Source organism: Brienomyrus brachyistius, chromosome 10 (assembly GCF_023856365.1).
Source record: "Brienomyrus brachyistius isolate T26 chromosome 10, BBRACH_0.4, whole genome shotgun sequence".
NCBI classification, from domain to species: domain Eukaryota; kingdom Metazoa; phylum Chordata; class Actinopteri; order Osteoglossiformes; family Mormyridae; genus Brienomyrus; species Brienomyrus brachyistius.
The window spans coordinates 15952532-16022697 of NC_064542.1; the positions used below are offsets into that span (position 1 = coordinate 15952532).

The 70166-nt window shown below is 44.8% G+C and overlaps 4 protein-coding genes and 1 long non-coding RNA gene across 8 annotated transcripts; 3 read left to right on the forward strand and 2 right to left on the reverse strand.

The window, feature by feature from the left end:
- Positions 1-844: 844 nt before the first annotated feature.
- On the reverse strand, positions 845-2520 carry med7 (mediator complex subunit 7). The gene is made up of 2 exons (XM_049028688.1): positions 2369-2520; positions 845-1793 (listed from the first exon to the last, which is right to left on the reverse strand). The coding sequence occupies exon 2, from the start codon at positions 1782-1784 to the stop codon at positions 1077-1079; it is 708 nt and encodes a 235-aa protein (XP_048884645.1). The 5' UTR covers positions 1785-1793; positions 2369-2520; the 3' UTR covers positions 845-1076.
- A 134-nt stretch (positions 2521-2654) lies between these two features.
- itk (IL2 inducible T cell kinase) lies at positions 2655-12150 on the forward strand. The gene is made up of 17 exons (XM_049029401.1): positions 2655-3313; positions 4327-4431; positions 5009-5090; positions 5276-5401; positions 5719-5756; positions 5876-6027; positions 6158-6223; positions 6326-6380; positions 6932-7011; positions 8005-8147; positions 8350-8424; positions 8567-8735; positions 9105-9321; positions 10628-10692; positions 10772-10890; positions 11039-11196; positions 11759-12150. The coding sequence occupies exons 1-17, from the start codon at positions 3038-3040 to the stop codon at positions 11822-11824; spliced, it is 1992 nt and encodes a 663-aa protein (XP_048885358.1). The 5' UTR covers positions 2655-3037; the 3' UTR covers positions 11825-12150.
- Positions 12151-14361: 2211 nt separating this feature from the next.
- Positions 14362-39434, forward strand: cyfip2 (cytoplasmic FMR1 interacting protein 2). Of its 3 annotated transcripts, none has more exons than XM_049029088.1 (29): positions 14362-14578; positions 20696-20848; positions 23635-23724; positions 24581-24658; positions 25017-25118; positions 25291-25472; positions 25590-25686; positions 25895-26023; positions 26112-26216; positions 26388-26476; positions 26814-27051; positions 27485-27777; positions 27951-28098; positions 28194-28347; positions 28432-28588; positions 28813-28909; positions 29092-29168; positions 29260-29368; positions 29519-29638; positions 30015-30214; positions 30581-30668; positions 30915-31058; positions 31189-31279; positions 31467-31597; positions 33441-33513; positions 34203-34297; positions 35390-35628; positions 35716-35863; positions 37187-39434. In XM_049029088.1, exons 2-29 carry the CDS (start codon positions 20732-20734, stop codon positions 37352-37354), a joined length of 3759 nt encoding a protein of 1252 aa, XP_048885045.1. In that variant the 5' UTR covers positions 14362-14578; positions 20696-20731; the 3' UTR covers positions 37355-39434. The 3 variants fall into 3 exon arrangements, with proteins under 3 accessions (XP_048885045.1, XP_048885044.1, XP_048885046.1); XM_049029087.1 differs by having other exon boundaries at positions 14363-14578; positions 26385-26476; XM_049029089.1 differs by lacking the exons at positions 33441-33513; positions 34203-34297; positions 35390-35628; positions 35716-35863; positions 37187-39434 and adding an exon at positions 32189-33301 and having other exon boundaries at positions 14363-14578; positions 26385-26476.
- A 790-nt stretch (positions 39435-40224) lies between these two features.
- Positions 40225-49275, forward strand: hmmr (hyaluronan-mediated motility receptor (RHAMM)). Its single transcript, XM_049029314.1, has 20 exons — positions 40225-40428; positions 40565-40660; positions 40787-40860; positions 40944-41021; positions 41227-41415; positions 41570-41656; positions 41834-41945; positions 42420-42485; positions 42746-42819; positions 42901-42974; positions 44060-44364; positions 44524-44672; positions 44799-45013; positions 45204-45320; positions 45407-45565; positions 47050-47502; positions 47690-47765; positions 47871-48047; positions 48384-48534; positions 48712-49275. Exons 1-20 carry the CDS (start codon positions 40383-40385, stop codon positions 48717-48719), a joined length of 2706 nt encoding a protein of 901 aa, XP_048885271.1. The 5' UTR covers positions 40225-40382; the 3' UTR covers positions 48720-49275.
- On the reverse strand, positions 43452-49892 carry LOC125750943 (uncharacterized). 2 transcript variants are annotated; one of them, XR_007400458.1, is made up of 3 exons: positions 49486-49892; positions 44815-45032; positions 43452-44348 (listed from the first exon to the last, which is right to left on the reverse strand). It is a non-coding gene; the product is annotated as an uncharacterized LOC125750943 (long non-coding RNA). The 2 variants fall into 2 exon arrangements; XR_007400457.1 differs by having other exon boundaries at positions 44815-45049.
- Positions 49893-70166: the final 20274 nt, after the last annotated feature.

Here is a 70166-nt window from a genome sequence, read left to right on the forward strand (position 1 = left end):
GTGGGTGCCCTTCACATCCCTCATTTACAGAGAGCAAGTTGGGGGAGTCGGACAGAGAATGTTGCTATTATTTCATCTGTACCTCATTACCACTCAAGACCCATGAGTTTATGTCATCTATGCATTTAAGCAGGTAGTGGATAGAACCATGAACATCAGGAGTTAGAGATGGATATACAGCTGTGGAAAAAATTGAGACTACAGCACAAGTTTTTGTTTTCACTCAGGACTCAATTTATGGGTGTGTCTGAATTATATGTATTTTCTTTTGCAAACTGCAGCCTGGTTCTTCCCTGTTTCTCATTAGTGAATGGCTTCTTCCTTGCATTATGGCACTTCAGTCCTACTTCTAGGGACCAGATACATATTGTCCTCACAGTGCACTTCACACTTGCACTCAATGTTTTCCATTCCTTTTGAAGGCCACCTGATAAACCAGGATTTAACAAAGCAGATGTTTAAAAATATAGTGGCCTGTTAACTTTTTTTCCATTCAGCCGGTTCAGCAGAATCTCATGGTCTATAGTGACAAAGACAGTACTGAGATCTATAGCAGGAAGAATGGAGAGGTCACCCAAGTCTCCATTTAACCTTAAGTCATTTAGCAATTTGGGAAGAGTTGTTTCAGTGCTGTGCCACACCTGAAAGCCAGACTGAAATATTTCATGGAAATTATTAGTGTTAAGATAACCAATCAACTGAAGGCAATTTTAAAATTGTTTTACATAGAAATGAAAGGCTAGAGATTGGATTATAGTTACTAAGAACAGTACCATTAATATAACTTTTCTTAAAACTGGATTTCTATAACATCTCAAACATGCATCCACAAAACAGACACACATTACTTCATTAAAATTTATTGAAGTTTACACAATGTCAGTTCTTTCCAAAAAAAAAAAAAAAAAAAGAGTTCAGAAGGTTTCCATTTTCTTGAAAACTAATTCAAGGAATTGAGGTGGACTACGAAAGCAAAAATAACTTATTTTCCATTCTCTTTCCATTTATCATGGAATCCAGCTCATTTTATGGAAAACCACACAGGCAGGACAGCAAGTTGAGAGTGGATGTACGAATCAGGTCATCTCGTCAATGACGCTACACATGGCTGCATCCTTGTCCCGAACTTTATCCCTTTTGGCAGCCATTGTGCCCCTGTCCATCTGACCCCCCATTTCGATGGGCTCAGGCTTCAGCCTGGGGGCCCCACCAGCCATAGCACCTCCCATTCCGGCCAAGGTTGACTCCTCGAGCTGAGGGAGGTCATCAGGCAGCGAGGCTAGGCAGCTCTGGATCATCTCCACCACACGCTCCAGATGCTTCTGGAAACGTTCAGCTGTCTCCAGACGCTGCCTCTTCTGCACCTCCATCATGACACGCAACGTTTCGCGTGCCTGGTGTGGTCGGTACTCATTTATCAGGTGGTGCATGTGCACGAAAAGCAGCTTCAGGTCCTCCAGCTTCTCTTCACGCTTGATGCTACCTGGGCTTTTGATCAGGATGCTTAATAAGTCAAGGAAATTGACCAGGATAGACATGTTGAGCTTCTTAAGCTCCTTCTTGTGATCAAATTGCATGGGATGCAGGCGTTCGATGCCCTGGCTCTCTAAAGGTCTGATGATGAGTTCATCGCACTGAAACTCGTTTCCAAACATGGTGTACTTATCACGGACAGGTGGTGGAGGCTTGGGCGCCAGGCCTTTCCGCACGTTGTCATCAGTGTATTCCTTGATGTACTGCATAGGCGGTAGCGGCAGAGCGCTCACCTGCTGCGGTTCACCCATGGTGGAATGCTGAGGACACAAAGTTAACGCAATTGCTTTACTTTCCCTATATAAGCAACATTCACATTTGAGTGGTATATACCACACAGTTGTTCAATGTTAGATTACAAACACTGGGCTTTTATTACGTTACTTGTTGTAAGTAATGCTAATTACTTTCGATTCCTATACTGTTGCTTATTTAGATGCCCTCTTACAGGTCCAGTTAAGAATCTTTTTCTCCGAGCATCTGTATAGCTTTTTAAGTAGTTTCAGAAACCAATTCAATCACATCCTGCGTTTAAAGGAACTGGTGCACACAATAGGTAAGTTAAGCAGTGACATAGCCGCTAGTGTCTATATACACGGCGCTGCACTTGGTCAGCCAACTAGCAATTAAGTTACACTATATGCTAGACTTTCCTCCTTATTATTGTCATAGTAGTATTAAGAACAAAGGCTAACTATACCTGCTAACAAAAAACGCCAAAGTAGCTAAGTCGATTTGCTAACTACGCTTGAAACGTAGGATAATATTCTGGCAGGGACACGTAATTTTAACTAAAGAAAAAAAAACAATACATTTTCAGTGCAAGCATACATACCTTTGCGATCGCTTTCTAACACAAAAACCAACCAACTAGTTGTGCGACATAACGTTTTAATAACTGCAATATGCGACGCCGTCCATGTTATTTCCCCCTTTTCACGTTATCTTCATCGATCGTGTCATTGGATGAAAGCGATAACTCTCGCAATCTCCTATTGGCTAATTCTGTCGTTAGACTAATCACTCTGCGTGGTGATTCGTCAGCTTGGTGCCAACATTGTGAAATTCGATTGGCTAAAGTGAAAACATACTCTTTTGAAGGTTTTATAGATTGATTTGTCACAAAGTTAATTGTCGTTGCCAAGTTATGATTTATTTGAGGTGGATGGTTTTTCATAGCACCGAGTTTGTTATTATCGTGCAGTTTGGATCATACAGCACACCCTAACGCCGAAATGTTGCATTTCGAAAGAAAGCGGTTTAATATGGCACAAGTTGCTAGATGGCACCTGCGCAGAGTTGCGTAATATCAGGATAACATCAAGATATCTTGCCTTTATGTTATGTGTTACTGCGATGAGACGTAAATAACAGTATCTTAATATAAAAAGTTCGCTCATAACTGGTAAAATGATCAATCAATGGTTCTTATTTAAAAAATATTGTGAAGTTCAACTGAAATCATTCACATGAGAAACAAACATGATCTTTCAAAGAGGTTGAAATGAAGGATGTGGTTCACCTACAGTCTCATGCCGGAAGCTGCCGCACACCAGTCCTGTCCCACTTTGTTTATAGGACGATTGACAGGCGCCTCTTCATTATAGTAAGGCGGATCGGGCGAGTGATCGCCTTGTTAAACATGAGCTCGCAGGTCATTCTGGAGCAGTTTTTCATTAAGAAATCTCAGCAGAAGCGAAGAACATCGCCTTGTAATTACAAGGAGAGATATTTTGTTTTGAGAGCAGAAGATCTAAGCTACTTTGAATACCGCCATGGGGTATGTACATTGTTAAACAAAATTAATTAAAATGTTCCAGCAGTGTATCAGTAAAACTAAAAATGAGTATGAAATTTACATTTCTGGTATAATTGTGTTTTGTATTGTGTACATAAATGTGTTAAATTATCGTGGAAAACTAGTGGCTTGGGGTACAACGGGAATATTTTTTTCAGAATTAAGTAGCAAAGATCTTGATGCAAAGTTTTGATGATTTGTTACCTTGCCATATAGTTTTTAAAATGCATATTCTGATTGCTAAAGAAATATGTCCATCCAACTATCTATCTTAAGTTGCTTTTCTTGGTAAGGGTCCTGATTAAAGAAATTAATTAATAAACTCACTAGACAGCTAATTACTGTGTTGCATGTTGCAGTTTCAGCATTAAAAATAACTTAAAAAATAAAAGTTAAATAAATTTTGACTTGGTTAATTGGAGATACAAAACTGTCAGAAAGTCTTAGCAGTTGGCAGTTGGCTTACCCTTGGCTGAGGTAAGATGCAGTTGCGATTCCCATATTTAAGTCCATATCCAAAAACCATCAATCTGCTACTAAATGTGTAGAAATCAGTACAGTACCTTCATCAGGTTTCATGTGAAATTTCCAGAATAGGATTTTACTAGCTAATAATATCCATTAAAACAATACAGTATGCTATGTAATAGCCATAATGCTATTTCTATTTCTCATGCTTCTTCTGTGACTAAGTGGTTTCTTACCCGTGTGGAGCTTTGAATTCCAAGGCTGCTTAAGCTGTTGTTGCAGAGGAGGCCTTTTGATCCAGTCTTCATGTTTTTTTGATTGGATGCCATAATTAAATTGGACCTGGGATTGTAGGAATTTTAACCTTTGTTTTTAGAAGAAATGATGGTACCAGAGTTTGCGGCAGAGTGTCTGTATAATGTGTTTTATTTTTTGGGAGCCCTGTAAATGCATTATTACATATATCTTTATATGTATTTTATCATATGCACAACAAAGTAAATAATGTTTTCTGTCTCTCCTCAAAGAAAAAGCTAAACCTGAAAGGGTGCATTGAGCTGTCCCACATCAAATGCGTTGAGATTGTGCGCAGTGAAATGGCGATACCATGCAAGTATAAATACCCATTTCAGGTGAGATCCCTGCCATGCTGAAGCCTGCCTCTCTGGTCTCTTTGTTCATGGTCAAAATGCCAAGGTGCGCATCCATGGGTCTTGCATATAAAGTAGCTTGACCTAAACCTGTTGTGTGATCATTCAACACTGAGACCACACCCATCTGATTTCTCCAAAAAACCCATATTGTATATCAGACATTGAAGCTGGCTTGTGCATAGGGAATCACTATGACCAGCAGTATTGTTCCCAGTTACAGGGACATAGCTTTCCCTCGGCATGCCTCACACGCGTAATCCCAGCCTGTATTTTTGACTCGCTGAAAAATCTTATAGCCTTTTTGAAACTCGGGTGATTGTTAGGAGATGCATGCAAATTATTAGGGTGTTAGAAGGGAATTGAAGGTGTCCAGCCTGTGTGTGTGTGTTTGTGCGTATATTTGCTGGTCTATTATACTGCAGCATACTTACAGTATTCTTGTCTCTCGCCATTATATTGCATTCCCTGATATATTAATTAGAGCACCCATTGCATTTTGTCTTAAAGGTTTGTGTCAAATTAAATGTTTCATGTCAAAATGTGGGAAATTTTCCAGATTGTTCACGACAGCTACTACCTGTATGTATTCGCCCCGGATAATGACTGTCGGCTAAGATGGGTGAAGACCTTAAAGGACAGTAAGGAGCCCTTACACTACTTTACCGATAGCAGCCGAGTAAATGTAGCTCGTACTGGTATCCATTTTCACCTTCTAATAGGTGCTTCTTTATTGTGCAACATGCATATGTATTTATATGTAAACGAGTCTGTTAATTGCTCGGTTGTTTCCGTGTTTTCATATTTTAAAATGTTTTTCTCTTAGGAACAAGGAGTAATACTTTAGTCCAAATGTATCATCCAAATTTTTGGGCGGAGGGGAAATGGAGATGTTGTCAGCAAAACGAGAAAATGGCCCGAGGTTGCGTAGAGTATGATCCCGATGGAAATGGTACGCACTTTTTCAAACGATGCGAGCGCTTCAGGCGACACAGTCCTTCCAAGTTCTTTACATACCAAGTCCTTCTGGGAATAATATATTTTATCTTTATATGGTTCCAGTGTGCAGTGAAAATACTGACATTTTAATTAATCTGCTTTTGCAAACACCTGCCAGTTTCATGAATAATATGTGACCAGCTGTAGATATGATGTATGAACATTTGTGACTTGTCTAGGAATTCGTGTGTGTTACCAGATGTGGGTTTGAACGTCAGTTAATGTAAAATTTAATTTTAAAGCTGAAAAATGGATTGTTGTGTTACGCAGCTTCAAAGAAACCTCTTCCCCCGACTCCGGATTTCAAGGTAATGTTTAAGGATTCCATTAAAGCAGGCCTAGTCTTTTTAAAATGTAAAACATAATGTTGATTATCTGTCTGACAGATAACCTAGTAGATAACTCTGGACCCTCACCTCTCTTTCAGCGCCGATTTTCGGACCCGTGCGAGACTGTGCTGGTCGCCCTGCACAATTTTATCCCCACTGGGGAGCAGGACCTTGCCCTCCACAAATATGAAGAGTACATTGTCATTGATTCCTCTGATGTCAACTGGTGGACTGTCCAAGACAAGAATGGGTAAAGTCTGCTGACCGCAACTGCAGTCCTGCTGGATTTCTCTGCGGGAGATGGACCGATGCTCTCAGTTTGTCTGCTTGATTCTTGCTATGAGCCCTGACACACCACAAACACACTCATTTGTTCACAGGAAGATTGGCATGGTGCCCAGTGCTTACGTCACCGAGAAATCGGCTGAGAGCCTAGGGCAGTACGAGTGAGTTACGTCTGTAGTTAGTATATTGCTGTGACTATTTTACCATCACTGATAAGTGACGGGTGATATCTGTTTATTGGGAAACTTTCTATCCTCTTGTAGATGGTACAACAAAAATATAACCAGATCCAAAGCTGAAGAGCTGTTATTCAAGGAGGTACTGTACTGATTTTAATTTCAGTTTAAGTTTCTATGGGTTTGTTTGACTCATCCTGTTAATAAAAGCAGCACCTTTGAATGCATCATCCTCGAGGTGTGTCACTGCAGAGTGGGCTTTGCAGCTTTCCGCACTGCATGGCCGCATTTGCAGCATGTGCACAGGCAGAGAACGTGGAGAAAACCACATCACCGATTTCCTGTAGCAACAGACGAGCTCAAGACCTTTTTAAAAAATTTCATAAAGGTTTCCTTCTTCACAGTTGCGTGAGCTCTGACTGAGCTTCTTTAGTGTGAGCAAAAGCGCTTAATGTTTTTTTTGAAAATGTCATGTCTGAAAAGAAAAATAAAACACTCGTAAAATTTCGTATTACTATCAAAATTTCTGTTTCCAGAATTTTCACCTTTAGTCTCTGGCAGTTTAGCACCCTGCATTGTTTTGGATGTTGACGTATATATATGTGTGTGTGTGTGTGTGTGTGTGTGTGTGTGTGTGTATATACATATAATATGTTTAATATTTTCTTAAATTTATTATTGTTTTGCATCCAGGACAAGGAAGGCGCTTTTATGGTGCGGGACTCCAGGCGTGAGGGGGTGTACACAGTCTCGCTGTTGACTAAAGCTCCAGGGTAACACATTTTCTGGTTCTAAATGCATAACATGTATTAGAGGATTATAGCTACTGGAGTAACTGTCCCACTGTGTCAGTGTGTGAGAAATGTCTGTTACCGCGAACATAACATGTATTAGAGAGTTATAGTGTCTCATTAGATTAGAGCATTTAATCCAACTGCATGAACTGGCTCACCAGTGCTGCTCTCTCGATGACTGCTCTTACCGAATCTCCATCACACCCACTATTTATTATCTTTGCTGTGCATCTGTCATGCGCTGTCATTGAATTTATCTGTGTGTCATCTGATGTCTTACAGTAATTTATGACTGGAGGTCAAATTCACACTCGCCACATCTACCAGTAATAAATTCTATAATGATTCTCTTGGCACTTAAATTTAATAGCTATAGATTTATATCAAACCCAGAGCCCTGGTCGATCATGGCTCTCAGGCTGGGCTCTATGCTATCATACTAGGCCCTATGCTATTAGGCTGGGCTCTATGCTATTAGGCTGGGCTCTATGCTATTAGGCTGGGCTCCGCGCTCTCAGGCTGGGCTCCGCGCTCTCAGGCTGGGCTCCGCGCTCTCAGGCTGGGCTCCGCGCTCTCAGGCTGGGTTCTATGCTATCAGGCTGTGCTCAGCGCTCTCAGACTGGGTTCTATGCTCTCAGACTGGGTTCTATGCTCTCAGGCTGTGCTCGGCGCTCTCAGACTGGGTTCTATGCTATCAGGCTGGGTTCTATGCTCTCAGGCTGTGCTCAGTTCTCTCAGGCTGGATTCTATGCTCTCAGACTGGGTTCTATGCCTTCAGGCTGGGCTCAGCGCTCTCAGACTGGGTTCTATGCTATCAGGCTGGGATCAGCGCTCTCACACTGGGCTCTGCGCTCTCAGGCTGTGCACTGCGCTGAGAGCCCTCACAATGAACCAAAAAAACTTACATTACTCTGGTAGCTTTTGCAGGTCAGTGCCCCATGATTTACTGACTGTCCATATGCTCCCACACAGCTCCAATGGGGAGAACAATCCTAGAGTCAAGCATTATCAGATCAGGGAGAAGTTCACAGACGAAGTCAAGTTCTACCTGGCAGAGAAGTACCTCTTCAGCACGATCCCCGAGCTCATCAATTATCACCAGCACAATGCTGCAGGTTAGAGACCACGTCTCTGCTGATCGCTTACATCTCTCTGCACCAATAGCTTAAAGTTTAGTCTTGGGGAGTGACAGAGATTCTACGTTAGATTGTGAATGTCGTAAACATTTGCTTTTCAGTTTGGCTTTGATGTGTCACTTAATGCTGAGATACCGTGGTTAACGAGTTGACCGCCATATATGTTTTCTGGGTCACGCAGGCCTGATCACCAGACTGAGACACTCCGTGTCCACTGGCAGAGAGAGTGCCCCTGTCACTGCAGGCTTCTCCTCAGGTGAGCGCTCTCCGCTGTCTGGTAGAGACGGCTTGCTGGCGGCTCAGGCCTGGACCGTCACTGTTAGGGGTGTGAGAAGCCTTTGTTATTCCCCTTTACGTTGCAAGTCTGGCTCCATCTCCGCTTCCTCCACCACCTCCAGATATGTGGGAGGTGGACCCCAGGGAGCTGACACTGGCGGAGGAGGTGGGAAGCGGCCAGTTTGGCTTGGTGATGTTGGGCTACTGGCGGCAGGTGAAGGTGGCAGTGAAGATGGTGCGTGAGGGTGCCATGTCGGAGGAGGAATTCAGAGAGGAGGCGCAGGTCATGACGTGAGTAGCCTGGGAGGGCTCTGCGGCCTACACTGCCACGTGCACTGTGCTGTTCCCCCGACCTTTGCGGCTTGGCGGGATTATCCATGCTTGGGCTTGGCGGGACGTGTCCCCTGTGGGGGCTGAGCTGACAGATGGTGCATATGGGTATCTAAGTGTGACCCGTTGGCTCACTCTGGCTGTGTGTGACTCACCGATGTGCTCAGGATTCTGACGGCAGCTTGCCGGATACCAGGGTGATTATGGAATGCCGTTATTCTCTCACTACGTGCGGAAGTGTGACTCCACCTAGGAAGCACTGGGCTGCAGGTATCCTCAAAGAGGCCCAGCGACAGCGTTAGACCTACACCCTGTCCCCCTCCCCCCCAGGAGGCTGTCCCATCCCAAACTGGTGCAGCTATATGGGGTGTGCACCCAGCAGAGTCCCATGTACCTGCTGTTCGAGTTCATGGAGAACGGCTGCCTATCGGACTTCCTGCGGGGGAACAGGGGCTGTGTGGCCCCAGAGGCTCTGCTGGGAATGTGCTTGGACGTGTGCGAGGGGATGGCCTACCTGGAGAGCAGCAACTTCATCCACCGTGACCTGGTGAGGAGCCGGCAGCCTCCCCAGGCCCACCTTGTACTGCACTGCTGAAAATGCCTCAGTTTTGACACTCACATTGGAGTAACAATCAAGCAACTAAATCGGCTTCCTTATGAAAAAAGCTCATTTCAGTAGACTGCTATCTTCAGCAATTTACTTGCCCTTCCGTGGGAATTATACAAATGATGATTGGCAGTGTGAATGTTATTCTATGTGATTGTGACATATATATATACATAAAATACACACACACACACACACACACACACACACACACACACACACACACACAATGATCATAGAAAGCAGTGTATTATTCTGTGTTATAGTTACTATGGAGGACTACTTTAAAAAATACATATATACACACACACTATGCTCAAAGAAAGTCTTGGGACACTTGCTTAATTCAATAAAAATATTTCAAATCTATTGGTTTTATAACAAAAAATCATTACTTCATTCATTTGTTTACAAAAATATATATCATATTAGAAATAATCAGTACATATAAGTAAAACAATCAAGAAGCAATAAACTGAAACCCAAAATATAGTCTCCAACTTGCAGTCTATGTGACTTACGACCACTTACACATATGACCAAAATAAAAAAAACATATTAAATCCCATCTAGTTCACGCTGTACGCCATGTGAATGATAAGAGAAACTACAGAATTTTGTACAAAAATGTCCAAAAAAATCTATGAGGAGTCTGCCAGCGGTACAGTATATAGTATCGGTTGGGGGGCCTTAAGAAGAAAGGTTGGTATTGGGACACACGTCCCCATCCCAGACTGCCACCAAGACCCCCCAACCTGACAGGAAGACAGCATGTGATAGAATGTGATAGAAGGAGGAGCAGTACTGTATGAGTTAGTAATGACTGGGAGACTCAGACTTTTGGTTTCTCGTGTAATTTCAGTTAGGTTAAAGACTTTTTTACTGCAAAATTATTATATATCATACATAACATAATAGCTTTTTTGAAGCCTGGGGAGCTGTTTCATGTCAAAGGTTGACACTGCACTGTATATACCAATTCCAACGTATCCATTTTGATACGTGCGCAGTCTGTTGCAACAGAGCGGTTGTAAGTCGGGGGCAGCCGGTGCGAAGTTGTAATGACAAGGAAGGTCCAGTTTTAGATGGGCAGAAGTTTCCCTTTTTCGTTTTTTGATTGGTCCTATATTTGGATTTAGTTCAGGTCTTTTTGGCAGATCAGAGCGGAGCAGCTGGCCTGCGGTTCCTCGTTCTGGTGTAATTCATCGTGGAGTATGAGTTTCTGAAAGACTGACATCTTTTTCAGGCTGCCCGAAACTGTCTGGTGTCCGAGAATCAGGTTGTGAAAGTCTCTGACTTTGGTATGACCAGGTAGGTCTGACTGGCATTCTTTTGTGTCTTTTTTTCTTCTGAAATGTGAGTTGTTAGAATTTAATGTCACGTGTGGCAGGTTTGTTCTTGATGACCAGTACACAAGCTCCCTGGGGTCCAAATTCCCTGTGAAGTGGTCCGCTCCGGAGGTCATCCACTACTCCAAGTTTAGCAGCAAGTCTGACGTTTGGTCTTTTGGTAAGGGTTACTCTCTGCCTTTTTGTTTTCTGTGTTTATGTATTATGTTGTGTTTCGGGCAATCGCGCCACGGGACCCGTCTGGGGACCCGCCTGGGGCTAGGGACCCGTCTGGGGCCGGAGCCCACGGCCTCTGCTGTCTCCCGCAGGCGTGCTGATGTGGGAGGTATACAATGAGGGCCGCATCCCGTACGAGAACCGTTCCAACGGCGAGGTGGTGGAGGGCCTGAAGCTGGGCCTACGGCTGCTGAAGCCTCGCTTGGCCCCAGAGGCTGTCTTCCAGCTCATGGAGTGGAGCTGGAAAGAGGTGAGCTCCCCCACAGCATGAAGTGACGCACGGACGCCTTTCCAGCATGTTCCCTGCACACACCTTTCCTCTGGCAGGCAGACCGAAGACTGGGACATTTAAACAGTCACTGGTATAATAAATGCACTTTAATAGTGACACCCAGTTTATGCTGGTTGCAGAACACAGAGAAGCTGGACCGTCTCAGTAATGACAGATTTATTTACACACTGCAGGGACGCCATAAAGGGGGGGGCAACTTAGGGGACCGTGAGTGACATGGGTCCTCATAAAACTGAAACATAATTGGATTGGTCTGAATCGTGGGCCCAATATGGTATGACCCCCCCCCCCCCTCCTAAATCTCTAGTGGCACCCTTAACACACCATATACCTACTGCTTCAGTGCTTTAGTTTAGGTTTTTTGTTTTGTACACCTCTGCTAGACTGGATCAGCCCAATTACTTCGCATGATGTATGTACACGTGAGACATAGTTAATAGAGGAAGCAGAGGCCGATGACCCAACGCGCTGTGGCCACATGCTCTGTGGAAGCACATCTTCCTCTGGTTTGTCTCTGCAGAAACCCGAAGATCGGCCTTCTTTCACGATACTGTACCACGAGCTGGCCATCCTGGCCGAGCACTGAGAAGAGGCTCCATCTATTCACACAGCTCTCCACATGTCATAGAAACAGATTATACTAATATATTTAGCTTGTATTTATTTTTATTTTTTTATCATTTCATGAAAAAAATGTATTATATTGTACATGCCTGTTTATTAGCCAATGTGGAAAGTGAGCTGTGTTCCAGACAACCTGGTATTATAAGCCCTCTCTGTTAGATTATCCTGGTTATCTGTGCAATATTTATTATTCAGGATTATAAATTGTAATTATGGAAGACATAATTGGTGCATTATGGTGATCTTTTTTCTTTAATATTCTTTAATAAATTCTAATCACGTTAGAAAGATATTGTCTTTTCAGATCCACTTTTGCTATTCACCTCCTCCAGGGGGCGCACTGAGCCCTTGTACTACCTGTTTAAATTCGTTCTTACTTCAGGTGAAGTTTTAATTCTCAAATGTCCCATCATGCATTCCTTCTAACTTTAAATTCTTTGACAGGAAAAAATGAATAGTGTGGGTTATTATGAGATATTCACTGATTGCACTTACATGATCAGTTTGAGTAGGATCCCAAAGAAATCTCCCCACGCATGAAGCTACATGCTTTTGGCTCGTTTTCCCAAAGGTTTCTCTCATTCATCTACACTGCAGTTACTTGCTGCAGTTGCTACCATCTTGCTGAGACTGGTTACTTACTATCTGATGTTACGTAGATACAAATCAAAGGAAATCACTGGAAATTCTGTACGCATGCTTCACCCGTGGCTTTTCAGAAACTCACATAAAAACACTGTATTTATAGGGAGTCTAGGATGCTGCCCCAGACACAGAGGAATGCTGCAGTACCAGCACCCAGTACTGGCTAACAAGGGGAATACCGATACCCAGTACTGACTAACAAGGGGAGTACTGGCACCCAGCACTGCATAACAAGGGGAATACTAGCACCCAGTATTGAATAACGTGGGGGGTACCAGCACCCGCTACTGACTAATAAGGGGAGTATCGGCACACAGTGCTGACTAACAAGGAGACTACCAGAACCTGGTACTGAATAACAAGGGGAGTACTGGCACCTGGTACTGAATGAAATGGGGAGTATCAACACCCGGTACTAACTAACAAGGGGAGTACTGGCTCCTGGTACTGAATGAAATGAGGAGTGTCAATACCCGCTATTGACTAACAAGGGGAGTACTGGCACCTGGTACTGACTAACAAGGGGAGTATTGGCATCTGGTACTGACTAACAAGGGGAGTACCAGCACCCGCTACTGACTAACAAGGGGAGTATTGGCACCTGGTACTGACTAACAAGGGGAGTACCAGCATCCGCTACTGACTAAAAAGGGGAGTACCGGCACCTGGTACTGACTAACAAGGGGAGTACTGGAACCTGGTACTGAATGAAATGGGGAGTATCAATACCCGGTACTAACTAACAAGGGGAGTACCAGCACCCGCTACTGACTAACAAGGGGAGTACCGGCACCTGGTACTGACTAACAAAGGGAGTACTGGCACCTGGTACTGACTAACAAGGGGAGTATTAGCACCCGGTACTGAATAACAAGGGGAGTACCAGCACCTGCTGCTGACTAACAAGGGGAGTACTGGCACCCACTACTGACTAACAAGGGGAGTACCGGCACCCGGTACTGAATAACAAGGGGAGTACCAGCACCCGCTACTGACTAACAAGGGGAGTACCGGCACCCGCTATTGACTAACAAGGGGAGTACTGGCACCCGCTATTGACTAACAAGGGGAGTATTGGCACCTGCTACTGACTAACAAGGGGAGTACTGGCACCTGGTACTGAATAACAAGGGGAGTACCAGCATCTGCTACTGACTAAAAAGGGGAGTACCGGCACCTGGTACTGACTAACAAGGGGAGTATTGGCACCTGGTACTGACTAACAAGGGGAGTACCAGCACCCGCTACTGACTAACAAAGGGAGTACTGGCACCTGGTACTGACTAACAAGGGGAGTACTGGAACCTGGTACTGAATAACAAGGAGAATACTGCACCTTTCAATGTCTAGTCGTACTGAATAACAGAAAAAACAATAATATCAGCACCAGTTTTCCCACTTCAAGAACTGGTGGCTATTCCACAAAACATAAAAGATGGATGGATGATAATGCAGTTTACACAAATAACAAAATTGAATTACAAAATTTGTAGAGGAGATACAAAAATGTTTTATTTACCAGTGCAGTTTGCTAAAAGTCTGTGTGCCCATCCATCATCCATCCGTCCATACGTCCATCCATCCATCCATCCATCCGTCCATACGTGTTTTAAAGCAATCATTGTATTTCACAAGAAAAAAAAAGAAAGAAAAAAAATATATATATATCTCAAAAGATAAAGCAAAAATTTCTTTTTTAACCCCTAAATACATGTTTAAAGCCTAACACAGAAAGCGGTGCATGAATATTTAACGGGGAAGCGTTAGACATGTATATAACTGGCACAGAATATAACTCATTTTTAATATTTAAAACCAAAATATTGTAATATGTAGCACTTTGCGCTGCGGAAAACGTGGTTTAAGAAACGCATAGCCGACGGGCTGCGCCGCTGCGGGACGCCGCCGCTTTAAGGAAATGCACTTGCAGCCATTTTCTGCTCTTTGTGTCAAAGGAGGCTGGCGGACGGTCATTATAAAAGCCGAGCATCAGTGTGAAGTTAAAGAAAAGGGGCGATCGCAGCACCGGTGTGTCCGTCGGCAGCCGCTTTGACGGGCATGCGAGTTGGAGGTACGTAAAACGGCGTTAATTGTCAATGTTAGACATTTACGGTCGGGCAGGGAGGGGTGCACGGAGTGATGATAGCGAGAAGCTGCCTGTACTGTTCCTCTTAACATGATGCACCATCAATTGATCTGATAACGGATAAAACCATGATATACTGAACGTGCGTAGAGAAACGCGTTCAGTTGAACGTGTTTGGTTTTTCTCTTGGCATATGGGTATTTCTTCACGTAAAACCTTTCCTACTCTTGTTGATACATGTATATATATGGTGCATATATTTGTGACAGATATTAGGGTGGATTCGCACACGAGCATTTTGAATTGGGAGGGTTTGAATGCTGATTTCCTCAAGTCCACAGAGCAGGGTGTTAAAGCTATTTCCTTGGAGTATGCCGTAAAATACTGTATTTTTAAGATTTACACATGTATAGGGAATAACTATTTTACTTGGGCTGGTAATTCAGATGATCTAGCGCTGTCAGGTTAGATAGAAGTTTATGGTGCTGTATTTATGTACCCGCACCGCCAAGTACACGGGGCTTTCGGATTAGAGCTCCGAAGCCCTCTATCTTTACCGGGATCCCACATCTCCAGCCCGGGAACTCACTTTCCTTGCCAGGATCGCTGGTCTCTCTCTCCCAGGCGGCGAGCACAGGCCACCAAAGCGTGCTGTAATGGCGCAGGTGTCCCTTTACACTCCGACGACAACCTGGCGGTGCCTGTTGGAAAATATATACATGCAAGTCTGAGCAAAGATACAGAGGCGATTCACTGAGATCGGGCGATTGCCGCGGCTTATAGTGCCGTTTTATGGCTACGACAGCTTCAGTTTGATGAAACTGAATGTCGTTCATTGAATGGGTGCATCTACAGAATAGTGGGTATATCTCGACATTCACCGGATTGCGGCTAATCGCTTAAAGACGTGGTACTGAGGCTTGTTTGATAAGTAACAGTAAACTGCAAATGGGTCAGTTCCTTTAGATGGCGAGGAGCCGTCCAGTGCTGATTCACCATATTACTGGAGGTGAAGGCTTTCGTACAGGGCTGCATAAACTCGAAGGGAGTGACATTACCAAACAACTGCGTCTGCAAACATGCCATGTTTCTTAATTAGCTTCGCAGCTTGGATGCTCATTCAAACCGCTTATGGCTTTTTCGTTGCTTGTTATTTTGGACTGATGTTAATGCAGGGAGATCTGATGTGATCAGGTTCCATTTTATATTTATAATAGAGTAAATATGAGATCTGATGTTTTGATTGTCTGCAGCCTATGACAGTGCCATCTCACAAGCCAGACTCACTATAAATACAGTGTTTGTATGTGCGTTTCAGAAATTCCACTGGTGGAGCACGTGCACAGAATTTCCAGTGATTTCCTTTGATTTATATCTGCTAAATATCATACAGTAACCAATATTCTGTCCTGTCCAATGATAAGCTCTCCCCCTTTAGCCACACCTTCAGATGATGATCTTGCAGTTCTTGTTCTGTTTAAGAAACACAAATATGTTTTGTTGTAATAATAATCATGGAGAGGCTGCAGGGTGGAGATCTCGGTGATGCCCTGGATCCCCTCTTACAGCGTCCTCTTCTATGGTTGGCCCAACCCCTGTGAATCTCGTATCAGAAAGCTGAAAGTTAACTTGAACCACTTTTGCTTTGAAGAATCAAAAGTTTTAATAGTGTTTTTCTGTGGTACTTTGGAGAGCAGTCAGCATGTACAAATGGTCTGTGTAGCTGTGCAGGAAGCAGAGTGATGCTATAAAATCCGCATATCAGATGTAAAAATACCCTTGGCATGATGTCATGAATTTTGATAAACGCAGACCGTGGGGCCGTGTCATTTCGGCTTCTAGGCCCAGATACTAGAGCCCATTGTTGCTGTTTTAAATTGTCTTTTTGTCAAGTGGGGGGATGTCAGCGGTCCCCGTCGCCTGGGTAAAATCGAAAAACCGAGACAGTTAACTGCGCTTCAGCCTTGGAGCTTGAACGTGGGGGATTTGTGGTGGCCACACACTCGTCCGGGGAAGTTTAGCCTGGATCTATTAGTGTCTCCCCACCCCTTCTCTACTAGGGACCAATGGTGTCATGAAGCCAAAATGTGATCACAGCGTGGCTGTTGATGGTCTCTGGTTTAAACCACTTTAACTGAATCGTGGCCAAATTTCTGTGTAACGTTTACTGTCAACATTATGAGTTTATTGCTCATGGTTCAAATGCATTTCATCACAAGGTTCTTCCTGCTTTCTGAAGATCACGTGCCTGACTCTCAGATCATCAGGATTACATTACATGTGGTTCCCAAGCCAGCCTGCTCAGCATTTGGCCCTATGTCTACGCACCGGTTTCATTACACAGTGCTGTTCCATGGCCGAGTGATGGAGCTGTCATGGCGCGGTGATATTTTCGCTGAACTGTTGGTTACAAGGCAAGTGAAACTGATCAGAGAAAGCGATGTATTGCCTGTCATGAAAGCTGGGTTTTGGAGTGTTAGGGAATGTTTACACAAAGTAATCGATCATTGGTACCTTCAAGGAAGTAACTTAACGATGAGTTGGGGAGAAAATGGAAACAGTCATTACAAAATGGCCATGCAGGGCAGCGCATTACATATGAAATAATGAACGACTGGTGGGTGGAACTCTGTAGCTCGCTTGCTAATGTAGAGTAGAGTGAAGAACTTCTATATTAACTAAACAGTGCGTCTGGTTCTGGTTCTGGTTCTGGACCTGTCGGCGAAGTCATCCTCCCTGTGGTGCTTCTTCTGGTTACTCTTCCCTGAGACATCTACACATTTTGGGTGAGGTGTGACTCTCAGGGTGTCAGTATTTGCCCCGTTGGGGGTGTCCCCAGCCTTGTGCCCGGTGAAGGGCTGGCATCCCGTTGGGGGTGTCCCCAGCCTTGTGCCCAGTGAAGGGCTGGCATCCCGTTGGGGGTGTCCCCAGCCTTGTGCCTGGTGACAGGCTGGCATCCCGTTGGGGTTGTCCCCAGCCTTGTGCCCGGTGACAGGCTGGCATCCCGTTGGGGGTGTCCCCAGCCTTGTGCCCGGTGATGGGCTGGCATCCCGTTGGGGGTGTCCCCAGATCTGTGCCCGGTGATGGGCTGGCATTCCGTTGGGGGTGTCCCTGGCCTTGTGTCCGGTGAAGGGCTGGCATCCCCTTGGGGGTGTCCCCAGCCTTGTGCCCGGTGCTGCTAAGGAAATTTTCCTGTCACCTTGTAGTACTGTATTAAGTATGGATGGACGGAAGATAGAATAAACACTATATGTCATTGTGGAGTGATGACCTGGTTTGTGTCTGTTGCTGTTCATGGGTCATGTGTCTTGGCTGAGATGTGCTGTGTTTGGCTCGCCTATGTTGGGTCATGAGCTTCTTGACTAGTGTAATGGAAAGTGAGTATTTGTGTCACCCGGGTGTGGCAGTGTGACACATACAATTTGACAGGAAACCTCACCCTTTTGTTTTTATTCATATACTGCTGCTGTACAAATTTAAATATGTAAATACATGTAAGGACAGAAGTACTGCGACAGCTGGCCATTACACCCACAGGAACTTCTCTGACATCCCATCCTAAATCCACAGGCATCAGTGTGGAGCTGGTCCCCCCTGTGCAGCCATAACAGCTGCCACTCTTCTGAGAAGGCTTTCTGCAACATTTTGGAGCGTGTCTGTGGGAATCTTTGCCCATTCGTAAAGAAGAGCATTTCCGAGGTCAGGCACTGATGTGAAGGCCTGGCTCTCAATCTCCATTCTGGTTCATGTCAGTGGTATTCAGTGGAGTTGAAGTCAGGGCTCTGTGTGGTCCAGTCAAGTTCTTCCACACCTAATGATATCATTAAGCACAGTCATGCTGGAACAGAAAAGGGCCTTCCCCAATCTGTTCTCACAAAATTGGAAGCATAAAATTGTGCAAAATGTCTTCGTATGGTGAAGCATTTAGAGTTCCCTGCACTGGAAATAAGGAGCTTAACCCATCCCCTGAAAATCAATATCATACCATTATCCTATCTATCCATCCATTCATCCATTTTCTGAAACTGCTTGTCCTTATCCAGGGTCCCAGGGGGTCCGGAGCCTAATCAGGGGATTACGGTTACAAGGCAAGGAACAACCCAGGATGGGGCGCCAACCCATCGCTGGGCACACACACATACCATTTTCTCTCTCACACACACACCTATGGGCACTTTGGTACCATTATACCTCCTCCATCAGACTTCACTTGGCATAATGCAGTCAGGCAGGTAATGTTCTCCTGGCATCCGCCAAACCCAAACTCGTTGATCAGACAGTCCGTTGGAGAAGTGTGATTCATCATTCTTCAGAATGTGTTTCCACTGCTCCAGAGCCCAGTGGAGGCATGCTTTACACCACTGCATCCAACACTGGGCATCGTGCTTGATGATGTGAGGCTTGCATGCAGCTGCCCGGCCCTGGAAGCCCATTCCATGGAGCTCCTGGCACAAGGATTTCATGCTGGAGTTAATGCCAGAGGAAGTTACTGAGTCAACAAAGTGTTGGTCATTTTTACGCACTATGCACTTCTCAGCACTTGACGACCCCAATCTGCTACTTTACGTGATCTGCCACTTTGTGGTTCAGTTTATGTTGGTCCTAAATGCTTCCAATTCGCAGTAACACCACTTACAGTTGACTGTGGAATATCCAGCAGGAAATAAATTTTATGAACTGATTTATTATGCAAAGATGCCATCCTATGACCCCCTTGAATTCACTGAGCTCTTCAGAATGCCACAGTCTTTCACATATGTTTGTAAACCTTACTGTATGGTTAGGTCCTTGATTTTATGCTCCTGCGGCAATGTGTCTGAATTTAGGGGTGTGTTCCAATATTTTTGTCCATATAATGTAAGTCAATAATATAAGTAATCTAACTTTTTTTTCTGGTCAGGGTGAATCAGCAGAGTAAGATGGCAGTGTTTACTAACACCTGTGTTTATAAAATTTTCGGCTCTCATACTTGAATCTCAGTGACAGGTCAACAAGTTGGGGCATCTATCAAAGTGTCCTGGATGAGGACTGCTGACTCAGGCGGTCCTCGCTAATGTGATCGTGACAGCGGACTTACGTGGTTGTTATGGCAGCAGACAGGAAGCTGATATTCTCTCATCGCCATGGATACCACGGCTGCTCCAGCCCCCACGCTGTCTAACTTAAGCTGATTTTGCAGCCATGTCAAGTGCAGTGAGACGTATTCCAGCTGCCTGGGGGGGCTGAAAGTCCATGAAATTTGGCAAAAATGTGAGACGCTACAGGTGTTATGGCCGCGGAGCCGGTTTGCTTCTGGTGATTTGTTCTTGCTTTTTTTGGCCATTTGGAGAGCGATGTGTGGCAAACACAGTGTACAGGAAGGCCACTCGGGCCCGGAACTGTCTGTCGGCCAAATGTCATGTTCCCATGATCTGCAGTGTAGCAGCCGGTCACCTCACAAATTATTGTGACGTTTAATGTCGCTGTACATGTATGCTTTGTGAAAGTATGTCTTTTATAGGCGTATGTTTCATCCTGGATGTGTCGTGAGCTTCTTCAGAAAGGGATCCCTCCTCTACTGACAGGTTACACAAAGGCGCACTGACAGGAAAATAAAGCAGATGAATATTTCAAGACTGAGATGCTGCTAAAGTGAAATGAAAGGAAACACCCTTTGTGCAGAGGAAGTCAATCTGATAGCTGGTGCACTGACACATGGTCTACAGTCCCTTCTTGCGTCCCATGCTCCCCCCACCCCGCATCCTCCAGTGGCAGGCTTATGAAACTCAAGTGTTTTGGGGGTGGGGGGGCTTTAGTGGTTAGGAGCCAGGAGTGCTGAGGTGATCCGACCAGATAATATTGTCTGCAACCTATGACAGTCTCATTTCAGGGAAAGAGTTACAGTGCACTGTGCCGACAGCATGCACTGTACAGTTATTTATAGGTGAATCTTCAGTCACTGCTCATGGCCTGTCTGCTTCGCTGGGCCATGTTTTTGCTATTCTTGATTATGGATGCTGAATAGAGACCCACTGAAAGTGTGCTATGCATGTCTGCATCTGTGTGTGCTATGCATTGTCTGTGGGGACACTGTGCCATGTGACTGCTGGAACTTTGTTGCAGACTGATCTCTGGTGGTGTGACTGAAGCAGTGTTGCCATGACGACCCACGTGACTCTGGAGGATGCCCTGTCCAATGTGGACCTGCTGGAGGAGCTTCCGCTCCCAGACCAGCAGCCCTGCATCGAGCCCCCGCCGTCTTCCATCATGTACCAGGTATGTCTCCCCACCATGTGAGGGCCTTAGACGTGCTTTTTCATGAAGGTCCTTGTTAACTGACCTGTCTTCTGGAAGGTGTTTGGCTTATGGGGATGGAGCAGTGAGCACAGGTCAAGCACAGTGTTAGGAAGACATCAGTATTTTCATTATTTGATTCAAGGCAAAGTCATGACAGGACTACAGCAGCAAATTTATGCACAGGAAATCCTTTCGTTGGAGCACTTATCCTCTGTAGTTGGCGTTGGGAATAGTTAATTCATTGATTAGCAGTGTTTTGGTGACCTTCCAGTTTTCGTTTGATGAACTGTAACTAAGAGGTATCTTCTTTGTGCGGGTGAAGGACCTCAAGCAGAACCTCCCGTAAAATCTGTTATCGACGTTAATGTGTGACGGGAAGGTAAACGTTTTGCAATTGATGTGGACTGTGCTTGTTAAAATATGTGGGTGAGGGTGACTGGTCAGCACTGCAAAGTAGACAATGGGACACAGAGATTTGGTAGCGAGTTGTATTTCTCCATTTCAGTATTCTACAGTGAAACTGTGGCTAAACACGAATGCCATATAAATGCAAAGCAGTGAACTCGGTTTACAGACTAAAGACAAACTAACATGAGACTGTAACATGGGAGTTAGAAAGGCAGAGTGGGCCTCATCCCTGTAACCAGATAAGAAAGGAAGTAAACATTAGGGAGAATGTTCTGGACCTGGGTGAGGGGCTCCATTTACTCACTTTTTGCAACCATTTTTAGAGACAGTTTAATTTGAAAATACTCTGTTGCTAAAACCATAAGCCAGTTGTTAGTCTAGAAATTGCCTGTTGCTAAACCCCAAGGTGTAATGTGTAATAACTCTGGTTTAAGTGGGTATTATATGTTTAATCACACAACTGTGGAGGGAAAGTACATATATTCATTCAGCCATTGCTTAATTAATTATACTTTATTTACCACCTGGAATTAACCTATGTTATGAATAAAACCCGACTTATGTACCGTTTACTGATAATTAAAACCGGAGCTGCATACCATTGAGTTTAGGCTGATTAAACCTAAATGTGAAGCAAAACTGACATCCAGTGTGGTTGTTAAGCTCATTTATCTTTAAACATCCTGTTTCTGTTTTAACGAAATATGTAAATAATATAACTGCTTCATGTAACCTTTGTTGTAAAAGCCCAGGGACGGATTACGGACTGGGCCAGCGGGACCGCTGCCCAGGGGCCCTTGGGGTGCCCCTAGCCCAAAACAATTTGCAACGCTTATCAACAATGTATTTTCGTTTGTCTATTTTAGAGGGCCTACATTCTTTGATCCTCTGCCTACAAGGGCTCCTGACCCTATAGGGAGGGCGTTTAGCTGCCAAGGGCCCTTGAATTGTGGTGGTTGTGGTGGGGGGCCCTCGCGAACGTTTTGCCCAGGGGCCCACACAACCCATAATCCGTCCCTGTAAAAGCCGAAATGTTTAAAGAGAATATATGCGGTGTTGTATAAGCATTTCGTTATTTAAACGTTTAGACAATATTTATACCATGTTATAATCGGAACCATATTCAATGACCAAAATCCTATTTGAATTTGAATCGATAAAATCTAAATGATACCCAACCCCATTGGTGTGTGATTATAGCGGAGAGACTGTCATCATAACAGTGCGGGTTGGGGACGATTCTGCCCAGGATGTCTGTCATCTGTGTCCGGTCCATAAATACTCTCTCTTGGCCTTTTTGCGACAATGAAACAGACTTTGTATTTTAAAATAGCACCATTTCTCATAATGATTTTTTTTCTATAGGGCGGCATGGTGGTGCAGTGGTTAGCACTGCTGCCTCACACCTCTGGGACCCGGGTTCGAGTCTCCGCCTGGGTCACATGTGTGTGGAGTTTGCATGTTCTCCCCATGTTGTCGTGGGGTTTCCTCCGGGTACTCCGGTTTCCCCCCACATTCCAAAAACATGCTGAGGCTAATTGGCGTCGCTGAATTGCCCATAGGTGTGCATGTGAGAGTGACTGGTGTGTGAGTGTGCCCTGCGATGGGCTGGCCCCCCATCCTGGGTTGTTCCCTGCCTCGTGCCCATTGCTTCCGGGATAGGCTCCGGACCCCCCGCGACCCAATAGGATAAGCGGTTTGGAAAATGGATGGATGGATGGATGGATTTTTTTTCTCTCTAGCGCACTACTTTACTCTTTTTCCGTTAAAATGACAAATCATTGTTACTTCCCCTAATTGCATGTCTCTTACCAAAGCATTCATAAGAATCACAGTAAAGATGGAAAAAAATATGAATGGGTTGCACATGTCGATTTAAGTGGCGCTTCTAAAATGTCGTGCAGAAAAAATGTATAGAATAAAAGTAAAACAGAGGCTGAAGTAGAAATAAGGATATACAAAAAATAAACTAGAAAAATGTGGATATATAAATAAAGGCTTATATAAAAAGGTAGGACAAACAGATGCCGAACGGGGGGATTTTTCGTACGTGGAATAATCGTTTAGCCGGATGTAATTGTAGCCCTAATGTTAGTTAATTTGGATCTTCAGGGAAATACCTTTATCTTCAAGCTTTTCTGCATTTTGTTGCCACCTAGCGGATACTATAATATTGCAGCCCTACCTAAGCATTACTACACTGGTTTCCTTACCCATCCACCAGTTGCTGTGCAAGTTGATTGTAAAAGTACTGGATACATTTACGCAGTAGAGAGCAGGATTTGGGGGGGGGGGGTTGCCTGGCATGCTTTGCTGTTTAAATAACAACATGATATTTTTTCTTCTTCACTTTACAGGCTAACTTTGATACTAACTTTGAGGACAGAAATGCCTTTGTCACGGGGATCGCTCGGTACATCGAACAGGCCACAGTCCACTCGAGCATGGTGAGGATGCTACTTCCCAGGGCCTAGAAGGTTCTAAGTGGTTTCTTTCCGTGCCGTTGTTTGCAGCCTCAAGTAAACAAAGCCTGTTATTAAATGTGAGAAATTTTATGTAAAAAATATTAAAAGCTAGAACATACAAAATCATACAAGACAAACAAGCAGTGGGGCTACTGAACCAGGTCCTCTCTCTGTGGCACCCAAAATTATTTTAACAAAGAAATAATTCACTTAAGGAAATGCCATTCTAAGTAATAGGAATTATGTTTGTTCATAGGTCTGAACGGATAATGAAATTCATGGACATTTTGAAACTTAAATAGATTATAGGATACAGTACATGTTAAAAAAACTTTTAATTAGTGCTTTTTGGAAATATTCTCATCACCAGCATGCACAGAATAAGTGATATGGAAGGTATATTGGTGATATCGGTAATTTGGGCCTGTCGCGTAATCGGGGGCCCATCGCGTAATCGGGGGCCCATCACATAATTGGGGGCCTGTCGCGTAATCGGGGGCCTTCCTATGCCAGGTTTTGTCCGATTGGTCCAAACAGCATCCTACTGTTTATTCATCCACAGTGCAGCTGGACAGAGAGTAGGTCTGAGGAAATATAGACCCTCCAACAGAGAGGGTCTTGGTATTTTGTGTGGGATTCTTTCATTGTTAGCCTAGGGGGAATACGCTACCTAAAAGCGTGGACTCTCATTGGTCAGTTCCGGCAGCATCTGTTCAGCACGCTCACTGAATGAATATGGGATGAAAAATGATGATCGAACCTGACTGTATATATGCAGAGCAGCCCAGTCCCCTCCACGAGCTTGGTAACTCTGTGATCCTCTCTGCCTGTTACATAGAACGAGATGCTTGAGGAAGGCCATGAGTATGCTGTCATGCTTTATACCTGGAGAAGCTGCTCCAGAGCCATTCCACAGGTAAGCATACGCACACACAGAGGCACACACATACACACACATACACACACATACGCACACATACGCACACATACACACACACATACGCACACATACACACACACATGCACATATACACACATGCACAAATTCATGCACACATATACATAAACCCATATACATATTCACACACATACATACACAAATATCCTCAGTATGGGGACAACACTCCTGTCCAGCAACCCCCTGAAGAGATAAATAGTGTGGTAGCCTATGTACAATTACTGTAGGATGCAGTAAATTAAGGCTACTTCTAACACGAAAATCATGTGCTGTGCATAGGGTACAGAACTTAACAGCACCCGACTGTGTCTTGCAGGTGAAGTGCAATGAGCAACCCAACCGAGTAGAGATATATGAGAAGACCGTAGAGGTCCTAGAGCCGGAGGTCACTAAACTCATGAAGTTCATGTACTTCCAGGTGAGAAGTAGGTCCAAAAGGCATTGAGTTATCTGCATGGCTTGGTGTCTCCACAGTCTCCATCCCCTTACATTGGGCTGTATGAATGTTATTCACGTTCATATTGCTGATGATGACTATCAAAGTGAATCTGTGGGAGGGGTGGGAGTTAAAATGGGCTTGTGGTCCCCAGCGGAAGGCCATCGAGCGCTTCTGCAGCGAGGTCAAGCGGCTGTGCCATGCAGAGCGAAGGAAGGACTTTGTGTCCGAGGCGTACCTTCTCACGCTCGGAAAGTTCATCAACATGTTCGCCGTGCTGGACGAGCTGAAGAACATGAAGTGCAGCGTAAAGAATGACCATTCGGCCTACAAGAGGTGGGCTCTACGACCGGCGTCGAGTATAGAAATATTCTCGAAGGGAGGTGAACAGGAGTGATTGCGTTTCGTTTCAGAGGTCTTCATGGTTCCTTCTTGCCCTCTGCCTGTCCACAGGGCTGCCCAGTTCCTGAGAAAGATGGCGGATCCGCAGTCCATTCAGGAGTCCCAGAATCTCTCCATGTTCCTGGCCAACCACAACAGGATAACTCAGGCATGCTAGCCTACATTAAGATTAAGATTAAGAAATGTATTGTCATATGCATGGTAAACATGCTACATGCTGAACAAACACACAAATGCTTTTATCAATATTGTAAAAAATGTAAACATAGTCAAGTTGAGTCAGTGTCTGTCTGTCTGTCTACCGTATGTGTGTGAGACATGGTTGTTCATGTGATGGGGATTATGCCTCCTTGCAGTGTCTCCACCAGCAGCTCGAAGTAATACCAGGCTACGAGGAACTCTTGGCTGACATCATCAACATCAGTGTAGACTACTATGAGAATAAGATGTACCTCACACCTAGTGAGAAGCACATGCTGCTGAAGGTGACCACCCTTTTCCCCTCTTTTACAAGCTTACTCTCAGATGCTTATGGTGCCCCTGGGGGTTATGACTGACTTTGCCCTGTCTCAGGTCATGGGCTTCGGCCTCTACCTGATGGATGGGAACGTCAGCAACATCTACAAGCTGGATGCCAAGAAAAGAATAAACCTGAGCAAGATTGACAAGTTCTTTAAGGTTAGGCCTTTTGTTTTAGGGTCAGAATCTCATAGTGAAAGAAAACTGCTCAGACTTTCATCTAGAACAGACAAGACCAAAGTTCTGTGTTTACATTCCAGTGTTATACTTCCGGGCTTCTATCATGGGTCCCCTGTTGAGTTTGGTCTGACTCTTCTGCCTCTTCAGCAGCTTCAAGTTGTCCCCCTTTTCGGGGACATGCAGATTGAGCTGTCCCGGTACATCGAGACCAGTGCCCACTATGAGGAGAACAAGTCCAGGTTAGTGTCCAGGAAATGGGAAAGATAACAATTGAAACTTTATTGATCCCTGTGAGGAAATTGTCTTTACCCCTCCCCCAACTTGCTCTCTGTATGTGAGAGCAAGCTGGCCGTGAAGGGCAGCCACCTGTTGCAGCACCCAGGGATCTGGGCGTTATAGGCCTTGCTTAAGGAGCTACAGACGTGTTGAAGCCAGATTCAAACCGGCGACCTTCTGATCACAGGCCCAGAGGCTTAGCCCAGTGAGCCACATGCTGCCCCTAATAACAGAAGAATGTCGGTTTTACACAAAAAAAGAGAGAAGCCTCTCAAATGCAGACCTTCCCATCTTTCCCAGGTGGACATGCACTCAGAGCAGCATCAGTCCCCAGTATAACCTGTGTGAGCAGATGGTCCACATCAGAGAGGACCACATCCGATTCATCTCAGAGCTAGCCCGCTACAGCAACAGTGAGGTGGTGACCGGGTCAGGCCTTGACAGCCAGAAGTCAGATGAGGAGTACAAGGAGCTCTTTGACCTGGCACTCAGGGGCCTACAGCTACTGTCCAAGTGGAGCACCCACGTCATGGAGGTGGTAGGTATACAAGTTCCCTACTTACTTTCCGTGAAGGCCCATGGATGGTCTGAGAAAGGTATCTGCTTTGTCCCTCATACCTTGAAAATTGTGCTCTTTAACCAACGGTGACAGGTTAATACTCAGTAGTGTGTGATGACCTGTATGGTCAGCTTGATGGCTTTCCCTGAAAAACACAATACCTGCACTGTACAGTACCGTTCATATATGTGCAGTGGCACTCGAATCTGTACTCGAGGTCTCATTGGGTGAAGACTTGACATTGGGTGAAGACTTGATGTCATGAAAGAGAATTTAGATTTCGATATGTTTGGAAGCTCATGACATGACAATTCATGTTCATGTTGTGTCTTTGGAGGAGCCTGGATTTATGGATGGATGGATGCTGAAGTTTAATGTACAATAAAATGAGTATCTCTGTTTTACCCCTCAGTACTCTTGGAAACTAGTACATCCCACTGACAAGTTTTGCAACAAGGACTGCCCTGGGACGGCGGAGGAGTATGAGAGAGCCACACGCTATAACTACACCAGCGAGGAGAAGTTCGCCCTGGTAGAAGTCATCGCCATGATCAAGGGTCTGCAGGTCTTGATGGGCCGAATGGAGAGCGTGTTCAACCAGGCTATCCGGATTAGCATCTATGCTGCGCTGCAAGACTTTGCTCAGGTGATCTTGAGGGAGCCGCTGCGGCAGGCAGTGCGGAAGAAGAAGAACGTCCTGATCAGGTAGGTGGAGGAGGATGATGGAGCACTGTATCTGTTAGGGGTCTGATGAAGGACCATTACATACACTAACAATGTTGATCTTCCTATTGTAAATGTAGAAATTTCTGTATGTGCTATTCCTTAGTTTTCCATTGTTAGCATAATACACATACCTTCTCATACCTCTGTCCTAGTGTCCTCCAGGCAATTCGGAAGACCATATGTGACTGGGAGGGGGCAAGGGAGCCGCCCAACGACCCCTGTCTACGAGGGGAGAAGGACCCCAAGGGGGGCTTTGACATCAAAGTGCCCCGGCGAGCTGTGGGACCCTCCAGCACCCAGGTCAGGGGATGGGCCCTGGGTCATTTCTGGGAAAGTGACGTGGTTTTCTGGTGCCCATGTGTGACATGTGCCTCTCTCGCCTGTGTGCCATGCAGCTGTACATGGTGCGCACTATGCTGGAGTCCCTGATCGCAGACAAGAGTGGCTCCAAGAAGACGCTCCGCAGCAGCCTGGACGGCCCCATAGTCATGGCCATCGAGGACTTCCACAAGCAGTCTTTCTTCTTCACCCACCTGCTCAACTTCAGTGGTATGGCAGGAGGACCACGTGGGGACTTTCCTACCATAAGCGACCTCAGACGGTAGTGACCCCCCTCTGTGTCTGTCTCGGCAGAGACCCTACAGCAGTGCTGTGATCTCTCCCAGCTCTGGTTCCGTGAGTTCTTCCTGGAACTGACCATGGGCCGTAGGATCCAGTTCCCCATCGAGATGTCCATGCCCTGGATCCTCACAGACCACATCCTGGAGACCAAGGAGCCTTCCATGATGGAGTGAGTCTTTGCAAGTAATAATGTAGACCTATTCTACAGGGCATGGATGGATGTCCAGCGTGTTTCTCAGTGGGTGAGGCTGCTGTGTCCGTGCTCTGTGATGTCATCGTTGAGCCATTGAACAAGGCCTTGAACGGTTTCATTACTTTAGATAAAAGCATCTGCTAAATAAATAAAAGTAAAACTGAGCTGCGATTTTACATTGCGCTGGTCATGTTCTCCAGGTATGTACTGTACCCGCTGGATCTGTACAATGACAGCGGTTACTACGCTCTGACAAAGTTCAAGAAACAGTTTCTGTATGATGAAATTGAAGCTGAGGTAAGTGTCGATACTTAGATTGAACTTGGTTGTTCTCCTCAATGACACATAATGTATGAGTTTTAGGTCATTGGTGATGTGCTGGTGCTTAACCCTAATATGAAATACTACTGATCATCTCCACCACTGTTTCGTTATTGGGATTTGACTATGTTGGCCTAATTATCGCTATTTCGTTACAGGTGAATCTGTGTTTTGACCAATTTGTGTACAAGCTAGCAGATCAAATTTTTGCCTACTACAAAGCGATGGCCGGAAGGTAAGGCACCAGCCCGTGTAACTCATGACGACTACCAAAGAAAACCAGCTGGACGGCTCTGGTGTCAGTGGTGTCTGCTTGTCCCCCTCAGTGTTCTGCTAGATAAACGTTTCCGAGCAGAGTGCAAGAACTACGGCGTGATCATTCCGTATCCACCCTCCAACCGCTACGAGACGCTGCTCAAGCAGAGGCATGTGCAGGTGAGCGCTCTCACACTGCTGACGGAGAGATGCCAGTGATAAATATATCACCTCACCTCTATCTGTACATATTGTAGATACATCCTACTTCGATTTCCTCCCCATTTCCATGTCACGGTTCTGATCCGGGACCCTGTGTTTCTCCTCCAGCTTCTGGGCCGCTCCATTGACCTGAACCGACTCATTACCCAGAGGATCTCAGCTGCTATGTACAAGTCACTGGACCAGGCCATCAGCCGCTTCGAAAGCGAGGACCTCACCTCTATAGTGGTGAGCATGTGACCACCCAAATGTAATGACATGTGCACAGAGTTGGGCATTTCAGGTCTGGTTGGTAGAAAGAAAATCTTGGTCTGGATTTGTAGCTTCTGGACCTGAAATGTCCTATTCCATGTGCAATTTTATTCCGCTACACAAAGGCCATGTGAAGTGTCTTTTAAAGATGGTCTAAAGCGGTTGCAGGTTTTAGGTAAGGTGAAACATCAACAGGACTTCCATAAGATCCACAAAATGGTTCAAGCCACTCTTGCTCTGGGAGATATACACACGCAGCCTGTCAGAAGTGTAAATGCACTGCTGCTTCTTGATAGCAGGTTTTCTTCCCTCCTGTATCCTGTATCTGTTCAACTCTCTCCCACCTTCACAGGAGCTGGAGTGGTTGATGGAGGTGAACCGACTGACACATCGGCTCCTGTCCAAACACATGACCCTGGACAGTTTTGACGCTATGTTTCGTGAGGCCAATCACAACGTCTCTGCTCCCTATGGCCGGATAACACTTCACGTCTTTTGGGAACTCAACTTCGACTTCCTGCCCAACTACTGCTACAATGGGTCTACCAACAGGTGCGTCCATCAGTGTGCGTGTTGCCTAATCTACCAATGATCCATCCATCTTCTAACCCCTTATCCTGGTCAGGGAACAGGCGGTGTGTCGCTCTGCCTATGATCGGAGGGTTGCTGGTTCAAACCTCATGGTCGGCAGTTTTTTCAGTGTTGGGCCCTTGAGCAGCGTCCCTTACGGTACCTGCTTCAGAGACTCGCTTTCTCAGTTGTATGTTGTTTTGGATTTTTTAATCATCCGCTAAATAAATGAAAATGTGAATATAAAATGTGAGAGTAAGAGGGGGTCTGCAGTCTGTCTCAGGTTAGGTTGGATATTCCCTTCATGGAATGCCAGTCCTTCGCATGATATTTCAAATTCTGTCCCAGATTCGTTCGGACAGCCATTCCCTTCACCCAAGAGCCACAGAGGGACAAACCAGCCAACGTCCAGCCATACTATCTGTACGGGTCCAAGGTGCGTTGGCCTTATGAAAATGTTAGGCCTGTGATGAGTTGTCAAAATGCTTCTATCACCGCGCATTCATCCAACCACACGTTTCATTATAAATGGCACGTTAACATAAAGTTTCCATAGCTCAGTATTCCAGAAGAATTCATATTTTTCTTCTCTTTAGGTGCAAAATGTGTACTTACTCCTCAATACATGAACCTGTTGACTGACTTGCCAGGAACTGATGGCTCTTGTGTTCCCTTTTCACAGCCACTGAACATTGCTTACACCCACATCTACAGCTCCTACAGGAACTTTGTTGGCCCTCCTCACTTCAAGACCATCTGCCGCCTCCTTGGTTACCAGGGCATCGCCGTGGTAATGGAGGAACTGTTGAAGATTGTGAAGAGCCTGGTATGTGCTTTGGCATGTTGCATCTCTGCCCCGCCAGTGCATGGATGCTGATACCAGACTGGTGTTACAGTATATAGGAAAACCTTGCATGTCTCTTTCTCTGTGAAAACCTTCTTCCCTCATCTCCCAGCTGCAGGGCACCATTCTGCAGTACGTGAAAACTTTGATTGAGGTCATGCCCAAGATCTGCCGGCTTCCTCGCCACGAGTACGGCTCCCCTGGTAAGGCTGTTCGCCACATTTCCTCAGCCTGTCCATCTGTCTGTGTTTCCTTTTGTCATGCTGGGGATTGACTTCACCCAGTCAGACTGAGTGGGAAGAGATGGAGGTCACAGCTGATGAGAAGTCGGCCTCTTTTTTTGAGCATGCCGGGAGTGATGAAAGCTTACCTGGTGACATATCTACGCAGGCATCCTGGAGTTCTTCCACCACCAGCTGAAGGACATCATCGAGTACGCCGAGCTGAAGACGGACGTGTTCCAGAGCCTCAGGGAGGTTGGGAATGCCATCCTGTTCTGTTTGCTGATTGAGCAAGCTCTGGTGAGACATCTGCTTGGCTTTACCCCTCCTTCACTGCTCCGTTCATCTCCGAGCACAGAACCCTGCCTACAAAGGCCATTTTCCCCGACCTCCCCTCCCCCCTGTCTGCCATGAACCTCAGTGAAGATCTCCTCTGATTGCTTTTGGGTCTCATGCCCCAGTTCACCTCATATCCAGTGCCCATGGCAGCTTCTGCCTCTAGGTGGCATGTTCCTTCCTAAGTCATGCTCTCCATTTCCTTCTTTCACTCTTTCATGTCCCACCAGTCTGATCATGCTGCTTAAATGATATTAATTCCCCACCCACTAAGTCAACGTTTGATCTCCCTATATCATAGATGACACAATACTAATAAGATTATCTCTATAGTCTGGTATTTTTAGAGGTAACATATGATAATGTATTCACATGGAGTCCCATCTGTTATTATCATATTGTCAGTTTACCTAAAGTTTTCACTTGTGCGATGACTGACACAAGCTTGCAGGAGAATTGGAGGTGTTGCGTCATCGTTTCTGTGTGAGAATCGGAGTTTAAAGGTTTGTCCTGAAACATGATCTCTTTCTCGTTACATGCTGCCAACTGCTAAAGGTGGTAAGAAAACAGGACATTTCTGTAGAAACAGGAGCAAAACATGATCGCCTTGAACTAATTTCAGTTGCTGGTTCCTGGATCATTTTTTCACAGCTGTCTTTAAGGGCTGCCATGGAAACAAGGAAAGTCTTTGGCCTCTTGACAAAAATGTTGATTTGCACGATCCACGAATGTTTGCCCCAGTAATGAGATTTTTACCTGATCTCATAGCATTTAAATGAAGAAGACAATATGATGACATTCCTTCGGACGTGGAAAATGGATGTTCTTTGTTTCCATGGCGCTAAGGACCATGCTAACCTGACTTAGCATCAATGTGCTGAAGCGTTTTGCTGACATGTTTTGTTCTTTTGTGATCTTTTAATTTATTTACGCAAAACGCCTCTTTCCCCTGCTTTTAGTGATATGCAGATATTTGTGTGTGTGTGTGTGTGTGTGTGTGTGTGTGTGTGTGAGTGTGTGTGTGTGTTCTGCCCATTTGTTTGCATGGTGAGCCTCCCTCAGCTGCCGCCATGCGAGTGTCTGCACGTGCTCTATGTGCTGAGCTCTGACTGTCTTCTTGGGAGAACCGTTCCCCCAAGATAATAAAGATCCATAATTCATAATTAATCCATAATTAAAAATGATTATAATTCAGTTTTATAAAAATCTGTGAACATTATCAATGAACTAAAAATGCTAAAAGTCTTGTATTTTTTTGGTTACTTGTGGTTATGGTTAGGGCTGGGGGGGGGTTAAGGTCGTCATGTTGGGGTTAGAGTTTTGACCATAGAAATGAATGAAGAGTCCCCACAAAAATATAATTACAAATCTGTGTGTGTGTGTGTGTGTGTGTGCATGCGTGCGTGTAACTGGTACCTGCTGGAAGCCCTTTGTGACTTTTCACCTCCAATATTTGGGGGTTAAAAATATACATGTTTTGTACGCTTTTAAAAAGTACTATTCGGTCCTCTAGACCTTCGGAGCAGAATATCATTTCAATAACTTATATGGGAAATTAATACTAAAAGCTGGATCTGTGTGTTCAGAGAAGTGACTGAGGCTTTACATTCCATGTTTTATAACCCAGATTGAAGCAGAATGTTTGTATAGCCGGAAGTGAATATGAATTCGGAGTGACATGAAGTGGCAGGGTTTTCCAGACAGGTCCAATTACATCCTGGCACCGTGGGTGTGTGATAGAGTGACCTCTCACAGAGGTTCCTGTCACTGCTGTCAGCTTATACTCTCCCCTTGTTGTCTGAACAAGTCCCAGGAAGAAGTGTGTGACTTACTGCACGCCGCGCCCTTTCAGAACATCCTGCCCAGGGTCTACATTAAAGGTATCGTTTGTATGCATTATTTTTTATTGTGATGTTTCGATTAAGGGCATAGGTTTGATTTCAACATCAGTAGGAACCAATTCAGCCCTGAACCTTCCACCGCCTCCGCAAACACACACAGTACTCCCACAATATTGGTAGGGACATGACCCCACCATCCATACCCTAGTTGATGCCCTTACTTGTATGTCCTGGAAGCTCCGGATTTTGCTCTCTGCTGATTATGGCTGGTAATCGTGTAACGATTCAGAAACAGACCAAAACCGCAATACAGTCATTCACAGTCTGGTGTTGTAGTTCAAGCTGGATAATAGCCGTGAGGTTCCGGACCCCTGGGCACATTCAGGTGGGGACATGTAGCTATCCAGTGGAGGATATGATTGGCAGTCGTGTTGTAGACAAAAGGCAGACAACTTGGCATGTTTAAAAAAAAATTCCTCAGCTGCAGCACTTCGCATATCTGAAGACGTCCCAACACTGACCTCAGCGCACGAAGCATAAACAAAACCCCGAACCCCCCTCCTACCCCCCCCCAAAAAAAAAAAACAAGGTATGAATTGAGCTGTTGCTGGAAACTAGAGGTCAGAAGCAAAGCGTGGATTTGGAGAGAATCTTTGCATCTCTGGTGGCCACTGCGTCTCTGGCCCCCCAGCATCGATCCATCCTGAACTCTTCTCATCTCTGCGCAGAGGGGGAGCGTCTGGAGGTGAGGATGAAGAGGCTGGAGGCAAAATACGCCCCCCTTCATTTGGTACCTCTGATCGAGAGGCTGGGAACCCCACAGGTCAGTCTCGCTGCCTTCATTAGTGTGTCCACGTTGTTAATTATTACACAGGAACCAAGCCCTCGTCAAAGACCCTGAACTGGTAGCTTGTTTTCCCCCCCAATACCCCTTGTTTTATGCTAACAGGACCCCCCCCCCCCCCCCACCCCACTGCACTTGCAGAACGGACCCTTGTGACCCAGGCTGTTTGGGTTTGCTGGGGGGTTATGCGTTGCCTGCAGTGCCGCCTCACCCCTCCAGGGTGGTGGGTGTGCATCCCGCCCCCACAGTGCATCTGTGGGGTTTACATGTTCCTGCCATGTTGCCTGTTCCCCCCCACATGTGTTTTGGATAGGCGACCTCTCCAGATTCCCTGTAGCATGTGAGCATGTTGTCTGGGGTGTCCCCAGCTACCTGCCATGCGCTGCTGGGGCTGGGCCGACTCCAGGCTTCCTGTGAGGTTCTCAGGGTAATGGCTTTAAGATGGATGGATGGTGGCTCATTTGGTGTCCTTGTTGTCCTCTGCACTATTTCAGCTTGGCAGTTAACAACAAAAGGACCTAATAATTGCAGAGATTTGTGGCTGATGCCCCCCCCCCCCCCCCAATCACATGTCCCGGCACACTTCCCTAATAATGTATCACTTTCAGCTGATCTTCCTGAAAAGCAGAAAATCCTCTTCCTGTCATAAACCCAACATCCTCTCTATGAAACTTGTTCCGTCTGGTAATGTCACACGATGGGGAGGGGGGGCCGGGAGCTGCCCGTATTCCGTAAATCCGCTGCGTTTATCTCCAGCTGCTCTCTACGGATCCACGTACGCATTTCTGACGTTTTTCTCTCTTGCTGAGAAACCAGAAGATCAGCTGCTTCACCTTCTGTGATTAGCATGGAGCCTCGCAGTTTTTTTGTGTCCACAGAATTATTGACGCATTATTATTATTACTATGTTATTATTGTTGTTGTTATAATAATAAAAATGAATATTATTGTTGTTTTGTTGCTGTTGTTTTCATCCAACCGTCAGTCTTCTCGACCTCTTGTTCTGGTCACGGTCACAAGGCATTATTATTATTATTATTATTAATATTGCTGTTGCTGCCTCTCCCCCAGCAAATCGCCATCGCCCGCGAGGGGGACCTGCTCACCAAAGAACGCCTGTGCTGTGGCCTCTCCATGTTCGAGGTGATCCTGACCCGCGTGCGCAGCTACCTTCAAGACGCCGTGTGGCGCGGCCCGCCCCCCACCAACGGCGTCATGCACGTGGACGAGTGTGTCGAGTTCCACCGCCTCTGGAGCGCCATGCAGTTCGTCTACTGCATCCCCGTGGGCACCAACGAATTCACTGCCGAGTGGGTGTCCTGCCGCACACGCACCTCCACCCTGGCGGCTCCCTGGTGCCCTTGTCGGTCACACGGCCATGTTTTGCGTCCCCACAGGCAGTGTTTTGGGGACGGGCTGAATTGGGCCGGCTGCTCCCTCGTGGTGCTGCTTGGACAACAGCGGCGCTTTGATCTCTTCGACTTCTGCTACCACCTGCTGAAGGTGCAGCGGCAGGACGGCAAGGATGAGATCATCAAGAACGTGGTGGGTGCAGTCAGCCTCCACCTAACCTTCCAAGGTTGATAGCCTTGTGGCACAGAAAACAGCGGCTTTTTGGTTCCAAGTTCAGATCCTTAACCACTGCTCCACCTACTGGCCCCATATAGGTATTGAAAAATCAGACAAAGTAGTTAATTTGCAAATCATCCAAACAGGTAGTCTCGCATTCACTCTCAGACTAACCCTAAACCATCTGTGCCATTGGGTAGTCAGTGGAGTCTGTCTGCCTGCGTAATGGAATTTGCACAGATATGATGTGACCAGTTTTAAGCTGGTTATTTGAGTGAAGCATACGTGTGTAGAAAAGTCTGATGCTATTGGGATATATAAGATTTCGGAGCTAGAAACAGAACTGGAACAGGACTGTTCAAATATTGTGGTTAATCTTATTTGTCTGGTTTCTCTATGTGTAATACAGTAGAGTGCTTATAAATCCATTCATCCAGCCATTTTACATTACCACTTACAAGAAGGAGTGAGGAGGAGTATGGAGGCAATGTCTGTAATTACAGAAAACTAGTCAGGGGAACTCCCCAGACTGGATACCACCGCCTCAAAGGGTACATGCACGCACATACAAGCAGTCACAGGCTGAAGGTAATTTAGAAACAGCAGGTTATCTGGCTGGATATCTGTGGACAGCGCAGTATCCATGTGAAGTCCACAGGACCCAGGAAGGGGACCGAACATCAGGGCTGTCTTCTATATATATTTCACGAATGTACAAAACATGTAACGAGGACAGAATCAGCTCTACAGTTCTGGGGGAATTTGACCAGTGCTGCCCAATATAGCAATAATTGATCATTTATGGGATTTTGCTTTTGTCAGTCCGGTTCAGGATAAGCCAGTGATAGCTGTGTGAGTTTCTCATGGTTTAATAAGTGTAACATCTAGGTCTGTGCTATGCCAGCCATCTTTCAGAAAATCTCTTTCAGCTCAGCGATGACAGAATGTTGCCCTTTTTCAGCCTGGCTCTCTTTCTGTACCCTCCACTTAATCTACAACATTTTTAAGTGTTTTTCTTGAAACTTTAACCAAACAAACTAAAGGTTTTTTTTTTTTTTTAACAGTTGCTGTAGCTGAGTCTTTTTACTAACTTATTTTGTTTTTATGTCAGGTAAATGCTTATCTTTTATTAGATTTCTTTGAGCTGTCCACTCTACTTTCAAATCTGTGACTTGTGCAGAAGGAAAATAGCATGATAGCATGTTACTGAGCCAGTTGATGTGTTTGTGATTATGGTCAGTTGAAGGCATGGGAACAGGAGCAGCAAACATGGCTTTTCTCTTTTCTCTCTCTCTCCAGCCCCTGAAGAAGATGGCAGACCGCATCAGAAAGTACCAGATTCTGAACAACGAGATTTTTGCCATCCTCAACAAGTACATGAAGGCTGTTGAGACAGACAGTTCGACAGTGGAGCATGTCCGCTGTTTCCAGCCCCCTATACACCAATCCCTGGCTACCACCTGTTAAGCCCCACCCCCTTCCCAGCCCTGAGCTTCCCCGCCCATCATTGCACTGGATCAGAACATTCTGTCTGCCCGGTTTCAGAGGTTTTGGCGCTTTTCTGTTTTGGAGGGGTTGATGCAGGCTGGCATCCCTGTCCTTAAGTGAGAAGTCCAGTCTTGTGTTCTTCAGGGAATGGGGAATGGTCCATTTTGTGACCATGCAAAAAATGGGTAAAAATGGTTTACACCTTTGCATATACAACCAAACATGAGCTGAAAAAACCCCATGAGCCGATTAATGGAATTTTCCAAAAAAAACAAAAAAAAAACAGATTAGATTATAAGAGTAAGAAAGCTAATTTTAAAATATATGGATTGATTTGGTTGCTTAATATATTTTTTGGTCATGTTGCAGACACTGGATTACATTTGTGTGTTGGCTTGTTTAAAATGACTTTTTTTGTAAATATGAAAAGTGTTTTTTATGGTTTTACAGAGCATAAGTGGGACATTAAGAAACTAAATGAATTTCTCGCAGCGCTTACAGTTGAGTGTGATGAGCCGCCTGCACTGCTCACCAGTGTCCTCTTTCGTTTAGCTGAAACTTTCGGCTCAACAGAATATTGTACTTGAGTAATTCAGATGACGTCCCTTATCAGAGACCTGAAATAACATGTGAGGTTACAAAACTAAAGATTATATACAAAAATGATATATTGTATCATTTAAGCAAGTTATCCAGTGATTATATAGAGATCCCCCCCCCACGCCTCTCTCGCCACTCCAGCTGTTACACCCCCTGATTTCTCTCTCTGACCAGCCTCCCCCCTCGCTTTAAACTCCAGGCTGTATTTGTTTTTATTCTTCTACCGATAGAAGCAACATGCATTTTCTTTGGAATGACACAACTGGGACGTAAATGTAATATTTTATTTCATGAAAGCAACTGGTACATATATAATAAATCCAGTAATCAATATGTATGCTTACAAAAAAGAAAATAATAGATGTTATTTATATTTACTGTATTTGCAATAGAGATTTCTTTTGTAAAAAATACATTAAATCTGATTTAAAATATCTATGAAATGGAAGAAATATGAAATGATAGAAAGGAGAAACTGAAAGTGTATTTCCGGTCTGCCGCTTTAAATTATTCAATTTTTTTGGATTTCTTGTGATTGTAATTGCTGTTGTAAATTTCACAGGAATTTTCCTAAGAGCATCAACATATTTCTTTCTCAATATAGTTTGTTTACTGTACATCCACTGTGCCCTATATTCTGGTTTGTGCAAGAACTGTCATTCTTTTCTAGACAAGCCCTTAACTTTGCTCGTAAACAGTTTTTATATGTTTTTATGGTGGCAAAATATTGTCAATGTTAAGCCTCTCATTTCCGAGAGAGCTTCCCGACAGATAAAAATGTACTCACATATCAGTAATAAAATACACAGAAATATCTGGTATTAGCTGCTGAGCACATTAGATATAAATTAATTGAACTAAAGAATGATTAGTGGAACCATTCTGTCCATTTCACGGAGTATTATGCAGATAATTTGCTTTACTTATTTTTTTAAATTGAAAGGTATGTCAGTATTAAGCATTTATTGTTTACTTTGGCGGTGTTACCAAAACACGTGGATATTTTTAATATAACGTTCCAAAGAAACTATAGTTTATATATATGCTTCAACAAGCTGACAGGAATTGAAATGAAATGCATGGCAGCTGTTGTGAAATTATTTTTTTCCCTCCTAATTTTACCTATTTTGTTAGTGGTAATTAGAAATATGTACTGTTTTTACAGTGATTTTTCCAAAGTATTTTTTCCATCTTTCCTTAGATTATTTATTAAAATTAGTAATACTTCTGTTCCTAAAAAGCACTATTGTTACTTAAAGAAACAGAAAGTGATACAAATAAAAATATATAATAATAACTTTGAAGAACTTAGCATGACAGGTGCAATCTGTTGTCCTGACACTGTTTGTGACATAGTTTTGTTCATGATATTGTACACAAGTCATAATGTTTAAAAATAACAACTGATCCAGTGAGGGAGTTTAAATATTGTATTTTAAATAAAAAAAAAAACAATGAAGACTTTTTGAGGGTTATTTTTAATTATTATTTCAAATATCCACTCCGGTTTCCCCCCACAGTCCAAAAACATGCTGAGGCTAATTGGAGTTGCTAAATTGCCCGTAGGTGTGTATGTGTCAGCGAATGGTGTGTGAGTGTGCCCTGTGATGGGCAGGCCCCCCATCCTGGGTTGTTCCCTGCCTCGTGCCCATTGCTTCCGGGATAGGCTCTGGACCCCCCCGCGACCCAGTAGGATAAGCGGTTTGGAAAATGGATGGATGGATTTCAAATATCCTTGGTGTCTTAAGAATATAACTCATTACGTCAGGGGAAATCCAGGGCTCTGACATTCTGTCTTATCCTTTGTTTTCAATTACTGTTTGTACCCGAACACAGGGTCACCCAGAGGTTATACACATACACAAATTCATCTGATCTAATGTATTTTGATTGTGGAAGCAAACCTGTGCAACATAAAGAGACCATTTTAAATAAATACACACGTATTGATCCAAGGAGACACACGCACGCACACACCCGAAAGTATGAGCCACAGTGTCATCATTTCAGACAGGAGATTTTTTTACGCAACGCTCTATTTTACAAAATAATTCATTATTCGGGAGTGAACTAATGTTAAATGTTTTGTATTTAAAACGGCGTGCTATAACTTCAAATTTTCAAATGTTGCCCTTATACGTTATTCCTGCTGATTGGTGGAAGCCTTTCAGACGAGGGCGTCAATTCCCGAAATGCACGTCGCTCATTGGTCCGTGTTTTGGTTGGTCTGTCGGAAGCCTCACTCATTGGTTATGACGTTAGTTTAAAATTTGTAGCGGGGCTATTTCCTTCTCTGTGAATGTTTTGCTGGATGTTGGTCGTTTAAAATCTTCTTTAGCATTAACCAGCCGGCTAGTGAGCCTTTGAACGTTGTCGCTTAGGACGTAAAAGCTTCTCCTAAATAGCAATGTCTTTTTCGAGAGCTCCAATAAAGAGGTTTAATGAGCACATCGGTAAGTGTCATTACCTGGTCATTTCAGCTTTATTTTAAGGTAAACACGTGTTAGCAATGCCGCAGCGACGCCGCCATCGGCGCTAACCGGCTTACGCTCGGCTGTGGACACTGCTATCGAGCTGTCACTTTTGCAGGATGCGCCCCGCCGCCGGGATCCTACGAGGTGAAAAACGGCGAAGTGAAGGGCGCCGTGTCCTTCCGCAAAACGGAGCGCTTCAGGGCGGCCAAGGGTGCGTCGATACGCCGTCTGGCACCGCGAGATGGGTTGGTCCTGGAAATGGAGCACACCTACTGTCATTTTGTATAATTTGTACATACTAAAATGCATTTTGTATATTAAATGTTTTTGTTTCCAGCTGCCGACCTGGCGTCTCCGGCCAAAGACGTCTTGATGTCTCCCATGAGGCGGACCATGTCCGCTGACGGGCTGGTTAGTGTTCAGTTTGTACGCTAGTGTGGCTCCTTTGAGATTTTAATAGTGGAAAATCGGTTTGAATTTGTGTTGCTTTCCAGGCTGAAGGACTCAGCCAAAGGAAGGAGAAGAGCAATGTGTCGGCACATATTAGACAGCAGAAATTATTGGAGAGAGAGGTGCTTTGTTATACCATATCTGTCTGTCCTTAAGTGTTAACTGTTGATAGTTATATTAACTTTTGATTATTTTGGATGCTTGGATTAACATGACATTTCAATTGCTGAAAGACTTTTTTTCTCCACAAATGCAAATATGAATATGTAGTGGTGTTAATGAATACTCATGTGAGTACCCTTTAATGATGGAACTACTGTGGTGTAGATTCGCTTCTTGGTCCAGCAGCGTGGGGAGCAGGACCGTGTGCTGCAAACCCAGGAGGAGGAGACAAGGAAGATGGAGGCTAAGTTACTGGCTGCTGTGAGGGAAAAGTCTGGCCTCTCTTCCAATGTGGCATCTCTGGAGAGACAGATGATAGAGCTCAAGAAAGCCAATGAGTTCTTAAAGACCAAGGTACCTGCACTGCCCCTCAGACTCCTCTGAAATACATCTGTCATTGATGTTGCTCGATTGTTTGAGCATAATTACAGTTAAAGATTCTTTATTTAGACATTTTCATCTATGGATTCATCTGATCTGTTTGAATGGGCTGTCCTTTCCTCAAAAGGTTTCTGCGGATACTGCCAAAAAGAGGATTAACTCTCTGTCCTTGGAGTTAATTGAAGCAAAAAATAAGTTGGATGTGAAAGACAAGGTAAGGTGCTGAATTTAGTTCTATCTAGGTATAGATGGTGATTAGACCATTCTGCATAGCTGTACACAGTTCTTGAATTTAAATGACTGCTTTTAATTTTAAATAACCTGCTTTTAATGGGCTGTAATATATGAGTGTACTCCAGACAAGTCGACTTCACTTTTCATCTTGTTGCAGGAGCTGAGCTACCTGCAGATCAGCTCAGAGGGTCAGGTGAAGCTGCTGGAGAAAGAGCTTGAGACCTTGCGTGTTACTCTGGACGCTGTGAAGGACAGGGGCAAGGACCTGGGTGAGTGAAACCGCCGTGTTACAGGAGCGTAATGTACAATCTGAGGAGGGGGCTTTATACCGCCGTGTTACAGGAGCGTAATGTACAATCTGAGGAGGGGGCTTTATACCGCCGTGTTACAGGAGCGTAATGTACAATCTGAGGAGGGGGCTTTATACCGCCGTGTTACAGGAGCGTAACGTACAATCTGAGGAGGGGGCTTTATGCCGCCGTGTTACAGGAGCGTGACGTACAATCTGAGGAGGGGGTTTCCGTTTGAGAGCTGTGGAAAGGTTGATGCAAATGCTTCAATTTAAAGTGACATACAGTTGAGGCAGCAGGGCCGGCCAGTCCTTGCTGATGGGCCCCACAATGACATCACTCTGCCAAACACAGGATTTGAACCAGCGACTTTCTGATCACATGCATAGCACCCTAACCTGTGGAGCCACACACACGGCCCCCTGTTTAAGTCTTTTTTTCCTCTTACCCAAGACAAGCTCTACCAAGACAATAAAGCCCAGAACGAGGAACTGGCAACCGAGACTGATAAGCTGACTGGTAAGATTTTACATTTGCATTTAACACACACATTTGTCCAAAGCCATGTTTAGTTGAGTATGAAACCGAGCAGTCCTGAATCAGTCAGGATTAAGGGCCTTGCTTAAAATGATATGGTTACTCTGCTGGTCGCAGGATTTTAAGCTACAACCTTCTGGATATAAGAACATATCCCAATGTACATATCCCACATTGTCCTAGGCTGGTTTTCTCTTCTTGAATAACTTGTCGATTTACAGTCATACTCCTGTTCTTTTAAGCTGTCATCCATGAGCTGGAGAACGACATCAAGGTGCTGCAGGGGTACCTGGATACGGCCAATGAGGAGATCCAGGTACCATTAACTTAGATGAACTTGCTTAGACCTGTAAGCCTTCAAGTGTCCCTGAGCTGAGTTCTTGTATATCTTCTTTAGTGTCTGCGTTTGAAGCTTCAAGAGGGCTCATCTGAGGCAGACAGTAAAATGTCTGAGTCTATGGTAAAACTAAGGTAAGGTTCTTGCTGCACTTCTAGGGCCCTATTTAGCATCTGGTGCAAAGCAGCACCAGGTGTGATGCATGCATCTCTGCTAACACAAGCCCGATGCTGTCGTCATTTTCCTGTCCTGTCCACGTGGCAATACCCTAAGCAAGGTACTGCCCCCAAGCACTTCTCCCTGGGCATTGAATTATGCACTGTGTGCTATGGTGTGTCAACAATGACAGCTAATCCCTTTCCGTAAATAGCAAATGTACAGGCGCCCGTCAGCATGTCAGTCTTAAAATGAGGAGTCAGGTGCATTGTTGGCGCATTATTTTGGGGCAGCCATAAGCAGCTGTGCAGGTGGCCAAGAAAAGCCTGGCCTATAGCATGACTATAGTTTGACAGCAATTCGGTGCATTTTTTGCAACAGGCAAGTGGTTCCCATTGCAGTCACTCGCAATGACAGACTGCCAAATAACAACCCTTACTTACTTTGACACTCAGTCGGTATGCAGTGTTTTATTCGTCTTTCTCTAAGCAGGCACTTTCGTCCTCCAGCGTTTCTCATACTGTCTCTTCCAGCTTTCAAAATGGTAACGTTCTTCCGGAAGTTCTAGCATAGGCAGTCTGTGTATAAACCAAATTAGGCATAGTAACCCTATTTTTCTTTTATTCTGTGAATTTATTTTTTTTACCTTTTCTATTCACTCGCGTACATAAATAGTATTCTGATAATGACGTAACATTTGAGCTCCCACATTCAGGGATGGAAATCTGTCCTGTAGCGAACTTCACAGCCGCAGGTCTCCTGGCTCTTAGGGAATGCGAGATGACACTTTGGTTTATAGCATGTTATGGCTCAAACACACCCATGACTTTTTGTGAGACTTGGTACAACCCTTCTGGTGGATGCGGTTGGAGCGGTGACTCTTCTGGCGTTAATCTAGCAAAAGTGGCTAGGCCATGCGCTGAATGAACTTACACTTATTCGCTTTAGGTAATTGAAATAGGGCCCCTACTGTTATTCATAGATAATCATACGTTTTTAAAAGTTCACACAGCTGCAGTAAGCTTTAGTTTGTGATTCAAAGCCCATGTTGAATTTTCTGCAGAGATCTTGAGCACCAGCTGAAGCAGTGCACTGAAGAGCTGTCAGAATCCCGGAATGCGCTTGGGGAGAAGGAGCAGGAGCTGGAGAGACGTGACTGGGCGCTGCAAGACTCCAGGAGTACGTGTGGAGAGGTGGAGAGGCAGCTGGAGCAGCGGACTCGGGAGCTGCGAGATTCCCAAAATGCCGTGAGCCATCAAGAGCAGGAGCTGGCCAGGCTCAGGGACATCCTGAGGAGAACCGAGGAGGAGCTGGACCAGCGGGTCGCCCTCCTCGGAGAGAGGTGCCTGCACCTGGAAGAGGAGAGAGGTACTGAGTCCTATTCTTTCCCCTTGTTTAAGCTGCCTTTAGAATTGGTTTTACTTGAAGGCCTGGTTGATTTTAATATCCGGATCGTTTTAATTTGAGGAAGTACAACTGTGATTCTGTCGTTTTAGTGTCTGAGGTAGAGGTTGCTTTGCCGCACAGGTAAAACGCAAGAGGAAGGACTGAGGCGAGTGGAAGAACTGAAAGTAGAGATCACAACTCTGCAGGACAAGAGAAAGGCAGACCAAGAGTCATACTGGCAGCTTCAGCAGGCCCACAGAGCCCTAGCAGAGCTGCTGGAGGAAGAAAAGGTGAGCCCCTTTTCCAATGCCGATACCCGTCTAACCTCATTTTAGACTGATTGATTGGTGTGGTCTGGATGGCTGCATTCGGCAATGAGTATGTCTTGGTTACCCGCCCTTGTCCCCCTGCCTCAGTCACGGGTGAGCTCACTGTCGGACTTGGTGGAGCGCCTGCAGGCCGAGACGAAGGCGGAGCGCTGCCAGCTGGAGGCGGAGCTTGAGGAGGTCCTGGAGGAGGTGTCTCAGCTGGAGGCGCAGGAGCAGCGTAGCGAGGAGGCCATGCAGCACCTGGAGCAAGCGAACCGGGAGCTGCAGATGGAGCTGAAGAGGGTGCAGGCTGAGGTGGAGAGGTCAGCGAGTGGGGAGGACCTGGGGGGAGATGTGTCCTTGGTGATGGGGGGGGGGGGGGGGGACTTTGTATAAGATGATTCTTATAAACTGAAGCTCGGTTTAGGGTTTTATTCTGCTTTAGTGTTATGGGTGAATGTGGGATGAAAAGAGCCAGGTCGTGCTGAGTTGACAGAGAAATGCCTTTCATAGAAAGGACTTGGAAATGAAAGAAGCAGAAGAGCGCCACCTCTTGGAAATGAGAGAACTCCAAGAGGGGCACAGCCTGTCCTGGAAGCAGATTGGAGAGATGGCCACTGAGCTTGAGAGGTACTGGGGATGGACAGGCCTACGATTCCTCAGCAATTCTGTTTCACAGGAAGCAGTTTTAATTTTTGACCTGTGATGATTGGCAGCGCCAAGAAGTCGTCGGCCTGCGAGATGCCCCGCTTAAAGGCTCAATGCCAGGAGCTGGAGGAGGAAGTGAAGAAGGTAAAGCAGCAGTTTGAGGAGGAACATCAGCAGCTGCAGGACAGCCAGCTTTCCCTAGGCAAAGCCAAAGATGATCATGCCAGGTGGGCTAACATGCGTTGCTGCTGTGAGAGGCTGAGAGGAGATGATGCGAAACATGGACCTGTAAACTGGCGGGAAGCAGATTTTATTTCATTGAGTAAATCCACCCCCTTTACTTCGGGAGTTTCTGGATTGTTTAAAATGTCTTTCTTTTGATATATACACCGCAGACTAACACACCACTTGTTTTGGCTAACTTCCATTTCTGATGACCTGCTTCAGAGCTCTCACTTTCTCTCTGTTTTTAAGCATAAACTAAATCTGCCCCTTTTACTTTGCAATATGGTGTAAGGAAGATTAGACGTGGCGAAATGAGGGTCTGAAGTCCCCAGCTTACGAGCGAGAGCTGTTCCCAAAGTCTGAGTCAGAAAAATGTACATGATAATCGAATAGAATTTAGTGATCAGTGGTCATTGTTAATGCACCACAGCACACAACAACGAAATGCATCCTCTGCATTTAACCCATATATGACTTTTGTGACACAGCAGGGGGCAGCTAATTCAGCACCCTGGGGAGCAGTGCTTGGGGGCGGTACCTTACTCAGGGTATCTCAGAGGTGCCTAACTGGTCAGGGATTCGAACCTGCAATCTTTCAATTACAAATGCGTGTCCCTAACCATCAAGCCACCACTGCCCACAGTAGTAATGAAGTAGCTGCATGTGGTACTGTACTGCGTGTTCGTTATGCACGATTGTAATTAACCCAGATTTTTAATATGATGTTGCAGCCACATCATAAGTACAAGTTGTCAGCAAGTCAGACGTTCTTAACTCGGGGACGGCCTGTATATACGGCAGCCAAATGTAATTTTGTTTCTGTGTGTGTTTACATCGGGTCCCCTGATTTTCTTCCTACATGATTATACTTCCTTAAGACTCACTTAATGAAGTGGAATGCCTAAACTGACCATATAAAACATACAAAAATATTGCCCAATTTAATCATGAAATAGGTCGATTTTGCAATTATTAATATTTTGAATTAATAGTCATAATCCCATTTCACTTTATTTTTGGAAAAATGTTCCACACTGTAACATTTTGGATGCAGTCTTCCAGAATTTTCTGGAACTCTGGGCTAGTACAGACCCTAAATTAACTGGCTGGTGTACTGGTCTGAGGACAATAACCAACTGGGAAAATACTGGCCTGATGTTAATGGTGACAGCTTGCACTGCTCATTAAACCCGTGTGGTCTCTGAAATCAGCAGGCAGGGGGGTAAATTAAAGCTGAGTGCTGTTATGCTGTGGGTCGTCTTCCTAATATGTTTAGTCAGTGACAGCCTGCGGTCGATTTGTATCCAGAAGATGGCTTCCCCCATTAGCATCTGGCTGTGTCAGTGATGGTTCATCGTGGTTTGTGAAGTCTGGGCTCATGTACTGATATCCGGCTTTGAATGTGGATTTGCAGTCTGACATTTGTCAGTGTGTCATAAGGTGCAACTTTTTAAGATATGCAATACTGTAACTATTTGTATTGCAGGGCATTGCTGGACGTCCAGACAAGGTTGGCTGAGAGGGATGCAGAGCTACGGAGTGCAGCAGAAAGTCACACCTCAGCTGTGGTCCAGCTCCAGTGTCAGGTGGACCAGGAGAAGATGGAAAGACAGAAGCTGCAGGGCCTGCTGGGGCGGGAGCAGTCAGAAAAGGAGTCTTTGGAGGAGTCCCTGGAGACGCGTCTTGCAGAAATCGAGGAGCTACGGGCCCAACTGGAACAGCTGCAGCAGGAGAAGCAGGACCTTCAAAGACAGACGGAGCAGGAAAGAATGGACCTGAAGGAGCAGATGGAGGATGAGAAGAGAGACCTTCAAAGGGACATGGAAAGGGAGAGACTGGTGTTGGAAAAGCAGATGGAGCAGGAGAGGTGTGATCTTGAGCAGAAGATGGAGGAAAGAATCAACTATCAGAGGCTGCACAAGGCTGAGCTCCGGGAGAGGTGAGCGTGGTGCGAGGTGGAGAGAACATGGTGGTTTGTCTGCTTTACGATTCGACGGCACCGCCTGCTGATAACGTCAGGTGTCTGTGATGTGTAACCGAGTCCTTCACAGAAAGCATAGCTGCTCTAAAGTAAGAATGTTGCGTCGCGTCACTGTCGCTTGGTGTTTATGTACGTTATCTCTCAGCACTGCAGACTCCACAGAGTTGGGCGTCTGGCGAAAGCGCTACGAAGAGCTCTATGCCAAAGTTAAACCTTTCCAGGTAGGCAAAGCATCATTCAGGGGTTTTCCGGCGTTCTAGTCTAATGGAATGGTTCAGTAGGTGGTGAGTCCCACATAACATGTGTGTGTTTGTGTGTGACTACAGGAACAACTGGATAGCTTCTCAGCGGAGCGGGATGCCCTGCTGAATGAGAACGGGGCCACACAGGAGGAGCTGAACAGGCTGGCAGATGCTTATGCGCGTCTCCTGGGGCACCAGAATCAGCGGCAGAAGATCAAGCACGTGATGAAGCTGAAGGAGGAGAACATCTCCCTCAAGCAGGTGACGTGGCCGATTCCTGACGGGGCGTCTTTTTAAGAATGGTAATCTGGGACACTGCTCGTTTCATGGGGATTTGCCATGTAAACGCCAGTTTCTTCCTCAACTATCTTGCAAGCTAGTTTTAAGTCCGTGTCGTGCCAGGATGTGTCCTTCAAACCGGGTGCATTTTATATCGGTGCGTTTCTAGTCATTCTGATGAAGAGCGTAGGGGCAGAATGTGTAGTGATGCTGTGCTACAGCACTGATTACTTTTGGAATGAGCATCATCTTTGCCCCGTTGTGGCCATCATGAAATTCCTTCGGACAACTGAAGTTGTAATGTGTAAATGAACACAGGAAGCGTCGAAGCTCAGGGCTCAAGTGACACGGCAGAAGAAGGACCTGGAGCAGCTGAAGGCCAGTCAGGTCCCTCGCAGGTTTGACCCAAGCAAAGCCTTCAAACACGAGAGCAAGGAGAACCATCACCCCTCTTCGATCCTCAGGCAAGGTGAGAAGTCGTGATGTCCTGAGGAACCTCATGTCCCGGGTGCAGTTACCTGAGATATGCTTGGGGTCTGCGCACTGCAGTTCCCCTCAATCTCTGCCCGCTAATGTGTTTTGCTGATCATTTGTTGTGTATTTTTTTTTTTTTTTTTTTTAATAACGTGTTCTCTTCCTTTTTTAGGGAATTAAAGTGTCTACTGGACACCCTGGAGTCCATGGTGATCATGCTGGGGTGGGACCTGTGTATGTTTTGGCATCACCTGCAGCCTGACAGCCAGCTGAGGAGATTGGTGTTTGTATGTAGGGGACCTTTGGGTTTGATAAGCACTGACCTCAGCTACTGGCTCTATGGGCTTTTTCATAGTGTTAATTCATATGTTACTGTATATATGGTTTCTGTTAAATGACTGCAAACGTAGATGACCATGTATATTAACTACTTGAGATTGGAATTTTTACTGGTATTTGTCATCCTGTTTGTCTAATTGCGGTAAACGTTTTGTGTCCTGAGCGTAAAGGGTCTGTACATCAACTCCTTTTGAGTGATTTTGGGATTTCAAGTTTGAGTCTCTCCACTGAACCATTTAGGGTCAAATCTGCATTCTTATTACCAACCATAATTTTCTGTAAAATATTTGTGTGTTTCTAACATCGTCTGTGAAAGTCTAAATTAAGTATTAAACCTTTTTTTGTTCTGGGGACTTAAGACAACTTAAAGCATTAAAATAAATTTACTTTAAGCACACTTCTCTTCACTTGTTTTAACGCATTGGATGGTTGCTGTACCTTCGGATTCATCACAGGAATAACGGTACGTTTCCTTTTGTTCACGGCTCCTTGGAATATTTCTCATTATAGCCGGAAAAATGTATGATACTTCTGTTTTGAGTAAGACTTGCAAACAAGCAGCACTTCTAGCAAAAGCTTTAAAATCTTTTCATAGTTATTCCCTTACCTGCAATTTAAAGCCCTGCACGGTGTCCTGTCTGTCCTTGCTAAACATCCAGGAAGCAAATCTTGCCGTTTAAGATATTTACTAAAAGAGGCACTATGAAAATGAACAGATAAGCATATATTACTGCTCAAACAATACACAAATACTTACAAGCGGTTAAATTAACTAGCGGGATGCTTGTACAATATTGTAAATCCTGCTTCAATGTTTATATTGCCTTTTTCACAGATCGCAAACAACTTAACAGCTTATCGCGTCTAGTTTAAGGTAAGTAGTGCAATGAATGCCACTTTGTACTTAGACGTATGTTCTTTAGGGACTAAAAGTTAACGGAGAGAAAGAAAACAGCAGCTTGTCTTCGAATCCTAGAACCATCGGTATCTGGGGAAACTACGGTAAGCAAAAAAGAACAAACTACCAAAAACCATCTACCACTTCCGGCAGCACACGTTTCAAAGCTCATCAAAAGTGTACATTGTTGAATGTCTCGTGGCTGCGTGTTATATAGTTTTGTAGTGTTAATTTTGAAAATGAATAATCATTATCTAGTACATGTTTAAAAATCAGTGTAAAGTTTACCTCCGCTGTTTTTGCATAAGCGCTGCATGCGTTCTCCGCGACAATCATAATTTTCATTCTTAATTGCTGTTTAAATCACTCATACACGGGTTCGTGAGAAATTTATGTTGAACTCCTTTTTTGGAACGTCATGTTATTCGAAACACAAGGTCAGAACGGCATAAAATATTTGTTCTTCAAACCAGAACGCTTTTAAAGCTTCTGTCACTTCATTTGTCCACACACCCATTGTTATTAATTGTATACATTTTTTGCGTCTGTCACGTCAGAGGTGAACCAAGAAAATCCAGTGCTAACAAGCTGAAAGGAGCCATATCGGCACCTATTTTAGTGGAGTCAGACATACTTAGGTCAATAAATCGGTTCCCCTAACGTGCATGTATGCTGGGACAAGGACCGCAGTCTGATTCAATGGCGTAGTCGAACTATAACCGTAGCTTAATAGCAGGAGGTACATAAACCTAAATTAATGAAACAATGGCTGAAAAAATATATATATAGAGGGAGAGAGAGGAGCATATTCTAAGTGATGGCCAAATGAAGCTTGATGAACAATTTTTTTTACTCCACTAGATGGTGGTATTGGTTTGCTTTGGGGCATGAATTGAGCCCTTTTTTAAAAAAATAAAAAAAAAAGATTTAGCGGTGTCCAAAAAGACGACAAATGGTTTATGAAGCTTTGTTTGTCCATCGCTATCGTTAAGCAAATTGGTCGATACGCGGGGAGACGCTCCTTATAAATATTTCAAGCATACTGTACTTGTAGTAGGTTTGCGTCAACCATCTTTAGATATTGATTTAGTCACCTTAGCACCATTTGTATCATTATTGGTATATTTCTAAATATTTAAACTGTAGTATACTGTAATAAACAGAATAGTTCAAATCAACTGTAATGTACATTAGTTAGGTTTGCACCATCATAAATGCAGGAGTCTGCATACGCTAGTGTAGTGAATACCAAACGACTGCAGGAACGCGACAGAGAGGGTGAAGTGAGATGAGACAATTCATTCTGAGGCACCACGCTGCCTTTTTCCACATAGTTTTCATGCACCATATATTGGTTCTTAAATGTGAAAAAGAAATTCCGGTACGAACGTGCAAGCAGAGTTATTCTGCGTTAAAATGGTCAAAGTGTGCCAAACGGCCCCAGTCAGAGCTATAAATTTCCTGATGCTTTGCATTCAATTACGGTGCCATAAACGACGCTGTGTGGTTCGATGGGTTTCATTTTCTAAAGGTAAAACAAAGAACCACTTTGGGAGGATTCGCTAACGTAGTGTTACATTTTAAGGACCTTTTGGTGCTTTTGCTGCCGGGAGGCGTTTCTGGGGGAGAGGGCAGTGTTGTGTCATTTTACTGCAGGACAGCATTCACCTTGACCTAAGTTTCCCCAAGAATAGATGTTACTCCTGTTTGAAGTGTCAGTTCTGGAGACTGGCTGTACTATTCCCTGTAAAGCTTTCCTCAGGTACCACTAAAAACACAAAATCCTCTGTTCCTTTGTCCTTACTCTCTCCCACAAAAAGTGACTAATCCATCAACCAACTGGTTATTTACATTTGTAAGCAAAAAAAAAAAATCTTATATTGGGATCGGTGCCATTGCATAGCTACTGCACTAATCTGTCTAAGTATTTTCTTTCTAAGGACACGTCTATTGTTTGAGTGCCTTGAAGCTCCATACAAATCAGTATGTATAAAATTAACTCCACTAGATAGTTCTTAAATATATAATTGTATTTCAACACAAGGCAAGGAGACGTGCAGATGAGGTAGATGTAACCCAGACCTTAAGCAAACTGCAGTAGTGGCCAAAATTGTGGAAACACTTCCAGTTTTCAGAGATTGCAGAACTTTATTCAAGTGCTGCTCCAGTAAGTAATTTAATAGGCCAATGTATGATAGTCATGTCCGAAATTATCGGCACCCCTAGAATTTTTCCAGAAAATGCATCATTTCTCCCAGAAAATTGTTGCAATTAGAATTGGTTTGGTATTTGTTTTAGCATTACACTCATCTTAATTTTAGTGCACTTTGTAAATTTGTCAGATTTTTGTGAAATTTGTAATTTGACTTCAAAATATAGACACTTGAAGAAACATTATAAAAGTACATAGTAAGCAATGGTGGCATTTTGTTTTGATCCCAGATATCTGATCACCAAAGTCTTGGCTACATGACGATGACTAAATGGTGTAGTTGTAACATTCACGGAAAAACTCATGTCACTATTTCTGGCTCCTTTCATTGAATATGTAGGAGCTCTCATGTGTATGCATGAGCCATTCACACCTGGCCACACCCCCACCCTTTTATGGCGCTGATGGGGATGTATCTGGATTGCGTTTCACCGTTGCGTTTTCATCAAATTACCATGCGAACGAATGTGATTTGAATACGCGGTAATTGGGGGTAAGTGGGGGTGGTACTACATGCCCCCGATGCAGGTAAAACGAAGTAAGATGACATGGTTTACTTTTTTGCCAGTTTAACCTAATTTGTAAAACTTTAATACTTCCAACAATGGACGTTTTGAAAACAAGACATATTACGGATTTAATTAGCGTTTTGTTCATGTTACTACAGTAAGATTTCAGTGAGTTACGAACTGAAATACACGAGAAAGATACGCGGCATCGCCGACGATGGCGTCGACTCCAGAGCAGCTCACCGGCATCGAGCAGCACATCAACCCTGAGTAACATGCGGCACACTGACATTGAGCAGCACCTTGCCTTCCTCCCAAAGGCTGAGCTGTCTCACACAGACACACACCGCTAACAGCAGGGCTCCAGATAGATACCATTTTTGGAGACTGTGAGACTAAATTTTATACTCGCTGCCCCAGTGCAACTTTTTTTTAAAATCATCATCGCATATCACGTGAAACACCAGGAAGGAGCGAGGACTGGTGTGTAGGGTTGGGTACTGACACAAATAAACTAAATTAGACACAGTTTTAAGAACCGGCATTCCATTTATCAGTTCCTACACGCCAATTTTTTATTAACTATGTTCGGGTTAATGACGCCATAATGCAATGACATTTTAGCATTCAGGTCCAATTAAACTGGCCAGCAATTTTTTAAAAAACGTTTTCCTAACAAAGTTTTTGCTGATTGTGACCGGTACCTAGTGGGTATGTACAAATATAGTTTTGGTTTTGCTGAATCACGTAGGAACTCAGAAATAGGCAGTTAACATTGTATTCAGTGTCAGGTGCATCACGTTGCAGTGCCCAACAGTAGTCAGCCAGCATTGACGGATTGCAGTTGCCCTGATATCGTTTTTCCATCGCAGCAATGTCCTGGTGATACTTTTCGCCGTGTTCGTCTCTGACGGCACCGAAACCTGCGGGGAAGAAGTCTGAGTGTGAGTAGAGGAAATGAATCCTGAGTGACATGTTGCACTTCATTGCTTTGTATGCGTTTAGAAGTTTGTCTACCCGCTGAATGTAGTTTGGGGCTCTATAATTGCCAAGAAAATTGTCGACAATGTCTTTAAAAGCTTCTTTTTTTCCGGCCCAACTAACAGATCATAAAATCGCTTGCCGCTCACAACGTGTTTGATCTGAGGGCAAACAAAAATGCCCTCTTTGATCTTGGCATCAGTTATCCCTGGAACATCTGTCTTAAATAACAAAATCCTTCACCTCCCTTGTTCATTGCTTTCGCAAAATTCTTCATCAGTCCCAGTTTTATGTGAAGAGGAGGCAAAAATATCTTTGCTGGGATAAATGGTTCATGTACAGCATTTTTCTGTCCTGGAACTAACTTTTGACGGAGTGGCCAGCTCTGTCCAGGATTAATGTAGCTCTTTGGTAAGGCGGTCCCATTCACAGATGAAACAACAATAGTTTATATAGCCTAGTAGCAGAGCAACAACTTTCAGATCTTCAGAGATATTCCAGTTGTATTTGCTATACTGGATGTGCTTCAGCAACATCTCCATGTTCTCATAGGTTTCTTTCATGTGTGCTGCATAACCAACTGATATTGAAGGGTGAACACTGCCATCGTGTAGCAGAACAGCTTTGAGGCTTAACATTGATGAACCAATAAATTGACGCCACTCAACCGGGTCATGGTCACAACTCAAAGCAGAGAACAATCCTTCGATGTCGTCACAGAAACCAAGACTGTCAACTTGAGCAAAACATTTTCGTACTTGGTGCCAGCAAAGACCACTCCTGCAGTCTCAAACCCAGCAATTCGGCATTTGCTTTCGACAGACCCAAATCTCTAACCAGATCGAGTAATTCTGACTGTGTTATGAGATGTGGATCACCTGAAGAGCTCGGTTCAAAATCCAGATCATTGTCACCGCCAGTTCCCTGCGGTGCAGATTCTTTATCTGGTTCATCTAAGGTCCATTCTTCTGGTGGTTTCGGGCTTGGAATACTGTGGTCATGTGGCATGGGTCTCATTGCTGAAGGCAGATTAGGGTACTCAATTGAAATCGGGTATTCAGGAGTAACGGTCCGTCATACGGTCTTTCTGTTCTGGCCATATCATCGGGACTGTAAACGACATTGTCTTCCGAGTGCCTCTGAGGCAGGGTCTCAGACACACAGCACGTGTCGCACAACAAATGTGAGGCTCCCATTCCTTGTCTTGATCACCGATTTGGTAGCCTTTTTGAGTTAAGGGTGTGTAGCCTAAATGACAGACCGCATGTTTCATTTGTCAATACCTTACTGTCCGTTTGCGGACAGTGGGAATAAGTTTAACCCGGCACGGCGTGGCTTCGGTATGATACGGGAGAACAGAACACGTTTGCGGACAGCGGGAATAAGGGAAGCCCAGCATGGATGCCCCCCACGGTGTAGCTGGAAAGCCATGGGAATGGGAATAGGCTGCTAGTCCTGAAGCAAAATTGATTTTTACCACAATGTTGAGGCTGCAAGGTGCAAAGTGTACGCACACCATTTTTTAAACCATTTGTCGACTTGGTAAAAAAAAGATTTTCAAACTTGAGTGAGTTAACAAAGAGCAGTGCGGATGGTTTCTGATACTTCGGTGAATAAACCCAAAATGCTGATTGAGTTCCCCCCGGTATTTTCCGAGATAATGCAGTTTCGTCTAAATTACATGCATATCATTAAATACATACACATTCTTTCCACATCAATGATTCATTGCTTGGCAAGGAAGAGCAGACACGTTTGTTAAATGGCCCAGGTATTAAATCAAGTTTAATTTCAAAGCGTTGGATTAGATTTATAAGCAGTTTGACCCCTGGATGAAGTTTTCCATATGTCCATTTCATTTATTAAATCGCTTGAGAATGGCCCCTCGAATTTAATTTATTTTCCAACATTTTTAAATACCACTAGGTGTCACTCGTGCACCAGTCCTGACTACCTTTGTTTAATTTCACAAAACTGCGCAATTCCTGCTTTCTCATTCTAGGTCACATTACTGAATAGGGGAGATCAGTGTCCCATTAATTAAAAAAAAGCCCTTTTAAGAAAATCCTTTAAAAATGCCTTGTTAAGGAGAAAAACAGCAGGCAGCCACATTTCCTGAGCTTTATGGGCACGTTTGTGGTTCTGGCTGGGAGACGTTACACCCTCTCCAGCAGCGGTTCAGAAGGAGATCTCCTGTCTCCTTTGGTGGGATGTCAGCTTCGAGATGCGGGCTGCCATGGAATCAGAGCAGCGACGAGGGCTCTCAGCACCTGATCCCTCCTGTCTGAGAAGTGGCCAGTTCTGACCTCCGCTTTGACCCCCCCTGGGTCCCCATATCCCCCATCTCTTTTCCTTTTCAGTGTAAACAAAGGTGTTGGCTGTCTTGGTGTGGCCTCCACAGTCTCGGTGAGGCCTCCACAGTCTCGGTGTGGCCTCCACAGTCTCGGTGAGGCCTCCACAGTCTCGGTGAGGCCTTCCACAGTCTCGGTGAGGCCTTCCACAGTCTCGGGGGAGCCTCCACAGTCTCGGGGGAGCCTCCACAGTCTCGGTGAGGCCTCCACAGTCTCGGTGTGGCCTCCACAGTCTCGGTGAGGCCTCCACAGTCTCGGTGAGGCCTCCACAGTCTCGGTGAGGCCTCCACAGTCTCGGGGGACCCTCCACAGTCTCGGTGAGGCCTCCACAGTCTCGGTGTGGCCTCCACAGTCTCGGTGGGGCCTCCACAGTCTCGGTGAGGCCTCCACAGTCTCGGTGAGGCCTCCACAGCCACACAGAAGGCTTCAGGGCACTGCTTCAAGGTGGTTAGTGACTTATTGCTTACCTCTGAATCTTGGGAATGTGTCTGCATCTTAAGCTATGGGTGCCTAACTCTGACTGGGTGGGTTACAAAACATGAGCAAATAGGCTGGAGTGATTGGCTTCTTGAGAAGAACAGTGCCGTCACTAACAGGAAATAACTTCTTCAGCCCAGTTGTTTAGATGAGCACCCCGTTGGCCTTGCTGACCCTCTCATCATTAGAGAGGCGTATGGTTGGGGCTGACACCATTTCAGGCTGAATTTCTCACCTTTGTTCCTATTGTGTCTCAAAACCATGGATTGGTAAGCAGTTTCAGATTTTGATTCCAAGATTTTGACAAGCATGTGATAGAGACTACGAGGCTGGACCTTGTTACAGCAGAAATGAACGATCTTTTCCAGAAAGCCAACTTGCTTAAAAAACACACGTTAAGGCACTGATGATTTTAGTCTCCAGTGAGAGCCTCAGGTGATGTTAAACAACTTAAGTGCATTACTTGATATGTACGCACATGCATTTATATAAGGGTGGAAAATCTTCTTGAATAATTCCCTGAATCTGGTCTTAATTCTTTGGTACATGTGAGAGTCTGGTTCCACACTATGTTTTCAGACTTGAGTGCTGTGAGCCTCGTATCAGCTCAGCATCCATTTCTTCAGTGCTGTGAGCCTCGTATCAGCTCAGCATCCATTTCTTCAGTGCTGTGAGCCTCGTATCAGCTCAGCATCCATTTCTTCAGTGTTGTGAGCCTCGTATCAGCTCAGCATCCATTTCTTCTGTGCTGTGAGCCTCGTATCAGCTCAGCATCCATTTCTTCAGTGCTGTGAGCCTCGTATCAGCTCAGCATCCATTTCTTCTGTGCTGTGAGCCTCGTATCAGCTCAGCATTCATTAAGGGATGCAAAGGCCTGAACACTGATGCTGGGAGGAAGTCGGTTTTGAACCTGGTGTATGGCGATACAGTGAGCTGTCAGTCAGCCACTGGCTGAACTCGCCTCCCAGTGGATTGAGAGGCTGTGTGACAGAGGATCATTGTGTGCCAGCACATAGCAATCCCAGCCAGCCTTCACCACTGAACACACACCCAGCATTCTCATGGGCTGACATACCCACCTAGTCTGCTATTTGTGAAATGTTGACAATGTGCTGAGCACGCTTACCCAGGTTTGCTGTTGTTAATTTTAACTTGCTAAAGCATGCTCTAGTTGTTAAATTTACTTAGTAGTGTTGGTTTACCTGAAATTTTGACTACATTGGGTTTTATTATTTGGCAACATGACTAACGTGTTTCTGGGAAAGTCGTCGATAATCTTATTAATCATCAAGGTCTGTGCAATGTCATTGGGGAAAATTAGTGCAGTGAAGGTAAACCTTCACTTCCTGTGTCTCCTGTCAGTGTTAGACAGCCATCCGTGTCTCAGCGATGACGGCAGCCCATTCCAGTGCATCACTGGGGGGGGGACTTATGGGAACCGAGGGACATTAGGAGGGCACACAGAGAAGGGCATTGTGGGGGGGGGGGTGCGTTAGCAGTTTGTGGGGGGATTCTGTGGTGTGGTGATAGTGGCTGTGCATGCCAACATGTAGCAATTCGAATAAACAGATTAAAGTGTCGACAAGTTATCCGTGACAAGGACAGCGTAGCTGGGCTGAAGGGGAAGTTGGCCGTGGCCACTGTGGCTGGGAAGAAACGTGGGATTACCAGTGAACAAACAGAGCAGATTCTAATGAGCTTCACCTTTGTGAGGAGAGGGAGCCAGGACCGTGGGGTGGGGGGGGGTCAGTCGATAGACGTGGCCCCTCCCTGCAGGTCCTCCCATACAGGCAAACGAACACGCATGAGTCACCCTCTAGGGGGCACCGCATGTGCCGAATTTGTGCTTGGTGGGGGAACACAGTTCCATCATGGAGAATAAAGGCAGAAAGGTGAAGGCTGCAGCTTGAGCCAGACATATAAGAAGGATTTAGTGAAGACGCCCGATTCATTCATTTCAGGTTGTATATATAGAGATAGAGATTTCACATGTTTTTATTAGGTTTTGGAAAATGTGAAATGCCTTTGTGGCAGAACCCCAGTACGTGAAAGGTCAGAGTAAATCAATTCCCCGGCCATGCTCACCCCCACCTCGTTTCCCCGTCCTGCACCGGCAAGCGTGATCTTCTGTCTGACACGCGTGACTCGCAAGCCCCTGAGAAAGGTTAGTGAGCCTCGTGGTAATGGTGTCGCAGGCACCTGCAACATGTGACTTTGACCCACCAGACATTTGGGACGATACATCAGACTGTGCCCGTGATGAACATCTGTGATCTTATGGTTTCTAAGAGAGAGCTGCCTCCTTTTATCGGGGGAGGGGGGGTACTGCTCAGCTGCCTGGAGCTATTGGTCCAGTGGGGCTAGCTAGTAGGACCCTGGGGGCCGCGTCCCCCCATATTTATGTGCCTCACGTCTGTCTCCTACGGGAAGCGAGGCCCTTGTTTGCTCAGTACACCTGCTCTCCTCCCCCTTAGATGCTGCAGCTGCTGGGATGATCCATATTTTGCTCATGAAAATATATAAGTAAAGAAATCGATGCCTGAGAACTAGGCACTGCTGGTCAATAATGCTAACTGCTCAGTATGAGATGTACATATCTGAGGTGAGTGTGGCTGACCTTCCAAGGACACGGGTCTCATTTTTGCATTGGGGGGGCTGGGATCTTACAATTGAAATTCCATTTAAGAAGAGATGTTTGAGGAAGAAGGGACCAAGGGAGGAAGGATGGGATGGAGACAAGAGAGTTGAACAAATTCTGCGTCCCCTGCCTGTGTGCCCTCCACAGGACCCCGGTGTTCAGCACTTTCTGGCCTCTGTCAGGTTCGGCTTATTCGTCAATCAGGGAGAAAAGTGAAGACTTTGCTGTGTGACACTGTCCAGCAGCTTCTGTGCTTCCCCTCAACTGCTGACCTTCCAGAAGCTTCTGCAGCGGTTGCACTCTCTAGCTGGGCTTCCATTTCGGGCGTGTATGAAACGTACCACCCTACGGCACCCTCACTTTGAGTGAATCTTTGTTTGAATTATCTGACGAGCCCTGTGATCACTCAGAATAACAGGAAAGTTCACCCCAGCCAGTAAAGATGAAATAATAAAATCTCTGTTTGTATGTGCTAAACCCAGTTCTGATTCCAGTGTTCGCACAGTAAACTCGTAATCCTGAGATAGACAAAACAAACAGCAGAGGAAGGAACCTATTTATACAGCACTTCACTTCTCTCAATTTATTTGCATGAATTCAGATTGCAGCCTCGTTCATGTAAATAAACCAAATTAGGAAATAACAAGCTGTCATTTATTGTCTTTCTCAATTAATTTAGGAATTACATGGCTTAGCCAATCATTCATTCAGGATATAACATAGAGATTAATCACCCAAAATCTCTCTTACGCTATTTGCCATTTTTGCCTGTACTTGTTTCAGACCTTCTTCCTGTATATAAACTGTGCATCCATCCATCCATATACCCTTCATAACCGCTCATCTACGATGGTATCATGTGACGAGGAGCAGGGCACCAGTGCAGTCTGGGTAATTTAGAAACAGCACAATCGTTATGGACGGAATGTTTATACCTTGCACATTCAGAGTCGAGGGTGGGGCTCAAACCCACAGCCCTGGAAATGTGAGCACAATGGCTAGCTGCAGAGCCTCTTTTAATATTTTAAATATTGTCTGCTTTGCTTTAGTAAGTGTCTTTTATGTTTTTATCACGCTTATTCATGTTCTTTACGTGGCTAACAGTCAGCAGGGCACACTTGCACGTCTTATGTTTGGTTTACCATAACACAGCTGTCATTTTCTTTGACTGGTCCATGTAAACATTTTTTTCTTGTTGATGCTGAAGAATGTGGTGCCAGCTTCCGTTTGCTTCAGTGATATGTTAATGCTGTGAAGTGGCTCTTTTGCTTTAATGTGCTGACGAGAGCATCTCTTTCACAGCACAGAGGAGAACGTAAAAGAGTATGAGGCAGAGGGATATATGTGAGGGCGTCCTCCATGTGTAATCCCTCCCCAGGAATAGAAAGAGACTTCCAAGCTTAATTTGATTGTTCCCTCATTTTCCCTGGGACAAGATTGAATTACCTCTGCACTCTTCGAATTCTCCCTGTTTGACTCTTTTTGTCAGTGTGTGGGAGATTCCCCCCCCCCCCCAAACCACTCAAGGATCTTGTATACCCTGCTGTTTTGTAATTTCTGAAATGAAGTCTTTTTGCAACTTCAATTATGCCTAAATGAATTCCAAGGACAAAGCAGGACAACAGGACATGTAGCGTGAATGTCACGATTCTATTTCGGTATTTAAATTTGTTCATGGCGGAGACCTCCCACTGCTGTTATTGTTCCATACAAGCAGCCACTCTTATGTCCTCCTTAGCCTGGTGTCTTGTACTCTCTTGCGAGTTTTTTTTGGATCACGCACCTTTGGAAAGTTGTTGCCATGATATTTAGAAGACAAAACTTGAGAGGAGGGTCAAGACCCCGGACTCATCTCCTACTGCATACAGATGCACATTGAAGGGAAGTCTGGTGGGTTGGCAGAGGTGTAAGCAAAGCTGCTCTCGCTTGATTCGCTCGTCCCACCCGAATGGTCACCTTCATGCAGCTGCATTAAGTGGATATTATTCACATGAATTAGCATTCGGCTCTGCAGGTGAGTTGCTCCTACACTTCACGGCTGTAATGAGCTCCCTACCGCTCCTCTCGAGTAACAAAGACTCTTTTGATGTTTAACGCAATGCAGATGATCGGTCTTGGACTTAAAGCATCTCACTTCAAGGTAAAACGCACTCCTAGCAAACCTGGAAGTGAGTTGCGATCTTCCCGCACCTGTGTGTGTCAATTAAGGCCTCTTTCTTCTGAATGCTTTGTGTTCTGATGGAGAAGCAACAGGCTGCTCTCATCGGTGTGGAGCTATTAGTCACGCTTGTTAGACTAGCTGTACGTTTCCCCAGAGGTCTGTCAGACGCCCCGTTCCTGGAGCACTGGTTACTTCCACTTTTTCAGATTGAGCAGTGTCACGTCCCAGTACAAACCATCAGTCTGTGCGGCCTGGGAGTGTTCAAGGAGGGCGCTGACCCAGCTAGGGACCTGGCTCTGGAGTCCAGCACAGAGATGAGACGGAGTCTCACGCTATGACACCTACATGAGCAGAGCTTTCAGCGAATGAACCAATGGAGCAAGAGGAGTAGCCAAACAAGTCTAAGTAATCACTTGTTAATTTAGCTTTAGCATGGGCTTTCAGTGGCTAGAGAGAATTCTAACCCTAACCTCACATGGCCAGAGAAGTGGTTTTGGGAACTGGGCCCCTGATATTTTCATTCTCAGTCATTCAGTCTTCCTCGATGAAAGCCTGAATCCTAAATGCCAGTTAATGGTTTTTAACGTGAACACCCCACACCAGGACCCACATACGTGTGGTATCATTTGTATAAAACTCCTCACAATTGATGGAAATGAGACCTCTGAGGTGGACCTTTATTTGCAACGTCTCAAAAGTGTGGAATGTTCTGGAAGGTAATCGAAGCATGAGAGGTGAGGAAACATGAGGATGGGCATACTGTGAGGTGTCTGATTAGAGAAGCTTTTCAGTATCCATCCAGCCAATTAAAGTCCCTCATTTGAACGAGTCATTCCGAGTGGCTGAATTTTCATAATATTCAGGCCAGATGTCTTCGCAGGTCATGTAGATATAATTACAAAACATGTTTCTTTCTGAGACGTTGGTAATTTGCTGTATGCTACAACCTATTCTTTGCAACAAACTTATGTTCATTGCAGTTAATCAGGTTTGCAAGGCTCATGGTACAGTTCTGGTTGGTTAATCAGCTGTGCTGCAGTTTCTGGAGCGATTTGGAGACCTGTCACCTGTGAACAGACGGTAGACTCACATTTTCCTTCTTGTAGCATCCAAATCGTTAAGATCCATTTAATTTTGGATGTTGTGACGCCGAGGTAGATGCCTCAGATCACTGCCGTGTGACTTTTAGACTCGTGGCATTTCCGATTGAATGTTTTGGCATTTTAGAATGATTATTGCCATCAGACAAACCTATCGGATGCTGTGTTACTTCAATTATTCATTGTATTCCCTCGTCTCTGCTCGTACATTTTGTGAATGGGAAAGGTTGAGCTTTTGAACTACTAAAAGGACAGCCAATTAAAGAAAATATCTGCGTTCAAGAAGGTTTATTTTTACCATCAAGGTCAAATCAGATGTCCGAAAGTCCTCGAGACAGTCGTTAAATGTGCATAAATTCACAAAAGCACAATTATATCTTGATCTCTTTAAAATTCATTCCTTTTACTTCATTCCTGTTTTCCATTCCTCTTCCTCCTTCACAGTACGACTCAGCAGGGGCTCTCTGTTTAACACTGTTCATTTAGAGTCTAATTAGCGGTCTGATCAATAGCAGAGATATGATTAAACGGGGGGAGGAGGTGGCCAGTAATGAGGGGTGCAAACTTGTCTCCGGAGTGCAGGGCCCGTGGCATCGCATCTGTATGCGGGGGCCTTGACGTGTCACCGTTTTTCATTTTAATCGAATCCGTTAATTCCGTCTTTTCCCTTCCACAAGTCTTCTCTCACACCATGCATCCTATTCCTGGGGGCACTTTATAACCGAGACCAGTGTGGCACTCCTCATCTCCCACTCTTTGCTGGTTTCGAATGATGTTCTGCATGTTCCCCCGGTAGACCGTACTTGGTTTTAAACTGGGGGGGGCCCACGTGGGAGCTGGGCTGACGTGTCATCCCTAAGCGAGCTGGAGTTACAGCTACATGTCACACGGGGCCTGATTGATCACTCTTTCTCTGTGGCTTCTGGCTCCTTCATTTGATCTCCGTCGTAACTCCTGGTGGCCGGCTGGCAGCGTTAAACAGGACGCTTTTATGTTAATACGTGGGATTCCATTAAGGAGGCGGTAAAATACTTTCTGAGCACGACGACACAGCCCTCTTTCATGTTACTGTGGCGAAGCCCGGGTCACACAGTCTGTGCTTAACATCTCATATGATGCCACCTCTTTGTCTGTGGGGCCTTTCACGATACCACGGAGCAGACGAACCGGAGCTGCTCTCCTAGATCCTCTGGTGTTGATATGAAGCTGGTTGGCAGTTGGGCTGTGATCCAGGTGGGAGATCATCGCCATGAAATGGCAGTCTGCAGTTTCTCTCCTGTAGGGTCTGAGAGAATCATCCAGCCTGGAGATGATCACAGCCTACATCTGTTCTTCTGGGATCTGTTCGCCAGTGTTACTACGGTTTTGGAGTCCGGTGACCTATTGGAAGCTAAAGGTAGCATAAGGGTTAAGAACCTGAACGTATCTCCTACGTCGTCTATCCAGTACAAGGTTGTGGGACATCCCATGAAATACTTATTAGTGTTATTATTGAAAAATTGTACTATAAGTACAGAAAACAAACACATTCAACATAGCTAAATACATTAAACTGATGGCTCATATTATCTTTCCAAAGATTTTGTCTTTTTTCATTTGCTTTCTAATCAATTCCCAGTTTATTTATAAGTAGTTTTGGAGCTTGTTTTAAAATATACCCTTCAAACTGTGTTAAGTAGTCCCACAAAACTAATTGTCACTGCAGAAATATTAATATAATTAATATGTTTCCATCATTTAGTCTTACTTTACAGGCATTAATATTTTTATTTTTAGTCGTTAAAATGCCAAACAGATTATTCACATGAGTAATGTTTGTATTTAAAATGGATATTTACACCAATAACAATAATGCTGGAGTGAACGTCGTGTGCACCGCTCTCTTAAAAGTGCCATGATCTGTTATAATATACTGTACAAAAGCATTTTAATGTGTTTTAATAGCGTTTCTTATTTTATGAAATGGGATGAAAGGGGTCACGACGACCATTGGCTAAGGAGGATGTTATAGACTCAAACGTTAATGCTTTTCTTGCTGCAGGAGGGGCTGATGGGAACCGAGAAACAACTAATGGGCAGGATTCAGGAAGGTTACGTCTTATAACTGCGGACGAGATAGATATCGCCTGGCGCTATTACAGTGTGTCCAGGGGTGTCGGCACATTTATGGGCATTATTTATTCCCCGTAATGAACGCCATAATGAAAAGTGGACATAACTATAAATATGGCCAGCAACATAATGTGTTAAACGATCATCGGGGCAATTAATGCGTCTCACAAATGTACAGGGAGGTGGATTTTTTTTTTTTTCATTCTCGAAAAACATATTTTATCTAGAAGTGTTGTACCTAAGTGTGTTTGAGTTTCTGCTGAACTTCCTGTGGAGCAAGGCATGCTGGGAGCTGCGTGGCTGTGATGGGAGAGGCGAATCTCCCACTCACATGAACATATTTGCCCCTTCTTCCGTAACAAAAGCATTCTGATGTTTGTGGCTTGAGAATAAATATGCCAAAACGGTCCTGCAGGGGTGATTTTGACATCTTGAACACCTGTCTTGATTTTAACAGATAATATGTGTGTTGCCTATTGAAAAAGGCCACCGTTTGTATCGCATTTAGGGCGGCTTCCTGTGGCCCACTCACTTCCCTGGGGAGTGGAGCCCCACAGTTTACTCCAGGCCCTGAAGCCACCACCGGCATGTGCATGCCAGTACGTCTCCATCAGCCTGGCTCTCTCTCACGCTCACTTCACATGATGGCCTCCTCAGAAGACCAAGGGCGTTCTGAGTTCTTCAGAAGCACTTTAGGTAAATGGCTCACTCTGTGCACTCACTGAGGCAGGATGGTGTAGCTTACAAACCTTCAGGCTTGATGTAGAGGCTGTGGATCATTTATCAGCTTCCTCCTCCATCTCTTCACCCTCACTCCTCTTAATTCCCTCCCTCCTCTTCCTGTTTCTCTATTCCGTTCCTGACCAAGCTTTCAAGAAATTTCATCACTGACATCAAAGGATCTTCCCCAACTGACTGTGCAGTTTTGGACAACAGACAGCTTGCTGCATAACACCCCACAGGACACTCACTAACAATGTTTTGAGCACGATATAACAAAAACACGGGCAGAGAGGAAGTAAATTAATAGAATTATTCATAGCCTGGGATATTGTGGACTTATGAGATTATCACAACATGCAGGGAGACTGAAGGAATATCTAACAGTAAAATAAAAGGAAATGTATGTGCCCACCTGAACTGTGCTGTGAGCAACTTGCAATTGCTAAGGAACAACAAGGGTGAAAGACACCGTCAAATGCTTGTGTGTATTTATAGATCATCCATCCATCTTTCATCCAGTACTGGGTCACAGGCAGCCTGGAGCCTATTGCAGGCAGAATATAACACAAGGTAGGGAACGCTATTCTATCCCGGGATACAGGCTCACATGCAACAGAGGCAATTTGGAAACACCATTTCACCCAAGTACATCTTTCTGGACAGCAGGCGGAAACAAGACAAGCACAGATCTGGGACTAGATCCCAAACCATTAAGCCACCACCCATAATTAATTAACTACGCCTCCAGCTCGATGTATGTTGATTTCCTCCAACTAATGAATTTGGTGCGCATTGGAAAAAAATTGCGCAAGGACAGTTATCTAAAAATTGAGAGCATGTATGACACCTCCTGTCCTTAGGCGATTGAATTGCTTGAGATTCCTGGCCATAAAGCTGTTAAAGAGTCTGTGGAGGAATGGCTTTGCATCGTCCCTCTCCTGAATACATCTCTCAGGCTAGGAGGCGGAAGAGCACAAATTAAGAGGAGAAACAGATTGATTTGCGTTTCTCCGACTCACTTTAAATGACTCCCTCGCCTTTCGCTCTACCTGTGCAGAGCTGAGGGGCGGCCTGGCTTTCAATTGAACCCTGTCATTTTGCAGCTGTAAAATGGCTCCATTTGTCGCCATGACTCTCGCTCGTGCTGCACCGGCGTAAGCAACCTCTTGTAACCTGGCATCCGATTCATTATTTTGGACAAAGTAAGTCCATATCGCTCCAGATTCCGCTGCATATGTTCCAGTATCGAAAACACCATTTTCATTTAGGGATACCGAGTTTCACTTTAATCCTGATTTCTTGGAAGACATTATTCAGGGATGGAGAACTTAAAGCTTTCGATATCTTAATACTTGTGAATTCCTCATGGTAAGATCACGTGGCCCCAAGAGAACCTCAATAGATTTATACATAAGTAATATCTTCCTTTAGACCATATTACCGCTGGTCCTTGTGTTCTTGTGTAGCCTGAGATTGGTTTCAAATAGTACAGTAAATATCCCGGAGTTAATGCCTGAATGGAAGGCTTGGGATGGATGTAAGCATTTTACTGTGCCTCATACTGATGTTCAGACATCAGTTGCCACAAATCTTTTTTTTTTTTCCTTGTGAGGATGACATTTCTGGGAAATGGGGCAAAAGACAAGAATTAATACTTCAAACCTGCAATGTGCTGACAAAACCTTAAATCAAACTACGTCTGAGTGTGAAATCAGAAAGCAAGAACGTATTTTGAACAAATCGGAAACCCTTTTCTCTAAGTATTTAAAGAGCACAAAATTATGTTTCAGCATTTAAAGGCAATGTTCTGGTTGATTGTACTTTCCAGTTATATATGCTGTATGGAAAATTTACAGGAGAAGGGAATTTGGAACAGATTACTATTATAACAATTTGCCTTAATTCTCTCCCTGCAAAGTTAGATTTATTCCAAGGAATAATTTCGTATGGGGTGATTATTTCTGATGAACTGTTTTGATTTGAATTTCCATTTTGTACATTTGCAATCTTTTTTTTTCTAATCTATTCATCAATGTTGGAATTTTTAGTAGTAAGACTCTAATATTCTAATATTCTAAACAATATTTTTTCTTTCAAAAATTATCAATGAAGGTTGGTCTCATAGCATTATTCCTTTAATATTAAGTATGGCATGAACATACTCATTCCCCTGTGTCTGTGTCAGCAATGGAAAAGGAGTTGTTCGCTAAACCAGAAAAAAGACGGCCCCAAATCAGTAAAGACAAGGAGGTACTGGAGCCAGATTCTGATGTATCCCGAGCCTAAAGATGGCTCTCGAAACATAAACATCCCCCTTGGCTCTTGGGGGTGAGGCGTGCAGCCGGCCTGCCGACCTGCCAGAGTTTCACAGTAACCGTCCCTTTCCTAACCTGCTCTGCTCTCCCTTCAGCTCACCACCAGAAGCAGAGTCTCATTCATGTGCCATTTGGCCAAGAGACATGCCTTATCAATAATTTACCATTTTCATGTGAAATCTGACTTTTTGTTTTTTTTTCCACACATCCTCTGTTCACAACTTTAGCCCTCATGGGGGGGAATGGGGGTGCAGTGAAAACGCCTTGGGGTATTTGACACCCCAGGTAGACAGAACATCAGAGTATTTATCACCGGAGATATTACCACTGCCAGAGTACACAGAAATAAATTGGTTTTGCATGGCTCAGTCGAGCCCAGCAGAGGCGCGACGACGAGATCTCATTTGCAAGGTCCTTGCCCGCAAACCGTTCAGCGGTGGGAGCCCGAGTACAGACAGGTGTGGGGGACGAAGGCGGCAGCCGACGATGGCGATGCTCGGGGTAATAGCTTGTTCTTCCCTCGCTTTCTTTGCTTATCTTCCCGCCGCATTTGCTGAGGTCTCACCTGTTCCCTTCAATTTGCGCCTCTCAGTCAGTAACTGTCTGTGGTGTTCGAGAAGGGCAAACAAAACAGCGTGTGTCTAAAATGCAGGCTGAGCGAGGGCATCGCAAAATGCTGCAGCGATGCACTTAACGGCCGTGCTACCAGGGCCACTTTCGCCGAACAACCAACTTTCTTTTCTTCTTTGTTTAGAAATGGGGCACTTGCAAAGGCTGCAAAATTACTTGGGCCTGAGGAAATTGAATCACCACATGGAAATTCTGAGCATCTTGCTCACCTGAGGGATCATTTCCTGTCCTGGACCTGGCTGCTGCCAATTATTAAGAGGGTAAAAGATCTGGTAGATAAGTGTGGACTGAGTTCTCACTTCTGCTGAGCAGTAGCTGACATCCATGTCCCCTGGTAATAAGGGGAAAACAATGTGGTGCAGCATTAAATATGATTTCTGTGTGGGCAGACTTCCTCTGGGCCCCAGATGTCACACACATCTGAAATGATTGTAAATTGCCGTCAGGAACTCGCCTCTCAGCTAAAGCTGTCCGGCCGAACTGGCTGCAGCTGGATACAGATCTCATTATTTGGTGGTGTTGTGTAGTAGGGGTCTGATTCACTTACTACTTGAATAACTATTTACTTTTAATAACCCCCCCACCCCGCCCCCCTCCAAAATGCAGGTTTATTTGAATATGCATTAGGCCTGAATTGCACATTACACTGTTACGGCTTTTCTCCTCATTTCTGTTGTCCTTTCTTCAATTTGATTCATTCTGCATCACATTCTGCGTCTTACTTTTGATAATGTCAGGCTAAATCATAATAACCATTTTATATATTTTCGAGATAAATATTCTCTTTGAGACATAATTTCAGTCATTAGGGGGCAGTATTGCCCTGGAATAAAGCTGGTATCGAACATTTTTGAATGTTTAATATTGACTTTTTTCCCCCTCATTGTTTATGAAAGGTTTTGTGCATAATTCAGCGCGCTGGCCATCATCTCATAAATTAGACGGACAGAAAGATAAATATATGTTTGAATAGCAGTAAGATCAATGAAACCTTGTAAATCTGCATTACTTGTCTGGAAATATTGCCTTATCTGGGAAGCAGCCACCTGAACATCAGCCCCGAGGAAAGCACGCTTGAAGGCCGACACCTTAGACATGTTTTCTGTGCTGTGATTGGCCCGCATATTGGAAAACTCCCCCTGTTTGGATTGCCCCCCGTAGTTCTTGTTCTTTTGCTTCCTGCCCCATCCACCAATGGGATGCCAGCACTCCTTCATTAGGGAGGTAGACGGAAAGTTTGTTAAAGTTTGTAACGGCCAACAGTGGTTCCGGCAAAGCGTGCACCTTTTTGTTTCTGCGGAATGTAATAAAATCGTTCATTCGGCAGGGCCATTTCAAATACTGTGAATCTGAACAGATGCACAAGCAATATCCTCTGGTTGGAGAGATTCAGAGTTAACAGACCTGGAATGTCAATGATCTGAGAGACTGACAAGGGTAATATTAAATTTGTTCAGATAGTTTCACCCAGAGAGGCTTCTCCTGATTAAGGAGCTTGGAATAAAATAGGAAATCAAAAGTGCATACCTTTCGGGAAAATGATAAGAGGAATGTCCCAGTTTAATGAATCAATTGTGTGAGAGTAGAGAAATTAATTACGCTTCTAAATATTGCTTATTGAAACGGGCAATGAAATTAAAATGGGCCCAATCAGGTGGAGACAAAACGGTGCTTAATTTAACATTTAAATTAATTCCTTAAGAAAACTTTGTCCGCTTTATCAAGTAATAAGAAAATAGCCATTAAAAGTAAATTTCTTTACTTCAGTCTGTGATTAATGATGACAAGCAGACGCTGTGACATATAAAGTGACCTTTACTGCAGCCAGCTGGGCTCATGAAGTCCAGGCCACAGGTTATGCTACAGTATTTGCACAGTTTGAACATGTTAACGTCAGCACCACAGGCTTGGAGTAACGTCGGAATCACAGGCTTGGAGTAACGTCAGTACCACAGGCTTGGAGTAACGTCGGAATCACAGGCTTGGAGTAACGTCGGAATCACAGGCTTGGAGTAACGTCAGCACCACAGGCTTGGAGTAACGTCAGCACCACAGCCTTGGAGTAACGTCAGCACCACAGGCTTGGAGTAATGTCAGCACCACAGGCTTGGAGTAACGTCATAATCACAGGCTTGGAGTAACATCAGCCCCACCCACAGGCTTGGAGTAACGTCATAATCA

Excerpts from the sequence above, each read along its gene's own strand:
- med7 (XM_049028688.1), bottom strand. The coding sequence starts at position 1,784 with ATGGGTGAACCGCAGCAGGTGAGCGCTCTGCCGCTACCGCCTATGCAG.
- cyfip2 (XM_049029087.1), top strand. The coding sequence starts at position 20,732 with ATGACGACCCACGTGACTCTGGAGGATGCCCTGTCCAATGTGGACCTG. Across the intron at positions 30,215-30,580 it reads TACAATGGGTCTACCAACAG|ATTCGTTCGGACAGCCATTC; the intron begins GTGCGTCCATCA and ends ATTCTGTCCCAG. Across the intron at positions 35,629-35,715 it reads ACCAACGAATTCACTGCCGA|GCAGTGTTTTGGGGACGGGC; the intron begins GTGGGTGTCCTG and ends GCGTCCCCACAG.
- itk (XM_049029401.1), top strand. The coding sequence starts at position 3,038 with ATGAAGGATGTGGTTCACCTACAGTCTCATGCCGGAAGCTGCCGCACA. Across the intron at positions 8,148-8,349 it reads TCACCAGCACAATGCTGCAG|GCCTGATCACCAGACTGAGA; the intron begins GTTAGAGACCAC and ends TGGGTCACGCAG. Across the intron at positions 8,425-8,566 it reads CACTGCAGGCTTCTCCTCAG|ATATGTGGGAGGTGGACCCC; the intron begins GTGAGCGCTCTC and ends CACCACCTCCAG.
- hmmr (XM_049029314.1), top strand. The coding sequence starts at position 40,383 with ATGTCTTTTTCGAGAGCTCCAATAAAGAGGTTTAATGAGCACATCG. Across the intron at positions 44,673-44,798 it reads AGCTGCTGGAGGAAGAAAAG|TCACGGGTGAGCTCACTGTC; the intron begins GTGAGCCCCTTT and ends CCCCTGCCTCAG. Across the intron at positions 45,321-45,406 it reads ATGGCCACTGAGCTTGAGAG|CGCCAAGAAGTCGTCGGCCT; the intron begins GTACTGGGGATG and ends GATGATTGGCAG.